This window comes from Theropithecus gelada, chromosome X (assembly GCF_003255815.1).
Source record: "Theropithecus gelada isolate Dixy chromosome X, Tgel_1.0, whole genome shotgun sequence".
Lineage (NCBI taxonomy): Eukaryota > Metazoa > Chordata > Mammalia > Primates > Cercopithecidae > Theropithecus > Theropithecus gelada.
In genome coordinates, this window is record NC_037689.1 from 151,133,150 (window position 1) to 151,186,136 (window position 52,987).

The window sequence follows — 52,987 nt, forward strand, 5'->3', positions numbered from 1 at the left end:
CATTTGCTAGAGCTGCTGTCACAAAATCCTGCACATGGTGTGTGTGAAAATTGCACACATTTATTCTCTCCCAGCTCTGCAGGCCAGAAGTTCAAGATCAGGGTTTGGGCAGGGCTGTGGTCCCTCCGAAGGCTGGAGGGAAAGGTCCGTCCCAGGCCTCTCTCGTGGCTTCTGTCAGGTTGTGGCTGATCTTCGGTGTTCTCTGGCTTGTGGATCTCTGCCTCCACAGCAAGTTCTATACTAAACTATACTAAGGCTCTACTAGAAAACGTTAGCCTTGTCTCTATTGGACCCTTTGAGATATATATACACACACACACACACACACACACACACGCACACACATACACACATATATAGCTCAACCTTGGTTGCGTCCTGGCCAGTCGGCCTACGTGGCTGAGAGGCATTCTGCTGTCCCTGTTCCTGTGAAAGTATATATGCACAGCTATGCGTGGACGCAGTGTGGCTGCTCCGGCTCTGGACAGGGCCAGCTTCGTCACTGCCTCCAGCCCCATCTCATCCAGGGCATCTACAGCCCTGGGAGCAGCCAGGCTCTCAGCGCACATCTCTGGGCCTGCCCAGGAGGATTCGGGCAGTTGCCGGAGCACCTGGTCCCTCACAGAGGCGCACTCTGCCCAAATCCCTCCTCCCAGATGACGAGCACTCACACAAGACTTCAGTTTCATCAGTAACGAAGGCCTGCAGCTGACTGGTCACAGAATTCGAGGCAGAGGTGTCCCAGGGACCACCATTGTGATGACATGGCAGCTGGCCCTCCTCCTGCCCCTGCCCCCACTTATTCCTCTAGCGCATGCCTAGCCAGTGCCTGGGGGGTAGCCAGCCCGCCTCAGGCCAGGCCAGCTGAGGGAGACTGGGAGGCCTGTGGCCAGCCTGGCCCTGGCAGCCACACTCTTTGCTCTCTGAGATGGCGCACAGCCACCTGGAGCATCATGAAGCCATGAAGGGTGCCCGGGTGCCAGAAGAAGGGAGCAGGGCTAGGCCGGGACTGGGCTGGGAAGGCCGGAGGGGCCTCCGACAGAGGTCAGGGTGCATTTAGAGAAGGGGAATGGCAGAAACAAGGCACAGACAGCAGAAACAGGGACTCAGCGGGCTCCCTGGAGCGGAAATGGGGACAGGTGGGCAGGTGAGGGGCAGCGGGAGAAAAGGCTCAGTGCCCTCAAGTTTTGGGGCACACCAGTGCACAGGAGAAAGGGATTCCACAGCAGGCCCATGAGCCTCACCCAGGAATTCCCAGTCTTTCCAAGATGGGACAAGGCTACAGAAAGAACGGGGGCCACATGGTACACACCAAGATGAGGGTATGGGGAGCACCTGTGCAGGGAGGGGACTGTGGGGTGTGCCTCGAGTGCCACCTATGGGCATAGGCCTCTCTGGGCCCCAGTAACCTAGCCAGGCAGAGAACCACCCCAGTTCGCCATGCTCCACTCAGAACTCGGTGCCCAGTGCAGTGGCTTGCACCTGCAATCCCAGCACTTTGGGAGGCCCAGGCAGGAGGATCGCTTGAGCCCAGGAGTTCCAGACCAGCCTGGACAACATAGGAAGACCCTGTCTCTATGGAAAAAAAAAAAAATTTGATTAGCTAGTGAGTGGTACGTACCTGTTATCCCAACTACTTGGAGGGCTGAGGTGGGAGGATCGCTTGAGCCCAGTGGGTTGAGGCTGCAGTGAACTGTGATTGATCCATTGCCTTCCAGCCTGGGTGACAGAGTGAGACCCTGTCTCAAAAATAAATAAATAAATAAATAAATAATAACCCACCAGAAATCTGTGCCCAGGCCCAATGCCAGGCACACTGGTGCACAGAGGCATCTGCAGCGCCCATGCCCTCACCAGCCAGCTGATGCCACAGGGGAGGGAAGCAGGGCACCTGAGGGGCATGCCCAGCACTGTAGGGCCAACGGGAAGGAGGGGAGGACCCTGCACGCAGGGAACATGGTGCCAGGACACCAAGCCAAGAAGCGACCTGCTGAGGGGGGTAAGGACCATGCCCACTGCAGGCCAAGGGGTGCCTGGAGGGAGTGGGGCATCTTGCAAAGGCGGGAGGGCCCCTCTCAGGCCAGGACATGACACTAATGTGGGGTTCCGCATCTCCCTCTCAGCGCACCCCACAGCCCATCAGAGGCCATGCCCAGCTGCTCCTCCAGGCCCCAAGCCTCTCTCATCGTCATCTGTCATCGGTGGCATCCGCCTCCTCCCCGGATTCTGTGCTCATGGACAGATGCCCACTCTCTCCACCGAGAAAGCATTGGGAGAGCATGGCCGGGCTGGGGACAAGACCTGGAGGGGTTGATTTCTGCTTTGCGTGCTCACCCCCTCCCCTACTCCTTTGGGGGGCACCCCAACCCTGCCCATCTCCATCACAGGCACCCCCTCCCATGACTGTGCTATAGCCCGGCTTCCTCCTTCAGTGCAGGGTTGAGGGAGCGCAGGGAGCCAGGCAGTGGCCAGGAGCCCTGACCTACTCCCCACCCACTGCCCCATCCTACCTACAGACACAGCCACACAGGGCCACCAGAGCAGGGATCTCAGGCTCTTTAATTCTTTCCTTCCTGGTGTCTACACACATTGCTACAGCCCCATCCCAGAGCCAGGGCGGGGATAAAGCCCTGGAGACAGATGCCGCTCCTCCAAATGTCCTGTCTGCTCCGCAGCCAAGGACAGCAGTGGTCCGGGGCAAGTGGGACATAGGCATTCTGTGTTGGGTGGTCCTAGCAAAGGAAAGAAAGGACTTTCACGCCAGCACCAGCGTCAGGGGGAGGCTGGAAAGATGAGTGCCCTGCCAGGCAGATGTGGGGGCAGCAGTACAGCAGGAGGGTGCAGGCACACAGGCACAGATGTGGGCAAATGCACTTTGCACATGTGATGGACATGAAGTGGGGGAACAGAGAGAGGACTGCAGTAGGCTAAACAGTGGCCCCCCAAAATATCTGTCCACCTGGAGCCTCAGCATGTGACCTTCTTTAGAATAAGGCAAGGGAACACGCGACATCCTGCTTCATTCTGGCAACTGCAAGGCACGAGTTGGGGCTGGAATGTGGGCCTGGAGGAAGTGGGGGAGAGGACGCTGGGGAAGGGAGCAGGAGCCAGATGGCTCAGGGCCGTGGAGCTGGACTTTGTCCTTGAGGCCACAAGGGGCCACTGAAGGGGGCTGAGAGGAGGAGTGGCCAGGCATCTGGGCAAGGACACTTCCTCTGGCCTTGATGTGGAGGATGGGTGTGAGGCTGGGGCCGTCATCCAGGCGAGAAGGGAAAGGGCCTGGGTCAGGAGAAAATCTGGCAATGTGAGGGGTGATTATGGAGAGAGAGGAATCAAGGGCACCCCTGACTTTGGGGTGTGGAGGGAAGAACTTTGGGACATCCAGGTGGCAATGGAGCTACAGTCATGGAACCCAAGAGACACTGATGTCACAGTTGTCCCCCAGAAGAGGGACATGAGAAAGAGACTTGGGACAAGTGACCAGAGTCGGGGGAAGAAAACCAGGAGGGGGTGGGTATGAGGAGGGAGGCCTTAGGAGGGGACCCAAGCAAGCAGGGGCAGGTGGAGAAAGAGCCTTAAAGGCCTTGGAGTTTGACAGGAGGCAGATGAGTCCCGTCTGGAAGCCACCACTTCTCAAGGAAGGCAATGCCAGCTGGCCTGGGCTCTGGGGAGACGGGTGGAAGAACGCACAGCACCCACCAGCTGCAGCTCAGGAGAAACCAGACCAAAGGGGGCTCTCAACTTGGAAGCCACGGGGTAGCATGGAACGATTTTGAGATACTCAGGCCTTTTAGGGAGGTCAGAATGGGCAGGCTCAAGGCTGGTGGCCAGGGGATGAGGGCCAGAGGATGGAGGACACGGGGATAGGAGGAGCCCTGGGGGATGGGTGGACTTGGCTAAGGAGAAGACGTTCTGGGCACTACAGACCCCCTTTTCCTGAAGACAACCTCTGGACTCCTCTCCCTTGCGGCCTACAGAGCCTGCCCAGGCAGAGCCGATGTGGCTGTCACTGAGAGAAGAGCCCTGGGCTTGAGTCTGGGACATGTGAGTTTGAGGAGCCTGGAGGTCACCCAAGGGAACCCACCTGGGGGCAGCTGGGCCCAGGAGCCTGGGGCAGAGACCTGGTGTCACAGGCCAGTGTATGAGCACTGGAGTGACGTCAGCCAGGCAGTGGGCTAGGAGGTCCCAACACTCATCCCTCCCTCAAAACAACAATCAATAAATGACACGCCCAGAGAAACAGGACAGCAGTGTGCTGAGGATCACCAGCTCCTGCTCCTACAGGTCTTCGGGCAACATGAGAAGTGTCAAGCGACAGGTAGCACTGACCCAAATTATGAGGACACAAAAGACCCTTCAGAGGCCAAGCAAGGGCCTTCACTGTGGCTCCGTTGGGGCCCTTGAGGTCCTGGCTGGGCTGGGCCGAGAAGAGGGAAGTGAGCGTGCATCAGAGACGCCGCCGGCCAGGAGATCCAGCCCAAGAGCTCCCGGGCAGACCTCCCTGCCTTGCCTGTGCTGAGCTCCAAGGAAACATCCAGCATCCACTGTAGGGCAATTCTGACCACAGCCAGCCAGGGAGCAGGGCCGGGAGCAGGCCCATCCTCAGATGCCAAGCAGCCAGCCTCAGCGCCAGCCATCTGTGACACCTCCCTCTGGCTGGGCTCACCACTGCAGCGGGTAGCGCAAGAAAGGCAGAAGCCCTGCAGCTTCTGCTTGGATCCTCTAGAGACGGGATGCTCACCCCTCCAGGAAGCCAGTCTCAAGCTGACTGCCCTGCCAACCAGGAAGTCTTCCTAGGCTCATGGTCCTAGGGATCCCATCCTCAGCCTCCCCTGCTTTCCCCTTTAGGGCTGAGAAGAACAGGCAGCCATGGTCCTCATGGTTCTGGCCAGCTCTCCAACCATGTGTCCTGAGAGCTGAGCCTTACAGGCTGACAGACTGGACCCTGGGTCACCCTCATGGTCCTAGCCCATGTCAGCCACAGCCGTTCTCCCTGGGGTTCAAGAGGCAGTGAAAAAGGAGTCTCAGGCCCTGTTCCAGGTGGTGACAGCAGTGGCCAGGACTGATGACTAACTCCCAGAGCCCCCTGTGTGCACCCTCCTTTGCTCTGTGTAACATTGACATGGCAGTGGGGATGCAGTGTGCAGTGGTGGAAGGGAGATGGCTGTGGAGATGGTTACCCTGTCGTTGCAAGCAGGGCAGTAAGAAGCCCTGGAAGGGGCTCAGTGACCTGCCACAGCCTCCCACTGGGAAGGCCAGGCTGTGTGCCTGATCCCACACAAGGAGCCTTGGCTGTCCCCTTCCCACCCATGGCATCTCTCAGGCAGAGGCCCACTGGCCCTCTCCACATGGATGCGGTTGATCCCTGGGACGTGGCTGCCACCTTCCTCACCTTCCCCCTCCTCTCCACCTTCTCTCTGCCCAGGAGCTGGTCCCGAGGTGTGAGAAGGTCACGTGGCACCGCATCTGCACTGATCTCCTCTCCGGGGCTCTCGGGCCCCAAATCAGCCACTGATGTGGGAAGCAGGTATTGAGGGGTAATCGCTGCTCTCTAAATTGAGATGGGAGAACTCCCCAGAGAGCTGGCAGAAATATCCTGAGCCTTCCTGTGGCGAGGCCCTCAGGCAGGAGAACGAGGAGGGGGCAGCGAGAACCCGAGGAGAGGGGGCGGCAGGGCTAAGAGATGGTGACAGAGGAGAAGGCCCGCACTTGGGCTGGAGTGCACATGCTCTGGACCACAGCCTTGAACTCCACTGTGGCGGGGGCGGCCCACATTCAAGGGCAGGCCGGGTCCTCTCTGCAATTCGGGTGGCACCCGTGGCTCTCCAGCGCCCTTCTGCAACCAGGAGGGAGTTGCCTCCTTCCTTGCTCTGGCCGGGGGGGTGGCTTGCCAGGTGACTGAGGCCTGGGGTAGCACATCCCCTCCTGCCTGTCCCCCAGCCTATGAGAAAGAGCCACTCAAGGGCAGAGGCAGTTCCCTGCAGAGGGGTGCTCTGGCCATGGGGCCCTGGTTGCTAGTCTATGGACCTGAGTGCATCGCCCGGTCACCGTCCCCCCATTCCATACTTCGGCGTCCTCATCTAGAAGCACACAAGAAGTGCAGCAAACAGCATGGCTTGTCCTCACGGTCACGGCCCCAGTGGTGGGAGGGAGGAGACCCTCATCTGTCCCTGGAGCTGCTGTTACCATTACCCAAGGGGCCTGCACACAACGTGGAAGCTTCAGGACAGCAGCGCTTCCAAGGGTAGCCCACCCGGAGACCCTGTCCTGGAGGCTACAAGGCTCCATCAGCTGGGACTCCTTGTTTGGAAGGTGACTTGTGGCACCCACAGCTGTGATTCTGGCTCCAGCTGTGCCCCTGATCACTGCAGGGCCTTGGGCAAGTGGCAGTGGTGGGCAGGAGAGGTGCTGGGTGCTCCCAGACGCCAGAGCAGCAAGGGGCTCAGCAGCCTGAGGGTTCGGAAGGGTCTGGGTGCAGGAAGCCAACAGGGCCCACCAGGCTGGGCCTTTCAGTGCTGGGAGGAGATGGGGAGTGGTGGAGGGAGGCAGCCAGACAAGCCAACAGGTGCTGTGACAGAGCGCACAGGGGCAGAGGCTCCCTAGGAGCGAGATGAGAAAAACCCACAGCCTCCAGGAGCCCCTCTCCACTCCTGCAGACATCTGAGCCAGGGCAAGCGCTCGCCACAAGCCCCTGCCTGGGCCTGGCCATGGCTGCCTGTCTCATGTCTTATCTTGTTACCTGTGATGAGACACCCTGACTGAAGAATCATGTTCCTGGCAGGGGAGCGAGGTGGGGGATGCTGAAATGTGGCCAGAAAGGCAGGTGGGCCTTCCTCCTGAGCCAGGCAGGGCAAAGCGGGGGAGGGGGGATCTGCAGTAGGGGAGCTAGGTAGACTGGGCGCACCCTTGGCACCCCCAATCTCCCCAGACGCATCATTTCACCCTTGGTGGTTCCCCTCTCTCCTGGTTCCCTTAGCCCTGGATGTCCCTGGGCCACGCGGGAAAGTCACCTGCTGCCCTCTCTCCAGCTCTCCCCCTGCACGGGGTCTGGACAGAGGCTCCTTGTCTCCCCTCACTTCCCTTCCCCTGTCCAGCCCAGGGGTATGGGTAGCTGGTTCTCCTGCTAAAAGGATTATATCATCTGTAATGTATATCCAGACACACGTGCACTGCTGCTTGGGAGGACTAGACAAGGAGAGGGAGCCTATGCAGCTGGCCAGAGGGGGAATGTATTGAGCTTGAACCTGAGCCCTCCCTGAATGGGGGTGTTAATGGCTCACCAGGTCCCGGCCCCCAGAAATCAATCGTTGCACAGGCTGACGCTCTACGTTCTGCCCCCCTCCCTTCCCTCCCACCTACCTCCTGTCCCTCCCTGATACTCACACCCCTGGGCACTCACCTGCCCGATTGACCTGCCTTTGACCTCGTCTGCAAGTGAGATTTCAGAGCCATTTTGTTTCAAATGTCTGGGCATGGCTTCTTTGGGAGCTACTTCGGACAGGTAGGGTGCTTCTGAAGACATGGTAACTGGTAGCGGGATACATCTAGAAGATGCTGGCTGAAGCGCTTCAGATCTGGGAGGGGTGCAGAGGGAGGAGTCGGAGGGTTGGTGCGGGGCGGGGGGATTGCCATGTGAGCAGATGGCTTCAGCTGCAGAAGCCATCTCTGTGGGACCCAATGGTTACCCAGAAATGAAGTCTTGGATGTGTGTGCACCCTGGCTCCGGGGCCTGCAGATGTGATCCGGGTTCCATGCAGGGACACAGGCAGGGAGGACCCAGCATTCAGAGGCAGCAGCAGCAGGCGCTGAGGTACGCTGAGACAAGCCAACAGCAAGGCAGCCTGGGGACCCTGGGCAGGGCCCTGCGGAGGGCGCTAAGCTTATGGCAGGAACATGCCTGCCCCTGTGCCAGGTGTGAGGCTTTGACGGCCATCACCTTTCCCACGGTCTCTTCCAAAACCTCATTTGCCTGGAGAGTGGCCCGGAATCGGGCCCTGAACAAACTGCCCCTTAACAGATACGGATGCCTTCAGCCAAAGCCCTCCATGTCAGAGGGTGTCAGTCGGACCGGTCGCCGGAGGCACTGCCAGGCTAAAGACCTCTCTACCCCAAGCAAAGCACAGCTCCCTGGCCCCTCCACCTTGCCCGGGGCTGGCGGTTCCTGTGGCTGCTTTCAAGATCTCTGGGGAGCACCTTTGGGATTTGGGAGGGTGTGGGGTCTGACAGGAAACAAGATGGCCACTTCCCAGTGGCCATCCCCAAGGAAGGGACAGGAAGGACGGCAGTGGCCTTGGGGTTCCGGGTGGAATGGAGGGTGAGGGCTGGGGCGGCCCCATCACCTCACCCTGAGACTCCTGTCAGCAGCAGATGGACCCAGCTGCTTCGGAGTCAGAGGCCCAGCTGTGCCCTCGGTTCTGCGAAGCAAACTTGCACTCACTGAAGTCCCCCTCGGGAGCTTTCTGCATTTTCTTCCCCAGCCCTGGGGACGAGGAGGGAACCACTATTTCCTGAGACCGAGCAGGCCTGTGCCTTGAGAGCTCCCTGGGCATCTCCGGGCAGGCCTGGCCTTTGCATGCTCCTCTTCCGGCAATGGTTGGGTCTCGTTGCCTGGAGAGCAGAGACACCAGGAAGGCTAGAGTGGGAGCTGTGCAGGGGCGAGGGTGGCATTCTTTAATCCAAATGTTTCTTCCCCAGCCTCTCAGCCCTGAGTCACTAAAGCACGGGATGGTGGCGGAGGTGGGGATGTTAACCAACCTTGCTAGAAACTCCTCTGAGTCAGCTCACCCACCAAGACTTTGCTGGTGGTCAGCTGGGAACCCAGGCCATGGGCAAAGCTGTCATCCATCCTCCCCAAACAGGAGGCGCCCTCGGTGGAGGGGGAGTGTGAAAGCCAGCCCCCTGTTTTTAGAGCACAGCTTCTACGGTATATTGATTTATTAGGAAAGGTTCCGTAACTTCAGCACATCTAGCAGTACGGGAACCAGTGGCAGCTGCATGTGCTTGCCTGTGTGGCGTGGCTAGGGTAGGTGCAAGCTCAAGTCCAAGGCTGTACGGGAGAGCCCCAGTGCAGTCCCACGAGGCCCAGCGTTCAGAGCAGGGAGAGGATTGCAGGGCCAGAGGCCTCCTCCCAGGAGGGACTGTGCTGCTGCCAAGGCTGAAAAGGTGCAGAGGAGCAGTCGGGCCCAGAGCAGGGTGGGCAGGCCTGGCTGGCCACAGCAGGACCCTCCCAGCTCCGGTGCCATGGCTTGAAACTGCAGCACAGCTAGGAGGGCCCTTGAAGATCATATGGTCCCACCTCTCTCCCCAAACCTACAGACCAGGAAATGGAGACCCAGATGGGACAAGGACCTGGGCTCCAGAGGCAAAGCGCTGCCCTCGTCTCTTCCAGGGGTAATGACTCAGGGGAATTCAGCGCTGCCGCAGACACAGCCAAGCGGCCAGCGGAGCTGCTGGCATCCCAGCCCTGCCTGGCCGCACCTTATCCTGCGCTCCCTGGGCGGAGAAGACGGCCCTTGATGCTCACAGCCTCCTGCCGAGTCTCAGAGTCTCAGGCAATCCCCCACTGAAGGCACGAGGCCAGGCTGGCCTGGAAGCCCCAGGAAGGCCAGGTGCACATCCCCGCGGGCTGCCCTTTGCCTCCCCTCCCCACGCAACCTTCTGCACTCACACTTGCTCAGGCTCTAGGCTTCTGAACTCAGCCAGACCAAGCCACATCCTACTCTGCCACTACACTATTGTGCCACCACCAGGGAGCCACGGCCTCAGTTTCCCTGGCTGTAGCATGGGGACAAACTCCTCAGACTTCCAGAACTGCTGTAAGGATAAAATGAGGTCCTCGATGGCAATGCGTGTGACCTTTGGTACAGAGGAGAAAGCTAACGGGACCTAGTGACAACAGCCTCTCCCTACTCGCTCCCAGCCCCTCCCCCACCCAAACGTCCTGGCTCCACCTCTTCCAGGCACTGAGGCTCAAATGCTATTACTATTAGCCAGAATCTGACACATGCGAATGAGAGGAGACACTGCAGGGGGACCTGGGGTGGGGGGTGGAATTGGCAGCGCTGTCAGCCGGATTTTATACCCTCTCCACTGTGGGAGCAGGAGGTGGCTCTGGGGGACCAAGCTGTGCCCAGTCCTCAATGGGCCCCTTCGCTGGGGTGCCAGTGCAGATTCTGCGCTGTAACTGTCCCCCTAGCCCAGGCCCAGCTTAGTTCAGGGCCCCCAACCCCACTCCCGCGCCCCAAGCTCGAGAGCCCCCACTCAGTAGCGCCACTGGGGACCGGGGAGCGCAGGGCGCGTCGGACAGGACTGGCCTAGAGGGCAGAGGCTTGCAGGTGGGAGGAAGGCGGGCGGGGGCGTGGGAGGTGGAGGGAGACGCCGGGCAGGCTGCGGCCCCTCCCCGCTCCCTCCCTGCGCGCCGCCAGCTACAGTGCCCCTCCTGGGCAGGGGGCGGAGAAGACGGCTACGGGAGGGGAGGAGGCGGCGGCAGAGGCGGAGGAGGCAGCGGCGGCGGAGGCGGGATTTGGAGTTTCCCTCCGCAGCGGCGGCGGCTGCCCCTCCGCTCCAGGCGAGGCCGCCACCCGGGGTTCCGGTGGCGTTAGGCGGCAGCAGTGGCGCTTCCCGCCGCCCGAGCTTCGGAAACTTCCCGGCCGCGACGCAGGGAACCGGCGCGGAGAACCGAGCAGAGCGGAGGTGAGTGGAGCACGCGGCGCCCAGGGGACCCCCACCCCACCCCCACCCCACCCGGCCTGACTGCCCCCGCCCCGACGTGCGCTCCTCCATCCTGCAGCCCCAAAGTCCTGACAACGCACACCCCACGAAGCCGGCGCACGCGCCCCCACGAGACCCATTCGGTGCTGCCGCCGCACACCCCCGCACCCCGCCCGTGCACCTCCCGTGTCCCCTGTCACTTACACCGGCTGCACACTCGCTCGCGTACAAACCTCGCACCACAGACCCGGGTTCCTGTAGTGCACACACTAGCAGCCCCTGCCCCACCATTCACCACTGTCCCTAACTCATGCCAACCCACCGAGACCCTGCCACGCCCCAGTACACACCCAGGCGCACACGCACGCTTCCAACACATCTCTGCGATACCTGCACTAACACAGCTCCCCCTACCATGCCCCCACCACCTCGAACTCCCCATCTGCCCATTACAGACACCCCACCCACGTTCCTAGCCCACAGACACTGCAGTCCACCCACCCCGGAGCAAAGTCCCATCAGAAACCCACATCCCAGCGGCTGACACTCCCCACGTCCCAAGCACACACCTCCAGCATCTCCAAGGCGCACTCTCATCCACCCCAGCAAGCGCGCACACCTGCTGGATTCACGCTCTCCAGCACCCTGCCCCGCCCCCATCACAAATAGCCTTCGACACCCCCCAGCACATCTCTGAGTCCCCCCCTTCCCCCCCCCCCCCAACACCTGGCATGCGGGCTCTAGAGGCTGCAGCATTTGGTGGCATCCCTGCCAGGCACCTCTGGCTCTCCTTCGGCAGCGGCTCAGCAGCCTTGGGCCCCCCAGGTGCCTCCCTAAACAGACCTTGAGACTCCCCAGCGACTGGTTTGGCCTCTTCCCTAAGAGATAAAGAAGGCACTTTGGGGTCCAAGGTAGGGTACTTAGATGTGGAAGCAAGGGGCCCCGGGGAGGGGCGGGGAGGAGGCGGAGAGAGCCCGGCGCTGAAATGGAGGCGGCCCAGGTGGGACCAAAAGGACGCCAGCTGCCCGGCAAGCACGTAGTAGGTGGGTTCCATGGGGGCTGGCGTCCGCGCGCGCTGTCTGGGTGCCTGCCTGCGAGTGTGTTACGGGGAGGGCTGTGTGTGCACGTGTGCTTGTGCGTGTCGGGGTGGGGGAGGAGTGTGTGATCGGCAGAAGGAAAAGCAGGAGCAGCTCCCTCAGGCAACAATTGGTTTCATTCATTCATGCCTTCTTTGTTAACGAGCATTTCTTCCGCGAGCGCCGGGCGCGTGCCAGGCCCTGCACTGGGGGCTGGGGCCAGCTTGGGGCCGGGCACACACCCGTTCCTGCCTTGGAGGAACTCCCAGTCCCGCGAGGAGACCGACCAGGAAAAGCAGAAAGCCATCCCCAGCAGAAAGTGGATTTGATGGAAAAGACACTGGATTTGGCAGGCACGCTGTCGCTGGGACTTGTGCTCTTGGCCATGTGACCCGGCCGCGACAGCCGAAATCCTGTCACTCGGCCCGGCGGGAACGATGCATTTCGTGGGGGAAGGCGGCGCGGCGCCGCTCTCGGGAGGCTCCCGGGACCAGAGGGCGCACGCGGCGCGCGCGAGGCCTGCAGGCGGCGGCGTCCCCTCGGCCTCCAGGGGGCGCTGGCCCGGCCCGGCGGAGGCCCAGGGCGCCCGGCGGGGGCGGGGGCGGCAGGCGCAGCGCCCACCCTGCGGCGAGCAGCGAGCGCGCGGCCTGGCTCCGCCCGCCGGAGGGGGCCAGGCGAGGCCCGGGCGCGCGGCGCGGCCTCCCCCAGCACAGCGCACCCGCGAGCGGCTGTGGGCGGGTCGGAGCCCAGAGCCGGCGCTGCAGGGGGCCTGAGTCGGGGCGGCCCGCCTAGGGTCGCCGGTGAGAGGGGCGTTAGGGGGTTGGCTGCGCTCAGCCCTGCAGTGCGGAGGTGGCAACAGGTTCCCATTTGTCCTGTTGCTGGCGCTGCGGGCGCTGTGGGCCCCAAGCACTGAGCTCTGACTTTGGAAATTGAGCCCCTCGTGGCCTCCTCCCAAATGCTTTCTCCCGGTGGGAGGGCTTGCCAGCAGGACTCCGCAGTTGGGTGCAGGGGAGTCCCTCGCCAGGCGTCAGGAGACGTGGACCCTTGGATCCTAGGCTTCCCCTTCCTTCACCATTGCGGAGGTTGCCTGTCCCCGTCCTCATCCCAGCCCAGCTCTCACCTCCAGGGATCCCTCTCCAGAGAGCGCGTCTGAGCACCTCAGGAGCTCCTTCTCCAGCCAAACTGAGCCCCCACGGCAGGGCGGGTGGGGGAAGTGGCTGTCCAGCTCCCTGCTGGTCATAGCCCTGTGCCACCCCCACTATCCACAACCAGACTGGCACATGGCAGAACCTCCGTGGTGCCTTCAACCCCTGCCCACTCTTAGCTCCCACCCACAGCTGCAGTGGGCCTGGAGGCAGCCCCCAGGCTGGGTGCCGGTGTCCACCTCCGCCACTGTGGAGCTAGGCTGTGAGACAGGAGAAGGTAGAAGACAGAAGACAAAGTCCCTGCCCCAGGAACACACTGAGAAAGGGGGAAAGTGACCACACTAGGGAGCACAGAGGAGGGAGACTACTGGCTCTGAGTTGGGAAGGCTGCCTGGAGGAGAGGGCCTGAAGAATGAGCAGAATCTCAGAATCTGGGCAGGGGGCATAGGAGGGAGGCCTGGGCTGGGGCCCATGCCCACTGGGCAAGAGAAGGAAGGACACAGTCCAGTTGCCCAAGGTCCTTAGATGCAGGAATTAGGACTCATGTTAGAGACAGGGACATGGGGGTGTGGCCAGACAGCAGCCCAGTGCCAGGGTCCTGGGAGTCCCCAGTTAGCAGCCCACTGCCCGAAAGGGAGGAAGAGGGGCAAACTGGAAGCCCCTTAGAGGTGACCCACCTAGCTTTCCATCAGCTGCCCTCTTACCTAACCATGACTTCAGACATTTTCTCCTCTAACTCCATGGCTCCTGAGAGGAGTCTTTGGACTCAGAGTTTGCTTTGCATTTTCATTTTCCACTCGTTAGAAGAATGTTTTGTGGTGCCCATCTTTGTGTGCATAACTTTGCTTTCTTTTACTTTAGTTCCTTAGATTCCCAAAAGTGGTCAGAGGGTTGGGATTCTTTCCTAGCTCTTGATATTGCCAGATTAATTTCCAAAAGGGCCGTACCAATATATAACCCTGCAACAGTTGAACAGCACGCTGATTTCACAGCAATCTTGCCAGCACTGCGTGTTCTCAAAAATGAGAACATTTCTAACGCGGTAGGTGGGAAGTGTTACCTCCTTGGTCATTGTTACTTGTTTATTGGAGTTGCTTTCCTTCTACGCCTGAAGTTGAACCTTCCCCCAAATATTTGTTAGGCCACCACATTCCCTCCTTCCTGCAGTATGCAGTGTTTTCAGGTTCTTTGCCCATTTATCTACAGGGGTCTTAACCTTTTGGTTGGGTATGAGCTTTATCTTATCTATTGTACATTTTCCTTCAACACTGTTATTTGCTTTTGTTGGGCTTTAAGCAGAGAAGGGACTTTTAGCCAGATCAGCATTGTGGACACCTCCCCCTGACCCTGGTCTCCTGCCTCAGTGCTCACCACACCTGAGACCTTGTCCAGTGCTCTTGCTGCCTGTGGATCTGTCCCTCCTGTTGTGCCCATAGAGGAAAGGATGGAGGCCGCCAGCCTTGGTTGAGTGGATGGCATTCTGACATTGGGCAGGGCTGGGCAGGGCAGGGTGGAGGGCAGGTCGTTGCAGGCCCAGAGGCAGGGAGACTGTTGTGCAAGACATGACAGTGACCTGGCCTAAAGCTGATGAATTTGAGCCCTTGGCTAGGGCAGGGGACAGGAGAGAGAGGCGTGGATGTGAGAGATATTTAGGTAGAAACTACTTCTCTCCACTTTGATCAGCCGAAGCGGGGTTAAGGGAAGGAGGCAGAGTGGGGAGACAGGGATCAGTAATGTGATAAGACCAGAATGCCCCAGTTTAGGGCTGGGAACTCAGGGCTTCTGGATGCTTTTGGCCTGTCCTGTGCGAGTGAAGCAGGCTGGGGTTGGGAGGTATTCAGGAGCTGCCCCTGCCTGCCTTGCCCTGCAGCAGAGCTCTGAGACAAAGCTGCACTAGTTTCTGGTCCTGCTTCCTCCTCCCCTCCGTGATTTCGGTGGCATCCCATGTTTGCCCAAGGTGGTAGCTATGAGCCCATTACAGAGATGCGGCCACTGAGATCCAGGAAGGGGAGAAGATGGTCCAGTATCACCTAGTGAGTTGGGTTGGAGGCAGCTTCCGCGGCAGAGGGGCTGGGCTCTGGTCCCCACCCCTCCCCCTGCCTCCCGAGGCCAGGCTGGCGCCGGCCAGGGGAGCCGCAGCTGGTCCCCTGCTGGGCCCCTGACCTGCCCTTGGCCTCTGCCCCGACCCCGTCCCGCCTCGGTGGAAGCCCCAGCTCAGCCGACTCGCAGGTCCCACCCGACTGCTTCGGCTAGCACCCGTTGGCTCACCGGCCCCCCGGGCCCGCCCCCGGAGCCCCGCCCCGGCCCGCCCCTCGGAGTTGTAACTCCACGTCCGAAGGCAGTTTCCAAGGTGGAAGCTGGGTCCGGCTGCCAGGAAGCGGCCAGTGCGCGGGCTGCGCGGGGCTCGGCTTCCACGTGCAAGCCTGTACCGCCGCCCCGCCTTCTCCTGGCGGTCAGGCCTGGGGACTCCCTGCCCCGGGACGGCGCCCCGCGTTCCGCAGTGGCAGTGACCGTGGCCAGAACGTCCACGCGCGGTCGTCCACCTCCGGATTTCGCTCCAGGTCTCTCTCCTTTTGTTCTCTCCTAGGGGTGGGGGAGATGGGGGACCGGGGGCCAGGTCACCTCTGAGAGGACTCGCTGAGGCCCAGAACCTCGGCGCCTCCTCTGTTCTCCTGGCCCACCTGGCCGTGGGGGAGATCTAGGCCTCGAACTGGCACCCCTCACACGCACACCCCCAACCAGAGTCGGAAGCTCGAACTTGGGGAGCATTCGCGAGAAGGCCGAGAGAGGAGCAGAAAGGCGGTATGGAGGGAGGCAGCTGCGGCCTCAGGGATGAGCCTCGAAGGGGCAGTTAGTCGTTCAGCCCTCTTCTCGAGGACCCTTCCCCGGGCCAAGCTGCTGCCTGGGGGTTTTCTTGGGGCGCCTTGTTGGGAGTCCTCACGGTGGGGGACCCTGGGCTCCCGCCTTCAGGACGCAGGGCGAGCTTCAAGTCTGAGCCCCCTCGGCCCTCCGGGAGCTCACACTGCGCCTTCTCTCTCTCCGCAGCGCCCGTGGCCCGGCGTGTAGGGAGCCGATCGCCCATGGAGGGTCTGGGTCGCTCGTGCCTGTGGCTGCGCCGGGAGCTGTCGCCCCCGCGACCGCGGCTCCTGCTCCTGGACTGCCGTAGCCGCGAGCTGTACGAGTCGGCGCGCATCGGTGGGGCGCTGAGCGTGGCACTGCCGGCGCTGCTGCTGCGCCGCCTGCGAAGGGGCAGCCTGTCGGTGCGCGCGCTCCTGCCCGGGCCGCCGCTGCAGCCGCCCCCACCTGCCCCGGTGCTCCTGTACGACCAGGGTGGGGGCCGGCGCCGGCGCGGGGAGGCAGAGGCCGAGGCCGAGGAGTGGGAGGCCGAGTCGGTGCTGGGCACCCTGCTGCAGAAGCTGCGAGAGGAAGGCTACCTGGCCTACTACCTTCAGGGTAGGTGCCGCAGGGCCCTCCTTCCAGGGCGTTTGGGATTCATTTGACCTTAGGCCAGCCCCACTTCTTTTTTTCCAAAGCGAGTTGAGGCCCCCCCTCCTCTGATGACCTGCCAGGCTGCTTTGAGATGAGGGAAGCCTGAGTGTGACCGTGGGCAAGTTCTTTACCCTCGGCAGCCCAGTCTCTGAGCCTGGAAAATGGGGAGAATTGGCCTGACCTGAGCTAGTTCTCAGGATGCTCAAGAGCGAAGTAGAAAGTGTGGGCTCCCCAGGGTCTCGGCAAGGGTATCGCCACCTTTCCCACCTGCTCAGCAAATGAGCAAGGGAGGCAGGGGTCAGACAGCATTGGTGCAATCACGGCTCACTGAAGCCTCCTGGGCTCAAGCGATCCTCCCACCTTAGCCTCCTGAAGAGCATATAAAGTGTCAGGTTTCCAGCCCGGGGAAATAGTATCTGTAAATAGAGATGCTGGCTTCTTGAGACTTTAGAACCATTCTGGTGGAATGTCACATTCTCCCCCAAGTTCCCCACATCTTGGGGTCCCACTTCATCCCTGAGGGTCAGGATATGCCCAGGCAGAGAACTTCCTTTTCTTTAACTGATGGCCACAGTCCTCCCTAAGGCTGGCAGTATATCTCAGCTCTGTTGAGCCCTCACACCTGCCTCAGCTTGACCCTAGGGGTGTAAGATCCTCTCCGGTGGTTCAGCGTGAGCCCAGCTTCTTGCAGCCCCAGCAGCTGCAGTGGGCACTTGCTGTCCAGTGCAGTGGCCGAGAGTGCTGAGTGAGGGTGGCTAGGGCTCCACGTGGCACCAGGACACACCAAGCTGCTGGGTTTTGTGTTCCTTTTAGGAACATTTGCAAACCCTCCAAGTTGTCTAGGGTCAGCTCCCCAGCCCCAGACAGAGGTACTTGGCTGCCCAGGAGGCCAGGTCAGCAGGCCCCATGCCCTCTCCCCCACAGGTGGCTTCAGCAGATTCCAGGCCGAGTGCCCTCACCTGTGTGAGACCAGCCTTAGTGGCCGTGCCGGCTCCAGCATGGCCCCGGTGCCCAGTCCGGTGCCTGTAGTGGGGTTGGGCAGTCTGTGCCTGGGCTCCGACTGCTCTGATGCGGAATCCGAGGCTGACCGCGACTCCATGAGCTGTGGCCTGGATTCGGAGGGTGCCACACCCCCGCCAGTGGGGCTGCGGGCATCCTTCCCTGTCCAGATCCTGCCCAACCTCTATCTGGGCAGTGCCCGGGATTCCGCCAACTTGGAGAGCCTGGCCAAACTGGGCATCCGCTACATCCTCAATGTCACCCCCAACCTCCCAAACTTCTTCGAGAAGAATGGCGACTTTCACTACAAGCAGATCCCCATCTCCGACCACTGGAGCCAGAACCTGTCGCAGTTCTTCCCGGAGGCTATTGAGTTCATCGGTGAGTCCGCCCCACCCGCCCTCCCCAAGACCTGCTCTGGCCTCCCCCTTGTGAGCACTCCTCCCAAGCCCAGCTGCCATTCCCAGAGCCAAAAGCCAGGGTGGCACTTCTAGGGGACAGGCAGAGCTAGGGCGGCCCCCAGAGGCCACCAGCGAAAACTCCAGGCCATGGCCATCTGGCTCAGGGGGCAGGGCGGGGTCTTCAAGGACCCTTCGGAAGGCCTCGGCCTCACACACGCTTGCCCTCGGGGTCTCCCGGGCCCTGTCCTGCCCCATCTAGATGAGGCCTTGTCCCAGAACTGCGGGGTGCTCGTCCACTGCCTGGCGGGGGTCAGCCGTTCTGTCACCGTCACTGTGGCCTACCTCATGCAGAAGCTCCACCTCTCTCTCAACGATGCCTATGACCTGGTCAAGAGAAAGAAGTCTAACATCTCCCCCAACTTCAACTTCATGGGGCAGTTGCTGGACTTTGAGCGCAGCCTGCGGCTGGAGGAGCGCCGCTCACAGGAGCAGGGCAGTGGGGGGCAGGCATCCATGGCCTCTGACCCGCCCTCCTTCTTCACCACCCCCACCAGTGATGGCGCCTTCGAGCTGGCCCCCACCTAGGGCCCAGTGGCCGGTGGGCCGGCCCCTGCCCCACCCCCACCCACGGGTGTCCCTGCCCACTCGTGCGGCAAGGGAGGGGAGGGCGGGAGGGCTCGGCCTGAGCAGGGTGCTGGGGGGAGAGCGCAATACCTCACGCGGGCTGGCGTCCTAATCAATGTGCCTACGGCAGGGCTGCTCTGAGCCTGCCTCTTCTGCGACTGTTACTTTTTGCTTTGCGGGATGGGGGTGGGGGTTCCCTCTCCAGGTGGTTGTCCAGGCCCCGGCCCCGGCCCTGGGTGCTCGGCCAGCTCGGCTGGGCCCTGCACCTCCCTGCGCTTCCTCCTTCAGGAAGGGTGTGTGCCACCTTGTTGCCACAGGGACTGGCTCCCAGTCCCTCCCCTGTCCCCAAATGGTTGCTTGGGGGAGAGGAGTTTGCCATCACTGGTGTTGTCACCTCCCTGTTTCTCCACCAAGGGCTTGGGCCTCTCGGGGCTGGGGCCTCCCAGGGAATGGGGACCCAGAGGTGCAGTGGCTGCCTACATCCATGGCCTAGGAGCGACTGGGCAGGTTCCCGGCCACACATCTGGTGGGCTTTTTTTTTCCCCTCTTCCCCCAGATGTCTTGACGGGATCACTGGGGCTCTTTGTGAGTGAGGGTGGTCAAACTGCTGCGGGAGGAGATGGGGTCTCAGAGCGAGAGCTGGGGAGGGGGAGGGGAAGAAGAAGGCCTCACTTTTGCTGCTGCGGGGCCCACACGGCCGCTGCTACTTTGGGGGCTGGGGAAGGGGCCAAGCTGCAGACACACACAGTCATTCATTTCTGTCCACACCCCTGTGGGTGGCGGGTGTGCATGTGTGTGCGCGCGTGTCGGCACTCACACACACATGCTAGCCCACTGATTCACCCAGCCCAGGGCTGGCAGTCTTGGCGGCACGGGGCCATCTCACCCTGGAGCCTGGAGAGGAGCTATGCTTATTTGTTTTTGTAATCCATATCACAATTGCTTTCTTTAATTATTCCTTCTGAATAAACAGTTTATTTAAGATACTGAGTAGAGAGGCAAGCTACCTCCTGAGCACCTTGGAGGGTTTGGGGGAAGATGGGGAAGGAGGCCCTCTTGGTCTCTCTGGACTGCCCATGGTGGAAAGGGGGGTGTGTCGGGCTGGCCAGGGACTCAAGCACCACCCCACTCCCCGCCCCATGTTATCATTTCCCATATTGTGCTTACACTGCCCGCTGGCCCAAGCTCTGAGTTGCACATTCATTCACCTCCATTTGAACCCCTAGTCTGTGCCACACACTGTCGGGGAACTGGGTTGCAGCAGTGAGCTCTGCCTGCTCAGAGCAGACTTTCTAGTGGGGGAAGAAATGATAAATGCAACAGTCACAGCACTGCAGTTATGCCATAGATGTCCACTGCCATGGACAGAGCAGAAAAGCAAGGACCCAGCACTCACAAGTGATCCCTGAGACACCGGCCAAGTCAGCCCGGAGCCCTGCCTGGAACCTGAGGGCTGCCACGGCTGGGTGGCATCCTGAGAGTGACAGGGAGGGGTGTGGGCAGACTGGCACATGTGAGTGTTGTGGTTCTCTGGCTGTGGAATTTGGGCTGCAAAGCCCAGGCTGGGGACTAGAAGAACCCCATGGAGAACATGGAGACCAACAGGCCGCCTAAAGGGACAGAGGTGAACTGCACCTCTCCTCATCTTGGGACACTGCCAATGCCTTCTCCACACCGTAGCTTCCGGGGTCTATAAAGCTGTGACTCTCCACCATGGAGATGTAGCAGAGGGAAAGGGCAGCTGGAGGGTGGCGGGGAGCAAGCGCAGCCCGAGAAAGCTGCGGAGACTTTGGGAGCAATGTGGCCCAGAACCCACAAGATGTTGGGGGCAATCTAAAGGCATTTGTGTGAATGGCTGAGCTAGTAGGAAAGGAAGAGCAAGGTGATGAGGTGAGAAATGATGCGAATCCTCTGGGCCAGTGGAGTAAACCACCCTGGGACTAGCCCAGGAGCCAGGACCCTCCATGGGAACGCAACCCCACCAACACCTTGATTTCAGTCCACTGAAATCTATTTTGGATGGCTGATCTTCTGAAATGGAAGATATGAAATCTGTGTTACTGTAAGCCACCAACTCTGTGGTAATTTATTACAGCAGCCACAGAAAACTACTAGAACAGGTGACCTAGGAAGATACATCCCAAAGAAAGAAGAGGGTGTGTGCTGATCTTGACCTTGGATCTGGGGGGAAGTGGAATAAAAGGAAAATGTTCCCCCTCCCCTGAGAGCTTATAGCCACAAGCTGAACTGTTCTTTTAGAGTGGTCTCAGCATAGAGTAGTGGACACTCCAGAATCTCTCTCGGAGGCACTTAGAAACAGTGATTCAGCCAGGCACCGTGGCTCACACCCATAATCCCAGTACTTTGGGAGGCCAAAGCAGAAGGATCGCCTGAGGTCGGGAGTTCAATACCAGCCCGGCCAACATGGGGAAACCCTGTCTCTACTGAAAATACAAAAAAAAAAAACTGAGCTGGGCATGGTGGCACGTGCCTGTCCAAGCTACTTGGGAAGTTGAGGCACGAGAATCACTTGAACCCGGGAGGCGGAGGTTACAGTGAGCTGGGACTGCACCACTGCACTCCAGCCTGGGTAACAGAGTGAGAGAATGATGAGAGAGTGAGAGTGAGGCCCTGTCTCAAAACAAAGAAACAAAACAAAACAAAAACAGTGATCTGGCTGCTGGAGAAGGCTCCTGGATTTGTCTCGAAGCTGTATTTGACTATCTTACATACAGTTTTACTTAGACTGTGACAGCCCAATAAAAAATAGCAGTTTAAAACGTTAATAAAATACATTTTTAAAGTTTTTTATTTTAGAAACAAGGTCTCAATATAGAACTTAAATAGGCCAGGTGCAATGCCTCAGCCTCCCAAAGTGCTGAGATTACAGGCATGAGCCACCACACCTGGCCTATTTAAGTTTTAAATGAAATGGTTCAGAAGTCACATTGCTCCAGAGTGACCAGCAGAAGCAAGCACAAATCCTCTGTGGAGGGAGGGATGTCCTTTAAACACAGGCCTCAAAGTACTCCTATAGAAAATTCCAAAATATGTAATTTTTTTAAATCCTAAAATGTACAAGGAAACAAGCCACCATGAGTTATAGAAACATTTAACATGTGAATTCAAGTATCAGTCCTGCAAAGATAGCAGCTTTTGAAATCATATGACAAAGCCTATAAGTATAATTAATATGCTTAAAGAAATAAAAGGAAGTATTGAAACTGTAACAAAAAAGCAAGAGAATATAAAATGACTAGATACACTTGAAAGAAAACCAAAAAGAGCTCCTAGAAATGAAAAATATGACAATCGAAATTGGACATTTAAAGTTTAAACAGCATATTAAACATAGCTGAAGAAAGAAATAGTGAACTGGAAGATGGATTTAAGGAAATTACCCAGAATGCAGCACAGAGAGACAATAAGATAGACAGGTCACACATATATTTAGTTGGATTTCTAGAAGACAAAAAGGAGAATAGGGAATATAAAATATTTTAATAAACAATGCCTGATAATTTTCCAAAACTGATGAAAGATACTGTGGAAGAGACTACTAAGTGTCCCCCAGTATCCATTCTCTGCTTCTCCTTTTTAGAAGTAAAATGTCCAAAGGTTAATAGTGTATATGGCTTCACAGCTAGAAACTTTATTTCCCATCCTCCCTTGCAGCTAATTGTGGCCATGTTTTTGCATATTGTCTCCTATTTCCATTACAGCCCTTAGCATTTTAATCATAGTTATTTTAAACTTCTGGTCTGATCGTTCCAACACCCCTGTCATAGCTGAGCCTGCTTCTGGTACTGGCTCTATCTTTTTGAACTGTGTTTTTTGGCCTTTAGCATGCTTTGTCTTTTTCTTTTTTTTTTTTTTTTGGTCAAAACCTGGACATGTACTGGGTAAAAGGACCTGCTACGAATAGGCCGTATCGATATAGCAGAATATGGAGGGAGGAAAAGCGTTCAGTCCTGTGATTAGGTTTCTGTCTTTGGGCGTGCCTGTGCCTCTGGACTGTGAATTTCACCAGTGCTTCTCAGATTGTGCCCTGCTTAGATGGGCCAGAATGGCTACAAAAGACTGAGTTGGGTATTTTGCTTCCCTCAGTTCAGTTAGGCTCAGGCAAAACCCTAATAGGTTGGGCCTGGTAAGGGTTACTCTTGAGGGCAGGCCTAGTTAAGAACAGAATGCCCTGGGCCTCTTTCAAAATGACCACTTTCCCCTCCCCTTGCCAGAAGTATGATGAGATTTTTCTCCTGAACCAGGAGGTCGAGGCTGCAGTGAGCCATGATTGTGCCAGCAGTATGATCGGTGGAAATGACTTCTTGGAGGCAGGCTGGCAGGGAAGATTTTTTCCATTTAAAAATATATATTCTACTTAAAAATGTTAAGTCTGGTTTCCTAGGGGCTACCCTGTATCTGCCTAGCTTGGTGGTCAGCCAATGATTGGACAGAAGCTGTGCTCAAACATCTCAAGCCAGTAAGGCTTGTGTCCTCTGTAGATGGGTCTGGGTGTGGGTAAGGGAGCTTATTCAATGTTCAGGCTACTTTCAGGTCTTCTGGGCTTTCCTTTCCACCGGGCCCTCTCACATCTTTTATATACACGTGCATAGTCCCAGGGCAGTCCAGGAGAACGTGAGTAGTGTGGGACCCCTCCAGTCTCTGGTCGGCTAGAAATATACTGCCACAAGCACATCCATAGCCTCAGTTGAGTAGAGTTGATCTGTTTGCCCTTCCCAGCCCGCCCACCTCCAAGAAGTCACTTCCACCGATGACACCACTGGGCACAGGTGTTGCCCACCAATCCAAATGAGCAAGCGCCCTTCAAGCCTACGGGGAGAAGCTGCTGGGCTTCATGGCCTTCCCTGCCTTGGCGCAGCCTCCATGCCCAGCAAGCCAGGAGGGATGGGAGCAGCCCTGGGCCAGAATGCCATAGACTCCCGCTGTTCTTACTCAAAATCCAGCCGCTTGGATTATGAGACATCTTCGTTGGCTTCCAGATCAAAAAGCTTGTTTTTGTCAATTTGGTCCAGCTTTATGGTTACTTTCTTGGGGAGGTTGTTTGCTGATATCCACATTTGGCCACAGCTGGAGGTCCTGCCCTTTCTTTTTCTTTTCTTCTCTCTCTATTTTTTTTTTTTTTTTTTTTCAGACAAGGTCTCACTCAGTCAACCCAGGCTGGAGTACAGTGGCAAAATCACAGCTCACAACAGCCTCAACCTCCCGGTTCAAGTGATCCTCCTGCCTCAGTCTCCCAAGTAGTTGGGACCACAGGTTCGCACCACCACGCCCAAATAATTTTTTTTATTTTTTTGTGGAGATGGGGGTCTCACTATGTTGCCTAAACTGGTCTCAAACTCCTGGGCTCAAGTGATCTTCCCCCCTTGGCCTCCCCAAGTGCTGGGATTTCAGGCATGAGCCACCACTGTGCCCAGCCAGTCCTGCCCTTTCAGCCTTTTTCAGCCCTATTCTTTTAGATGTATCTCTTACAAACAGCTTATAGCTGGATTTTTTTTTTTAATCCTAACTGGATAATTTAATCTATTTATTTTGCTTAATGCTTTTTGGATCTATTTTTAACATATTATGTTATACTTTCTACTTATTCCAATGTTTCCGTTTCTTTTTTTTTTCTTTTGAGACGGAGTCTCGCTCTGTCGCCCAGGCTGGAGTGGAGTGGCCGGATCTCAGCTCACTGCAAGCTCTGCCTCCCGGGTTCACGCCATTCTCCTGCCTCAGCCTCCCGAGTAGCTGGGACTACAGGCGCCCGCCACCACGCCCGGCTAATTTTTTTGCATTTTTAGTAGAGACAGGGTTTCACCATATTAGTCAGGATAGTCTCAATCTCCTGACTTCATGATCAGCCCGCCTCGGCCTCCCAAAGTGCTGGGATTACAGGCATGAGCCACCAGGCCCGGCCTATTTCCATTTCTTTATTTCCCTTACTTGACCTTTATTTGATTAACTGATATTTTCCTTCATTATCTGCTATTTTCTTCTACTAGTTTGGAAGTAGTACATCCTATTTATATTCTAGTTACTCTAAAAAAGTTAACATGCATATTTGTCTTAACAAAACGTAAAGTCACTCAATATCAATACGGCCATGAGGAAATAAGAGGGTCCAGAATTGCTGTCTCACCATAAACAGCTAGAAACTGGGCAAAATATATGAAAATCCACTGTTTTCAGATGGGGGACAGCAATCAGTGAAGGACTGTGGTCCCTGAGAGAAAGGAGACAGACTAAGAGAGCTCTACGTCCTGGCTTTCTGACTCAGGTAGAAGAGACATAAAAATGTGGCCTATATGGATTGCTTTAGCCCAGGAGTTCAAGACCACTCTGGAAAGTATGGCAAAACCCCATCTCTACAAAAAACACAAAAAATTAGCCAGGTGTGGTGGTGCACACCTATAGTCCCAGCTACTCGGGAGGCTGCATCAGGAGGATTGCTTATTGCTTGAGCTCAGGAGGTGGAGGTTGTAGTGAGCCGTAATCACACTAGTGCACTCCAGCCTGGGTGACAGAGACTCCATCTCAAAAAAAAAAAAAAAGGATCCCATAATGAGAAGAAAAATCCGCCAATGAAAACAGACCCAGAGGAGTTTCAGTTTCTGGTCCAACATGTAAGGAGCCCAGAAGTCATCAGTGTCTCCTAACAACAAGTACAAGCGGAACAGACTTAAAACTGAACACATATTTTGATATATGTAATTGGAGGCTCTGAGGAAGAGGAGAAAGAGAAAGGGGCAGAATAAATATTTGAATAAATAATGGCTAAACACCAACGTTTGGTGAAAAGCATTAATCGGATACAAGAAGTTAGATTAACCCCAAGTAAGATAAACACAAAGAGAGCCACTCATAGACATTTCATGGTTGAATTATTGAAAGCCAAAGACAGACAATTTTGAAAGTATTATAGCAGAAGAAATAAATGACCCACATAAAAGGGAACCGCAATAAAATTAACATCTGACTTATCATCAGGAACAATGGAGGCCAGAAGGGAGTGGAATGACAAACTGAAAGCATCGAAAAAAAAAATACTATCAACCAAAAAAAAAAAAATTTGTTTTGAGACAGTCTCAGTCTGTCACCCAGGCTGGAGTGCAGTGGTGTGATCTCAGCTCATCGCAGCCTCAACCTCCTGGGCTCAAATGATCTGCCTGCCTCAGCCTCCCAAAGTGCTGAGATTACAGGTGTGAACTACTGCACACAGCCCCCAAATTTTATATCTAGCAAAACTATACTTTAAAAATTGAAGGTTTAGCTGGGTGTGTTGGCTCACGCCTGTAATCTCGACACTTTAGGAGGCCAAGGCAGGCGGATCACCTGAGGTCAACAGTTTGAGACCAACCTGACCAACATGGTGAAACCCCATCTCTACTAAAAATACAATAATTAGCCAGACGTGGTGGCATGCACCTGTAATCCCAGCTACTCGGGACACTGAGGCACAAGAATCGCTTGAACCTGGGAGGCAGAGGTTGCAGTGAGCTGAGATCACGCCACTGCACTCCAGCCTGGGCAACAGAGAGAGACTCCATCTCAAAAAAAAAAAAAAAAAAAAAAAAAAAATTGAAGGTTTAAAAAAAGACATTCCCAGATAAACAAAGGCTGACGTAGTTCATTGCTAGCATGCCTCATTACAAGAAATACTCAAGGAAGTCCTTCAGGCTGAAAGGAAATGACACCAGTTAATAACTGGAATTCAAAGTAAGAAATGGAAAGCAGAAAAAATGGTTAAAAAGTGAGCTAATATAAAAGCCACTCAACATATTTTTATTCATTTACTTTCTTTTAAAAACGTAAGATTGCATTTAAAAAAGGTATTACACTGTATTTCAGGGTTTATAACCGATATAGATGTAATATACATGGCATTACTAGCTCAAAAGAAGTGGGAAAGAATGTAGCCATACTGGGGCAAAGTCTCCATATTTCACCAAAATTAAGTGAGTATTCACCTGAGGTGGATTGTGATTAGTTAAGACTCATAATGTAATCGCTAGAGAAAACCCTAAGAAAATAACTCACACTTGGAGTGAATGAATGCCTGTTTATGTCTAAAATTTCTGCTTCAATGTAATTAAAAATCAACAGAGGAAAATTGGCCAGCGCAGTGGCTCACGCCTATAATCCCAGCACTTTGTGAGGCCGAGGTGGGTGGATCACTTGAGGTCAGGAGTTCGAGACCAGCCTGGCCAACATGGGGAAATCCCGTCTCTACTAAAAATACAAAAGAAAATTCAAATATAACATATGGACATTTCAATGCTCTATTTTCAATAGTTGATAGGACTAGACAGAACATCAGCAAGGATATATAAAATCTGAACAATACTATCAACAAATTTGACCTAACTGATACCTATAGAACACACCATTCAACAATTGCCAAGTACACATTTTTTTCAAGTGCACATGAAACATTCTCCAGGATAGACCATAACCTAGGTCATAAAACAAGTCTCAATATATTTAAAGGAATTTAAATAATATAAAATATGTTCTCTGACCGCAAGAGAATTAAATTATAAATCCAAAAAGATAGAAACCTAGGAAGTCCAAAATGCTTGGAAATTATGCAACACTCTTCTAAATAACTGGCAAGTCAAAGAAAAAACAAAGGAAATTAGAAAAGCCTGAAGAGAATGAAAATGAAAACACAACATATCAAAATCTATGGACTGCAGCTAAAGCAGTACTCAGAGGGAAACTTACAGCTTTAAAGGCCTACACCAGCAAAAAAAGAAAGATCTCAAATTAATAACCTTGCATCTACCTTGACAAACTAGAAAAAGAAGAGCATACTAAATCCAAAGCAAGCAGAAGGAAGGAAATAAAGATTAGCACAGACACTAATGGAATTGAAAACAGGAAAACAATAGAGAAAAATCAATGAAAACAAAAGTCAGCTCTTTGAAAAATCAGCAAAATTGATCTTGGCTAGAGTGACCAAAAAGAAAAGAGAATCAAATTACCAAGATCAAGAAGAGAAAAGGGGGGCATTACTACTGACCTATAGAAATTTAAAGGATTATAAGAGAATGCTTTGATGACTTCATGCCAAAAAAATTGGACAACTCAGATGAAATGCAGAAATTCCTAGAAAGACACATGACCAAAACTGACTTTAAAATAAATTAAAAATCTGAATAGACTTATACCAAACAAATAAATTGAATTAGTAATTGAAAATATTCCCACAAAGAAAATCCAAGCCCAGATGGCTTCACTGGTGAATTCTATCAAATAACTGAAGAATGATGAACGCCAATCCTTCACAGAGTCTTTCAGAAAATAGAGGAGTAGGAACACTTCCTATCTCATTCTATCAGCCCAGTATTACCCTCATACCAAGGATATCACAAGGAAACAACTACATCTCAATATGCTTCATGAACTCCTGGATGCAAAAATCTTTAACACAATATTTAAAAACTAAATCTAGCAGCACATAAGGATTAGGCACCATCATCAAGTGGGATTTATACTAAGAATACAAGTTTGATTTAACATCTGAAACTCAGTGTAACACACCACATTAACAGAAAAAGGACAAAAACCACATGATCCTCTCAATAGGTGCATAAAAAGATTCGACAGAATCTAACATCCATTCATGACTTGAAACAGTCCTTTTGCGGGTGGCGGCGAGCGCAGAGGACGCCATGAAGGTCCCGAGCGCACTACAAGAGTACAAGGTGGTGGGTCGCTGCCTGCCCACCCCCAAATGCCACACACCGCCTCTCTACCGCATGCGAATCTTTGCGCCTAATCATGTCGTTGCCGAGTCCCCCTTCCGGCACTTCGTATCTCAGTTAAAGAAGATTAAGAAGTCTTCAGGGGAGATTGTCTACTGTGGGCAGGTGTTTGAGAAGCGCCCCCTGCGGGTGAAGAACTTCGGCATCTGGCTGCGCTATGACTCCCGGAGCGGCACCCACAACATGTACCGGGAATACCGGGACCTGACCACCGCGGGGCTGTCACCCAGTGCTACTGAGACATGGGCGCCCGGCATGGCGCCCGGGTCCACTCCGTCCAGATCATGAAGGTGAGGGAGATCGCAGCCAGCAAGTGCCGCTGGTCGGCCATCAAGCAGTTCCACGACTCCAAGATCAAGTTCCCGCTGCCCCACCGGGTCCTGCGCCGTCAGCACAAATCACGCTTCATCACCAAGAGGCCCAACACCTTCTTCTGGGCGCAGGGGCCTCGCCCGGGTGTGCCCCAAATAAACTCAGGAAAGCCCGGTGAAAAAAACAAAACAAAACAAAAAACAAAACAAAACAAAAAAAAACACCTTTCTACAAACTAGGAACAGGAAGAGAATGGAAGTTACTCATGACAAAGGGCATCTATGAAAAATCCACAGCTAACATGACACTTAATGATGAAAAACTAAACGTTTTCCCTCTAAGATTAGGAACAAGGAAAGGATTCTTTTACCACTTGTATTTAATGTAGTATTGGAGGTTCTTGGTAGTGCAATAAGCAGGAGAAACAAAAAGAAAAAAGAGAGAAAAGGAAGGGAATAAGGAAATAAGCATCCCAATTAGAAAGGAATAAGTAAAATTCTCTTTACTTGCAGATGACACGTGCTGTGTGTAGAAAATCACAAAGAATCCACACAAATAAAACCTATTAGAACTAATAAAAAGGGCCAGGCATGGTGGCTTATGCCTATAATCCCAGTGCTTTGGGAGGCTGAGGCAGGAGGATTACTTGAGCCCAGGAGTTCAACACCAGCATGTGCAGCATAGTGAGACTCCATCTCTAAAAATAAAATAAAATAAAGTAAATTAGAACCTAACATGGTGGCCTGCTCCTGTAGTCCCAGCTACTCTGGAGGCTGAGAAGGGAGGATTTGCTTGAGCCCAGGAGTTCAAGACCGCAGTGAGCTGTGATTGCACCACTGCACTCCGGCCTCTAGCCTGGGTGACAGAGCAAGACCCCAGTCCCCCGTCAAAAGAGAGAGACAGAGCGAGAACTAATAAAAAGTTTAGGAAGGCCACAGAATACAAGATCAATATATTTTTAAAAATCAATGGTTATTTCTATACACTTTTAATGAACAATTCAAAAATGAAATTATGAAAACAATTCTGTGTACAAGAGCATACAAAGAATAAAATTCACAAATAAATTTAACAACAAAAGAAGTGCGAAATGTATACACTGAAAACTGTAAAAGATCATTTAAAAAATTAAAGAACAAAATAAGTGGAATGATATTCTGTGTTCATGGATTGGAAAACAATATTGTTTTAACATAGCAACACTCTCTGGCTGGGCACGGTGGCTCACGCCTGTAACCCCAGCACTTTGGGAGGCTGAGACGGGCAAATCACCTGAGGTCAGAAGTTCGAGACCAGCCTGGCCAACATGGCGAAACCCTGTCTCTACTAAAAATACAAAAAAATTAGCCAGCCATGGTGGCAGGCATCTGCAATCCCAGCTACTTGGGAGACTGAGACAGGAGAATCATTTGAACCTGGGAGGCGAAGGTTGCAGTGAGCCAAGATCGTGCCATTGCACTCCAGCCTGGATGACAACAGTGAAACTCTGTCTCAAAAAAACAAAACAAAACAAAAAACAAACAAACAAAAAAACCCATGTGCATCAAAAGACACTATCAAAGAGTGAAAAGATAATCCACAGAATGGGAGAAAATATTTACAAATCATATATCTGATAAGGATCTAATATCCAGAATACATAAAGAACCCTTACAGCAACAATAAAAAGATAAATTATCCAATTAAAAAATGAACAGAAGTTTTGAATGAACATTTTTCCAAATAAGATATACAAATGACTAATAAGTACATGAAAAGATGCTCAATATCATTGGTCATTAGAGCAATACAAATCAAAACCACAATGAGATACCATTTCACACACACTAGGATGGCTATTTTAAAAATCACGCACAATAACAAGTGTTGACAAGGATGGAGAGAAATTTGAACCACATGCATTGCTGGTGGGAATGTAAAATGGTGCTGTTGCTTTGGAAAATGGCTTGGCATTTCCATATGATAACATGGAGTTATCATATGGCCCAACAATAGTACTCCTAGGTGTATACTCAAGACAATTGAAAATACACATCCACACAAAAACTTGCACACAATTGTTCATAGCAGTATTATTCACAATAGCTAAAAGTGGAAACAACCCAAATGTCCATCAATGATTAATAAAATGTGGTCTATCCATACAGTAAAATATTCTTCAGCTGTAAAAAAGAATGAAGTACTGATCCATGCTACAATATGGATGAACCCTGAAAACATCATAGTAAGGGTAAGCCAGACACAAAAGTCCACGTATGGTATGATTTCATTAATTTGAAATATTGAAACAAGCAAATCCACAGATAGAAAGTCAATTAGTGGTTGCCAAACACTGGGGGGGGGGGTTGTAAATGGGGAGCTACTGCAAATGCATACAAGGTTTCCTTTCGGGGTGATGAAAATGTTCTGGAATTAGATAGTGGTGATGGTGGCAAAACACTGTAAATACACTAAAAACTGCTGAATTGTACATTTTACAGGGTGAATTTTATGGTACGTGAATTGTACCTCAATAAAAAACAAATTTTTAATTTGAACGGAAAAGGATTGAAAAAAATATACCAGTCAAATGTTAACCAAAAAAAGTTATAGTTGCTATGTTAATATCAGACCAAGTAGACTAGAAGGGAAAATCATTGCTAGTATTAATGTATATCACTATATTTTGATCAAATATTCAACTTACCTAAAATACATACCAATTCTAAACTCATATATACTGAATAACATAACTTATAAATACATAAAGCAATAATTGAAAGAACTACAAGGAGAAACTGGCAAAAAGCAGTTGAGCCTCTACTCAGGGCATCATGTGAGGAAAGACTTGGCTCCCTGGGGTGAGGGAAACTATGGAAATCTCCATGGGGTGTGAGGGAGGAGCTCTGGAGAGATGGGCATGAGCTTTTGTTTTTTCAAAGACCAGCGTGATAGTAAGCCTGGGCTTTTTCTATTTCTCAAAAGGGGGCAGATAATAGGATTGAAAAATGCTGAAAAATTCTCTTAAAGCAAAAATCAGATCCTGTCACTTGTTCTGTTTAAAACGTCAGTGGCTCCCAGTGCCCTCTTGAGAAAGTTCACTTTCCAGGCTGATCTCTACCCACCTCCTCTCACAACCTCCCTCAACCAGACGGGATTCTTTGTTATTTCTGAAACATTCCATACTTCTTATCTTGCCCACCTCGTGTTGGGCTGGTGATAGGGATCCCTGAATGAAGCTGGGGTGGGGTGGAGAACATGGTCACCACATGCCCAGACAGTGCCTGGCAGGAAGAAACATGTGGCTTATAGTGCCAACTCGGCCACCACCTGGCCAGGGGGCCTGACTTGGTCACTTCATCTCTTCAACAGACCTGCTGCTCTCCTGGGTTCCCTGGCAGCATCCTCAACTCCCTCACAACTCCCCTCCTCCCACTCCCATTGACTCCATGACCAAGCTCCATCCTTCCCCACGTCTCTTGCCTTGTCCTATACATGGTTCAGGCTTGTCTCCCAGCCACCAGCCCTGCCCTGCCCCACTTCCAGGCCGTTGCTCACACCGAACTCCAAAGGGATCTTTGTAGGGCCCAGCTCCCATGCCCCATTTCCACCACTGTGAAAAGACCTCCCTGGTTCCCACTTAACAGGACATAAAATTGAGGCACAGAGGACCTTAAAGGCAACACAAGCCAGGTGGCATGGTGGCTCACAGCTGTAGTCCTAGTTACTCGGGAGGTTGAGAATCACTTGAACCCAGGAGTTCTGGGCTGTAGTGTGCTATGTCCATCAGGTGTCCATACTAAGTTCAGCATCAATATTCTGGGAGCAGAGGACCACTAGGTTGCCTATGGAGGGGTGAACCACCCCAGGTCGGAAACAGCGTAGGTCAAAACTCGTGTGCTGATCAGTAGTAGGATCACACTTGTGAAGTGAATAGCCACTGCACTCCATCCTGGGCAACATAGTGAGACTCCATCTCATAAAAAAAATTAAAAAATAAAAAAATTTTTTTAAAAAAGGCAACACAAACCATGTGCAAGACCCAAACTCAAATCCAGCGTGGGGTCCCCCAGCCCAGGGTTCTCTTTCCTTCAGACACACAGAGTTTGCATTCACAAAGAGAAGTGGGGAACAAATGCCGCCTTGTTTTCTTCAATTCCCCACACAATTATGTCCCAAGCAAGACCTCGCTTGCATGGATGCAAGCAAGAGGATGCAGTGGGAGAGCGTGGGTTCAAATCTTCACTCTGCCACAAGCTGTGTAACTTTGGCTCACTTAGCCTCTCTATGCCTCAGTTTCTCCATATGTGAAGTGGGGATGATGACCATGATAGCAGCTATCTCACAGGTGAGGTTCAAGTTAATACATAGGAAGCTTTTCAATAAAGAGTCGTTACTAGCTTTTTTTTTTTTCTTTTTTTTTTTTTTTTTTTTTGTAGAGACAGGTTCTCTCCATCTTACCCAGGCTAGTCTCAAACTCCTGGGCTCGAGGGATCAGTGTTCTTTTTATTACAAGGAATAAACCTTCCAGAACTACTAGATACAATGCTAGACACATATTTGCAAAGAGAAGGGTGAAAAGTAAGTCTACTTTCATACCCCTCAGGCAACTCGAACTCACCACATCCAGAATCAATCTCATCACTCCTCCCCCAAAGTGATGCCCATTGAACTCTTCTTGATGAATGTTCTGCTGCCAGAACCATGACCTATCTGGATCCTCTCGCTTCATTCCCTACCTGCAACCCATCACCAAGACCTGTCTACGTGACTCCCAAAGAGCTCCTAGGACCACCTCCGTGTCTCCCTGTCCCTAGGGTGGACCCACAGATTGAGCTTCCCTTGAAACTCTGCTACCTACAGGTTTGCTTCAAGATGGAGCACGTGACTCACCCCGTGTGACCCAGAACAGCAGAGACAGCTTCCTTTTGTGATGCCCACCAGGGTTCCCCCGACCCTCGATTCTGGTCTGGTTCCAGACACTCCAATTCCCAGCAGCCAGCCCCAGCTCAGCACCTAACCCACACTGGACAAGAATGCTCTCTGGCTAAAAAACCGTTCGATGGCTCCCCACTGCTCCTAGACTACAGCTCCAGCTCCTTCCCCTGCCAGGATTGGTCTGGCCCATTCCTCTTGCTGCCAGCCTCAGCAACGGCCCTGAGCCTGAGAAGCCCTCACAGGGTCCAGCGCAGCTCCCTTGCCATCACTTCACACACACACCACTTTTGCCTTTGGCTAAACCAGTCCTTTCTCTCTCCTTGGCTGCCATCCTACTGCCTAAGGGACCCAAATTGCCTTCCTCATATGGGGTCTTGGAGGGATGAAGGAGGGATGCCACCTCTGCTTGACCTGGGGGTTCCCCCTCTCACCCCTATCACAGATGGGCAGGACCTCTCCCCCAAGGTTGGACTTCCCCAGGGCAGGATTTGCAGGGTGTGGGGTGGGGGCAGTGGCAAAGAGGAACGGGTTTGAGAGGCTGCCCAGGTGCTGAAGGAACTAGGGGAGGCTAATGGACGTCTAAAGATGGGGCCGTGGCTCCCCCTGCTGACGGGAGGCCATATTGCACCCTGTGTCAAGGCAGCCCAGAGCTAGCTTGAGCTCCAAGCGGAGGCGATCTGGCCAAGTGCCTGGTCTGGAAGAGCTGGCTGTTCCTGAGCAAGTGCCGGTTTCTTCTGGAAGGTTGGCTCTGGCACTCCTGCTCACGGCTCCCAGACCCACAAAGATCATTTTTATCATCCCCGTAAAACCACCCCTAAAATAGAGGGCGTCCTCCTGGGGGGCAGGCACCTATTCAGCGCCCAGCACCTGACACAGAGTAGAGGCTCAGTCAACATCTGACCAAAACAAGAGCAAGTAGGTATCATGGGAGTCCAGTGTGAACAACGGAGAAGATGGGAAGGGGGACCCGCAGCAGGGGTGCCCGCAGGCAACAAGGCCCCGGGTAGGGGTGAGGGCAAGTGGGACAGATCTTGGAGGTGAGGAGGCCATGGTACTGGCCGACTGAGGTCCCCTGTGCGGCCCAGAGTCTGGAGCGAAGGATGGCCTGGAAGTGGCTGTGGGGATGGAGGAGGAGGCTGCCCACCCACCTCCAGCCTGTTCTCCCTGGTGGAAGCCAGGTCCCCTGGCTCCAACCCTGAACCCCACTCCAGCCTTCACCCACAAGGCCCAGGCCAGCCTTGGTTTGACCCTCACCGCCTCCCTTTGGGGCCCAAAGTTCAACAGGGAGGGTAATCTTCTCTACCATTCTCGCCAGTCAAGCCGTGGGTCATCAGGCTACACTCTGGGGGCTGGCAGGGAGCAAGGGTCTCAGAAGGTAGGGAGGGGTGGCCAGCTTGCCTGGAACTCTGGCTGGGGCCAAGGAGTGGCTCTAGAGGTCTTCCCCTGATGGGCCCAAGAGAAAGGGCTAGAGGGGCCAGCAGAGGTTTGGGACCCAGCAAGGCAGGGCTCTGGAGCCCTGGCCGCTCCAGAATGGAGGTTGGTGGGCCTGGGGCCACTCAGACCAGAGGACAGGCCACGGCTCTTCACTTCAGAAGCCACTGCCAAGCTGCCACTGCTCCCAGAGTCCCAGCTTCCAGCCCAGGTCTACCCCAGCCTGGAACCTGAGGGTTCCAAAGCCCCCCACACAGCAGAGGGGAAGAGGGCCCCGTGTGGCCTTCTCCTGGACAAGAAGCTCCTCTCACCCCCTGACCCTGGGGTTCCCTATTCTTCTGCTTGGCAAGATGGCCTCTGGCCATCAAGAAAGGGAAGGGAGGGAGGGATGGAAGGTGACAGTTCTGGGCTCTGGTCGCCCTCCATGCACCTGTGAGCCCTTCCCAGTCCCAGGCACCTGGCTGAGGCACTCCAGGCCCGGCCCTGCATGGCAGGGGCACTGCAGCCCATCCCTGGGGGTCTGGAGCCACACTCAGCCTCCTGCCAGCGCCCCCTGCTGGCAGCCCAGCAGGCGTGTGCTGCCTCCACTTTGTCCCAGGACCCCAAGGCTGGGCAGTTACACCTCTGGGGTGGCAGAGCTGCCTGGCCACGCTGTCACTTGTTGGTGCTTTGGGGAGAGGGGACAGGAAGTTTTTGGACAGTTGGAAACTTGTCTGCCACGATGAGAGGGAGCAGAGGTTCAGGTGGCAGTGGGTAAAGCCGTGTGGCAGGGTCTCATTGGTTTCCTTCCCACAAGTGACCAGGTCCCCTCCACACTCGCCGCACCCCCAGTTCACCACTGGCCCATTGCTGTATCTTTCTTTATTGGTTTGGGGAAAACTGGAGGGGGCTGGAAGGCCATGACCATGACACAAGCAGGACCACCCACACTCAGCGAAGCACAGAACAGCCGTGCAGGAAAGACAGCCCCTGAGGCCCGCCTGCCAGCACCGCCTCGGCTTTTGGTGGGGTGGGGGGCAGGGGCGGGAGAGGCAACAGGGGAGGGGATCCACTGCCCCCAGGCAGGGCAGAGCCTGGGGACAGACTTGGGGGTGCTCCATTCCAACCCCAGCACCATGCGCCACACCCTCGAATCTCAAACTCCAGCAGAGGCCAGCCCCAGGGGTGAAGGGTTGGGGGAGGGGACCAAAAGCATCCAAGGGAAGGAAATCTGGGGGTCAGTCCACTTGGCCTTGGCATCTGTCTGAGAGCGAGAAGCAGAGGGAAAGGGGGTAGTTAGGAGCCGACCTGCCAGCCCTGTGCCCCCACCCCCACCTCGGTCAAATCCTGGATTTCTTAGAGGCCCTCTCCCCCTCCACTCCCTTGCCCAATCTCGGGCACCCACAGGCCCTCCCTGTCCTTCCACCTCTCCTGGGGCCCTGGCTCCTCCCTCTGCCCTCTGCCCTCAGCCCTCTGGCCTGTGGGGGCCACCCCACTTAGCTCTTGGCCACATGGAGTGCCACCACCCTCTAAGCTCTTCAAACACACCTGGGGATCACCACTTGGGGGGCTGGCCAGTATGGAGGCCTGAGTGGCTGTGGCGGGCCAGGCCCTGCTCAGAGGCCCCCTCGGCCTCTGGGCTCTGCCCCAGCTTCCGGATGTGGCGCAGGAATGAGGTGGCATTGAAGGCTCGCTGCCAGAAGAGAGGGAGATCAGGCCAGGCCTGGGCCAGGCCCCAGCCCCAAGACTGTGAGGACCACAGTGGCCACTGGGCAGTCACAGTGATCAGGCTACAGCTGGGATGCAGCGGGTGACCACACTGGGTCTGTCTCCACACTGACCTTCCAGTGCATCCGAGCAAAGTTCTTCTGGATCTGCTCACTGACAGAGCCTAAGATGTCCCTGTCGAAGGCTGTGTCCCCAGAGATCCTGGGGAAAGGCTGAAGGTCGGGGGGGGGCCTCTCTGCAGGTACAGTCCCCCTGGCCCTGGGGCAGCTCGGCAGGGCTCCCACTCACCAAAGATGCTGCAAGGCCTGTTGGCAGGTGAACCTCTTCTGGGGGTCTCGCTCCAGAAGGTGCCGGATGAAGTCTTTGGCTGGAGCAGGGAGGCTGGGTCAGCCCATCGGGTCCCCACTCCCTTGCATCACCCCCAAGCACGGGCCAGCCTGAAGCTCACCTGATTCTGAGATGTCATCCCAGAAAGGAGAGTCAAACTCATAGCTGGCCCTCAGGATCTGGTTGAAGAGTTCAGGGTCGCTCTCGTCGTAGAAGGGGGGATACCCACACAGCCTGGCACCCACAGATGAATCACCCAGCTGTCCCACCCTCCCCAACCCAGCAGGGGCAGGCAGGCAGCAGACAAGCCTTCCCAGCAGTAACTCACAGGATGTAGGAGATGACGCCCAGTGCCCACACATCTACGGCCTTCCCGTAGGGTTTCTGCTCCAAGAGCTCTGGGGCTGGGGGCCAGAGACAGACAGACGCACGCACAGGCACACACGCAGCCATGCCGCTCAGTGTCGCTGGCTCAGCCTACTCAAGCCCAGGAATGGCCCACACAAAGGCAACGGGCACAACAGCCTTCCCGGCTATCTAGGGTCCCCCAGGCCACCCCACTCCCAGCAAGCTTCAGGGTGCTGTCCCTCACCCACATATCCGGGGGTCCCACAGGCGGTGCCTAGCATGTTGCCAGCCTGGATTTTGGAGAGTCCAAAGTCAGAGACCATGATCTTTGAGTCCTCAAAGGGCGTGGCATACAGGAGGTTTTCGGGCTGTGACACACGGACACCGGGAAAAGGGCCAGGTCAGTCCTGATGCGGTGCCGGTGCTGGGACAGGATGAGGACTACACACTCTCAGGTTCCCCAGAGCCTTGGTGGAGTGGGAGATCAAGAAAGGCCCCAGCCGTGCTCCCGGGAAAACAAAGGCAGGGCCAGGTGGGCAAGTGGGAGGGTGGGGCGCAGAGGCCCCAGCCAGGCACCTTGAGGTCCCGGTGCACGATCCCCAGGCTGTGCAGGTAGGAGACGGCGCCGAGGACCTGACCCACCAGATGGCTGGCATCCTTCTCTGTGTAGGAGCCGCGCTCCATGATGCGATCAAACAGCTCGCCACCCGTCACCCTGGGGGTGCCAGGGGTTTGGCTGACCCAGGCACTCAGCCTGGCCTTCAGCCCCACTCACTGCTCAGCCCCTCCCCGGCTCCCACAGCCTGCCCAGGCCCTCCTCACAGTTCCATGGCCAGGTAGAGGTGGGAAGGGCTCTCGTGGACATCCTCCAGAGCAACAATGTTGGGGTGGCTGATCCTGCAACGGCAAGGAAGCACCTGTGGGCCAACAGAGTCAAGGGGTGCTCTGTCCTGAGGCCCCGGGAAAAGCCTCCTCCCTCTTCTCCTCCTCCCACCTCTGTTCCCCATTCCCTACCACATGCCACCCCTGCCCGGTCCAGGAAGGCGGAGCTCCAGCCTGAGCCCTGGCCTTCCTTCTAAAGCCCATTTGAAAAGCACAGATCAATATCCACTAGCTCCCTGTGGCTGCCACAGGGACGTGCAGGCCCAGAGAGAGCACTGCCCCAGGCTTCCCAAAAGTTGGTGGCCAGGCCTAGACTAGAACCAGGGACTCCTTGCACCCCTCATCGACCTATGCCACATCCCAGGGCCCCGTGAGGTGCGCACCTACGGAGCACTGCGATCTCGTTCTCCACCAGGGCCTCCTTGCCCCGGAGGGCCTTCTTGGGGATGCACTTGAGGGCCACGAGGTGTGCGGAGCCCCGCTCCTGGGCCAGCACCACCTCGGAGAAGGCACCCCTGCCGCAGACACGAGCGGTGGGAGGTGGGAAGGAAGTGGGAAGAGAAAAGAGGCAGGAGGGAGAGAGAGGGCAGCGGGGAGGGCCCCCTGTGAAGAAGATGGGGAGGCCCTACCTGGCCCTGTGCCACCCCCCACGAAACTCAACACATGCCATCTCACAGACTCACTCACATTCACACACCCTTATATATTCACACACACATCATCTCACACCCACTCGCGTAGTCACACACACATGCCATCTCACACAGGTACACACACACGATCACACGCGCGCACACTCACGAGCCGAGCCTCTCGCGGATCTCATAGACGCTGCTGATGTCCTCCGTGTGTTTCTTCAGCAGCAGCATGTCTGCAGGGGCAGGGGAGAGGTGATGGGGGTCCCTCCTCCCTCCCCCGCACCGGAGGCGAGGGCAGCTTCCTCCTCCACCCCTGTCAGGCAGGCCTCAGCCGTTGCCGCTGCGCTCGACCCTCCCCTCCCCCGTCCAGGTCCACACCCCCAGACGGACGCCTTGCAGCGAGGCCACCGCAAACGCGCCTCCACATCCCAGGCCTACAGCTGCCATCCCACGCCCCCACACCCTGCACCCCGACAGCGACCAGCGCCTGGATGCTGCCTCTCTGCCTCCACACATCCGGCCGCTTTCCAGAAGGCTCCATGCTCACCCACGCCGGTCCCTCCCCCATCCACACATCCACAGAGCCCACGCCCCAACCCCCGCGTAGACCCGCCACCCATGGCACAGCGCCCACAGGCACCCGCTGCCCAAGCCACCAAGCCGCCCGGGATGCACCTGCGACCCCCGCGCGCAGCCACCTGCCAAGACCGCGGCCACCCACGCGGCCGCAGACGCAGCCCGGCCTTCGGCGCCGCGGAGCAGGGGGACCTGGCAGCCTGGGCCGCACGCGTCCTGAGCTGCGTGGACCGAGCGCGAGCGGGCAGGGGGCGCGCCAGGCGTGACAGGTGTGCTGCGGGCGCGCAGGGCTGTGGCGGCTGTGGGCCAGACCTGGTGCGCCCCCGCCTCGCGCGTCCCCGCGCCCCAAAGCAGGTGCGGACCTGGAGCGGGTGCCGCAGCGTCGTTTAGTGCAGTGGCCGCCTCACCAAGCCCCCCGCCCGCTTCCCGCCGGCCCCGCCCCCTCCGCGCACGCCCCCGCCGGCCGCCCAAGCACGCAGTGGCCAAGCGCGGCCGCGGCGCCGCAGGGCACCTTGTAAGGCAATCGCCGGGCTCCGACTCGGGCGCCGGCCGCCACCGCCCGGCCCACTGCTCTCTCGCGCCGCCTCCCGGAGCTGCGGCCCAGCTGGGCCGACCTCAGGACCTTTGCACCACCGGTGGCTGGCTCCCAGAGAGCTCTCTTCGGCCACAGGTCGGCAAGGCTCTCTGCCTTCCAGTCTCTGCTTTCACCGCCTCTCCGAGGACAGGCCGACCAGGCCACTTGCCCGAAAACAGCCTCCATCCCTAGCCCCAGGACCCTGCAACCCTGCACCACAGCTCTGCCACCCTGGGCTCCCGGCACTCACTGGGCTCCCTCTAGCTCCACCATTAATCCCTCACCCTCACTCTCTTCTCTACCCAGCAGCCAGAGCATTCCTTTTATTGAGATCATGTCACCCTCCCGCAGCTCTCTATGTCAATCCAAGTCAAAGCCTGAGTCCTTAGGGGGTGGCCTAATGACTGCTCTGGCCCCTCCCCACCTTTCCCGGCCACTGGCCTCCTGACTGGCCCTAACCCGGACCACATTTGCAGCTGCGTCCCAGCCTTTGCTCCCCTGCCTGGAATGTTCTTCGCTCAGATATCTGCCTGGCTTGGCTCCTCACTCCATCAGATCTCGGCTCAAATGTCCCCTCCTCAAACCGGCCTCCCCGGCTCTGCCTCTCCCAATTCTCCCCGCATACCCCTGCCCTGTCTTTAGAACGTCCAACAGCAAAAATCACCTTCTTCGCCTGGTCTTCCTCACCAAAGCGTCTGCTCCTAGAGAGTGTATCTCCGCGAACCCAGCCAAGACGAGCACAGGAAATAAGTGCGGGTGACTGAATTCAATTCTGCATCCAACAGTTACTGGACGCCCCTCGCTGCCGGCCATCCAGTCCCATGAGGTTCTGGTACCCTCCCTAGGGTCTGTGCTCCACATCCCCGCAGGTCAGCATCACAGGGGTTCCATCAAGTGGCAGGGTCCAATCTTCACAGTGACCCATGGGCCCTGGCATGACACAGAGTCTTCAAGAGAGTCTGCGGGGCAGGAAGAGTTTTTTAAAAATCATTTTCCCAGACCTCAACTCCCATATATACTCTGTAAAAACTGGGAAATCTGAGGAGGCCCCTGGCAGCTCTTGCCCCCTGGCCTTTCCCAGTCACCCTCCCAGGGCACTGCAGAAGGCTCCAGGGACCCCGGCACTCAGAAGCTCCAGTCCTACCTGCTCATCTATGTGAACAGGGTTTCCTGGGACCGACATCTAAAACAGAAAAAAAACAGGAATGGAACTGATGCTGAGCCCCTTCTCATGACAGCAGGAAGTGCAATTTGTTCACAGATACCTACAGATAATTCCCCAGAATGTCTAATATGCCAATGGTGCTTTGCTCAAGCCAGAAGAAGCATTAGCAGAGTTCTACAACATGGTCCCGGGTTATAAAAATAAATAGAAATACACATATTTCTGTGTCCCAGAGAAATATGGTGGCGTGAGTAATAAAAAACTGCCCACGTGGACAGAGATGGCACAAAGAGACCTCTCTGAGGGGCAGCAGATGGAAACTGGAGGCCAGAAGGAAAGCACCCGCCTCCAAAGTGGGCCTGGGAAAGAAGAGCCAACGGGCAGGTATTGGTCCACGAGGTGACTCAGATGCCCCTGGCCTCATGTAAAAACTGATGGCACAATTTTTGTTTTAAATCATTGTATCATGGGGTTTTTTAGTTTGTTATTGTTGTTGTTGTTCTTGTCGTTGTTTGAGACAGAGTCTTACTCTGTCACCCAGCCTGGAGTGCAGTGGTGCAATCTCAGCTCACTACAACCTCTGCCTCCTGGGTTCAAGCAATTCCCCTGTCTCAGCCTCCTGAGTAGGCTGGGACTACACGTGCACGCCACCACGCCCAGCTAATTTTTGTATTTTTAGTAGAGGCAGGGTTTCACCATGCCAGGCTGATCAGGCTGGTCTCGAACTCCTGACCTCAGGTGATCTGCCCGCCTCAGCCTCCCAAAGTGCTGGGACTACAGGTGTGAGCCACCGCACCAGGCCTGTATCATGTGTTTACAAGAGGAATTACACCTTCCGGCCTGGCAAGGTGGCTCATGCTTGTAATCCCAGCACTTTGGGAGGCTGAGGCTGGAGGATCACTTGAGCCCAGGAGTTCCAGCCTAGCCTAGGCAACATAGCAAGACCCCACTTTCTTTTTTTCTTTTTTTGAGATGGAGTGTAGAAAGTAAAAAGTTCCTCTTCAAAGTTTCCCTTCTTATTAAAAAATAAATCATAAGTGTTAGAAATAATAGTTTCTTTTAAAGACTAACTTCCTTCAAGCCTCCTTGCTTTGTGCTAGTAACTCTTTGTTAAGCCCTATCCTATGTAGCTGTTAAACATGCTTACAGGCACGTAGTACATTCTGTGTCCTTGTACTTTAACCAAGATATCTGTGCTGGACGTGCTCACAGGCATGTCCCAGCTCGCAGCCTATGTCCCTTTCCTGTTTGGGAATATTATTACTTTTCTAAGTCATTTCGTAAGCAACTTCCTCTTTTCCTTTATCCTTCCATTGCTTTTACCTATTTTTAAAAGTTTTAAACTATTAGCCAATCAGGTTTTAGTTTAGATTGTGAGGTCTGGCTCCAGCCAATGGAAACAGGACACAGTAGCAAGGACAAACTGCGTAGGGGATAAAAATGCTTCCCTCCTTTGTTTGGTGTACTTGCATGGCAAAACTGCTGGCGAGTGTAACCTTTCCGCAGAAAGTTAAAAAATGGCCTTGCTAAGAGAATTAAACTTATGCCAGGTGTGGTGGCTCACGCCTGTAATCCCAGCAGTTTGGGAGGCCGAGGCGGGCAGATCACCTGAGGTCAGGAATTCAAGACCAGCTGGGCCAACATGGTGAAACCCTGTCTCTACTAAAAGTACAAAAATTAGCTGGGCATGGTGATGGGTGCCTGTAATCCCAGCTACTCGGGAGGCTGACGCAGGAGAATCGCTTGAACCCAGGAGGCAGAGGTTGCAGTGAGCCGAGATTGTACCACTGCACTCCAGCCTGGGCAACAGAATAAGACTGTCTCAAAAAAAAGAAAAGAAAAGACCCAACTCAATAAGAAAACAACCCAATTTAAAAATGAGCAAAAGATCTAAACAGATGGCCGGGTGCGGTGGCTCACGCCTGTAATCCCAGCACTTTGGGAGGCCGAGGCAGGTGGATCACGAGGTCAGGAGATTGAGACCATCCTGGTTAACATGGTGAAACCCCATCTCTACTACAAATACAAAAAATTAGCCGGGCGAGGTGGCGGGTGCCTGTAGTCCCAGCTACTTGGGAGGCTGAGGCAGGAGAATGGCGTGAACCCGGGAGGTGGAGCTTGCAGTGAGCCGAGATCGTGCCACTGCACTCCAGTCTGGGCAACAGAGCGAAACTCCGTCTAAAAAAAAAAAAAAGATCTGAACAGATGCCTCTGCAAAGAAGAAATGCAAATGGAAAATAAGCATATCAGAAGATGTTTAACATTATACATCATTAGGGAATTGCAAATTAAAACCACAAGGAGATACCGCTGCATACCTACTAGATAGCCAAAACCCCAAACACTGACAACCCTAATGCTGGCAAGGACCTGGAGCAGCAGCAAGAACTCCCATTCATTGCTGGTGAGAATGCGACAAGGTACAGCCACCCTGAAAAATGGTTGGCAGTTCCTTCCGAAGTTAAGTATACTCTTACCATACAATTCAGCAATCATACTCCTTGGTATTTACCCAAATGATTTGAAAACTTATGTCCACACAAAAACCACCACACACATATTTATAGCAGCCTTTTTTTTCCTAAAAGACCAATGTGATAGCATTAGCAACTTTATTCGTAATTGGCAAAAACTGGAAGCATTTAAGATGTTCCTCAGTAGGTGAACAAATAAAATGTGGTATATCTGGACAATGGAATACTAGTCAGTGATAAAGAGGGAAAAGCTGTGAACCCATGCAAAGAAATAAGTGAATCTTAAATACATATTGCAGAGTAAAAAGCCTGACAAAGCTGCCTACTCTATGAGTCCATTTACCTGACATGACATTCCCAAAAAAGCAAAATAGACGAAAAAAAGACAGAAAACAGATCCACGGTTGCCAGGGATCTGAGAGAGGGGATCGTGCTTGACTAGGGGCAGCACAGGGATTCTGTAGGGCAGGGAAACTTCTGTATGATGCTGTAATGGTGGACACGTGACACTCTGAATATGTCAAAACCCACAGAACTTTACAGCAGACAGAGGGAACTAAAATAGGCACCTTTTAAAATAATCTTTTAGAAGGTTGGGAGATCACAAGACGGAATGCAGACTGCGACAAAAGGCAATTAGAAATGTACAAAACAAACAAACAAAAAAGGAACAGAAATGTACAAAACAGCCTTACTGAAGGGGGTCAGGGAGAAAGGGGCTGATCTCAGTCACTCTGGAAATGAGTGGCATCTGTCAGACTAAAAGCAAAAGGAAGCACACATAAGCGCTGTACTCTGATTGATAAGATCACTCCCCACCAGGGTAGGGGTGAATGATTCTGAAACCTCTCCACCTTTATACCAGAATTCAAGAACTATGGCAATGGATGGAAGACGGTGGGAGCCAGGTTTCTCACTTTAATTTGAATTTTTTATTTTATTTTTAGAGACAGGATCTTGCTGTGTAGCCCAGGCTAGAGTGCAGTGGCACAATCATGGCTCGCTGCAGCCTTGACCTCCTAGGCTCAAGAGATCCTCCCAACTCAGCCTCCCGAGTAGCTGGGACCACAGGCATGCACCACCATGCCTGGCTAATTTTTCATATTTTTGGTAGATTTGGGGTTTCACCATGTTGGCCAGGCTGGTCTTGAACTCCTGACCTCAGATAATTCACCCACCTCGACCTCCCAAAGTGCTGGGATTACAGGCATGAGCCACCACGCCTGGCCTGGGTTTCTCACTTTTAGAGTGGGAGGTTATAGACAAGCAAGGACAGACAGCTAGAATGACCCAGGTGGTGATGGATTAGAGTTGGAGACATCAGTGTGCACTCGTGTTGAGTTTAATATAGATACTGATGCGCATATGTATCTGTTTATAGATGTTATGTTAGTAACATAACATGAGTTAGTATATATATAAAATGGGTTAGTATATATATGGGCTTATATATATCTCTCTATCTATATGTATATGGGTTAGCATGCATACATATATATATATATATGTTCTTGCTGTCAGCAGAGAGGGCCTAGAAGCAGCAATACTCCAGGAACAATGGGCACACCTAGAGCCCAGATCTTTGTCTCCAACACCATTCTCTCAAAAATGGCTCCTTAAAGAAAATGGCTGGTTCTAGGACTGGTTCAGGAAATTTAAGGGATGAGCACAGAGCCAGAAAGTAAGGAAGTGCTCACACAGACAGCCACACCCACACCCACACAGGCATGCAGACACACAAGCAGTGATGAAGGGACATCAAAAGGACATAGGTGGCCGGGTGCGGTAGCTCACTCCTGTAATCTCAGCACTTTGGGAGGCCGAGGAGGGTGGATCATCTGAGGTCAGGAATTCGAGATCAGCCTGGCCAACGTGGTGAAACTGTCTCTACCAAAAAATACAAAAATGAGCTGGGCGTGGTGGCGGGCGCCTATAGTCCCAGCTACTTGGGAGGCTGAACTGGGAGAACCGCCTGAGCCCAGGAGGCGGAGGTTGCAGTGAGCAGAGATCACACAACTGCCCACCAGCCTGGATGACAGAGTGAGAACCTGTCTCAAAAAAAAAAAAAAAGGACACAGGAGCCAACTGAAAGAGACCCCAATGGTCCAAGATGGAAATTTTGAGCAAGAAAATAAAGAGTTGTGTTAGATTAAAACCAAATATAAGGTACACATGTACGAGTCCATACGGTTATAAATAAATGATTACATAAATAAATGTGGGAGAACAGACGAAATTCCTGTGCAGAACTCCACATCACTTGTGTAGATATTCCCCCTCCAGGAGGTGGCCCCGCTCCCTAACTGGGCCACACGGAGTAGCTTCCTTCCCAAGAGCAAGGTATGGAAAGGGGGAACAATCACTTCCCAGTGGAGAAACCCGACAAACAGGACCCCAGCCGGTTGTTCCAGGTCCACATGGGCCCCGATGAGGCGCCTCATCCCCGTGGTCTTCCTCCTGATCACCCCTGAGGCCCACCTGATCATGGGAAACAGCAAAAGGTTCTCAAGAGAGGTTGTTTTACAACATACTGCCCAGTCCTCCTCGAAGCTGTCAGGGCTACCAAGAACAAGGAGTCTGAGAAACTGTCATAGCCAAGAGGAGCCTCAGGAGACAGGATGACTAAATGCAACATGTGATCCTGACAGAAAAAGGACATTAGGGAAAAGCCAAGAAAACCTGAATAAACTATGGGCTTTAGTTACTAACAATGTTGATTCATTGTTTGCAATAACTGATGTTGATTCATTAATTGCAATAAATGAGCTGTCCTAAGGTAAGAGGCTAATCAGGCGGGAGATGGGGGTGGGCTGTATGGGAATTCTTGATACCTCTTCACAGTTTGTCTATACATCTAAAACTAGTCTAGAAGGCGAGGGTTGAAAAATTACCTATTGGGTACAACGTTCACTATTCAGGTTGTAACCACCTAATGGGTTCATTTTGCCCGCTGCCCAAATAGATAGAGCCGATTTATCAAGACAGGGTAATTACAAAAAGGAAAGTTTTGTTTTTTTGAGACAGTCTCGCTGCTCTGTCACCCAGGCTGGAGTACAGTGGCGCGAGCTCAGCTCACTGCAACCTCCGCCTCCCAGGTTCAAATGATTCTCCAGCCCCAGCCTCCTGAGTAGCTGGGACTACAGGCGTGCACCACCGTGTCCGGCTAATTTTTGTATTTTTAGTAGGGACAGGGTTTCACCATGTTGGCAAGGCTGATCTCGAACTCCTGACCTCAGGTGATCTGCCTGCCTCGGCCTCACAAAGTGCTGGGATTACAGGTGTGAGCCACCGCACCTGGCCTGTTTTGTTTTGTTTTGAGGCAGGGTGTCGCTCTCTAAGGCTGGAGTGCAGTGGTACAATCACGGCTCACTGCACCCTTGACCTCTTGAGCTCCTCTTGCCTCAGCCTCCCCAGTAGCTGGGACCACAGGTGCATGTCACCACCCCAGCTAATTTTTAAATTTTTTGTAGAGACAAGGTCTCGCTATGTTGCCCAGGCTGGTCTCGAACCCCTGGGATCAAGTTATCTGTGTCAGGCCTCTGAGCCCAAGCTAAGCCACCATATCCCCTGTGACCTGCACGTATACATCCAGATGGCCTGAAGCAACTGAAGATCCATAAAATAAGTGAAAATAGCCTTAACTGATGACATTCCAGCATTGTAATTTGTTTCTGCCCTACCCTAACTGATCAATGTACTTTGTAATCTCCCCTACTCTTGAGAAGGTTCTTTGGAATTCTCCCCACCCTTGAGAATGTACTTTGTGAGATCTGCTAAACATTGCTCCTAACTCCACCGCCTATCCCAAAACCTATAAGCACTAATGATAATCCCATCACCCTTTGCTGACTCTTTTCGGACTCAGCCCACCTGCTCCCAGGTGAAATAAACAGCCTTGTTGCTCACACAGAGCCTGTTTGGTGGTCTCTTCACATGGACGCGTGAGACAACTGCCCACCTGGTCCTCCCAAAATGCTGGGATTATAGGTGTGAGTCACCAGGTCCAGCCCAGAAAGAGTTTAATACACGTAGAGGAGACTGGAGTTTTATTATTACTCAAATCAGCTGCCCTGAAATTTTGAAGGCTATGATTTTTTTTTTTTTTGAGACGGAGTCTCGCTCTGTCACCCAGGCTGGAGTGCAGTGGCATGATCTGGGCTCACTGCAACCTCCGCCTCCCCCAGGTTCAAGCGATTCTCCTGCCTCAGCCTCCTGAGTAGCTAGAATTACAGGCTCGTGCCACCACACCTGGTTAATTTTTTTTTGTTTTTTTTTTTGTTTGTTTTTTTGTTTTTTTTTTAGTAGAGACAGGGCTTCACTATGTTAGCCAGGATGGTCTTGATCTCCTGACCTCATGATCCACCCATGTCAGCCTCCCAAAGTGTTGGGATTACAGGCATGAGCCACCGTGCCCAGCCCTGAAGGCTAGGATTTTTTTTTTTTTTTTTGAGACGGAGTGTCACTCTGTTGCCCAGGCTGGAGTGCAGTGGCACAATCTTGGCTCACTGCAATCTCCGCCTCCCGGGTTCAAGCGATTTCTGGCTAACTTTTGTATTTTTAGTAGAGACAGGGGTTTCACCATGTTGGCTAGGCTGCTCTTGAACTCCTGACCTCAAGTGACCTGCCCGCCTCGGCCTCCCAAAGTGTGAGGATTACAGGTGTGAGCCACCGTGCCCAGCCCGAAAGCCAGGATTTTTTTAAAGATAGTTTGGCGGGGCCGGGCGCGGTGGCTCAAGCCTGTAATCCCAGCACTTTGGGAGGCCGAGACGGGTGGATCACGAGGTCAGGAGATCGAGACCATCCTGGCTAACAGGTGAAACCCCGTCTCTACTAAGAAATACAAAAAACTAGCCGGGCGAGGTGGCGGGCGCCTGTAGTCCCAGCTACTCGGGAGGCTGAGGCCGGAGTGGACAGGGGACTAGGGAATGGGTGCCACTGACTGGTTGGGTGGGGGATGATTCTTGTGTGCTGAACTGAGTATGCTTTTAGATGGGGCCACAGGACTTTGAGTCATAGGTCTCTGTGGTCCGGGTGGAGCCATCTGGTAGTGAGAAATGCAAAAATCTGCAAAGACCTCTCAAAAAGCCTTAGGTTCTACAATAGTGATATTATCTACAGGAGTAATCGGAGAAGTTACAAATCTCTTGACCTCTGAACAATGGCTGGTCATCATTAATGCTTACATGTTAGCAGAATTCAGGCCCCTCTCATCCTCCTAACCTCCTGGTCTTTAATTAGTTTTTCGTCTTGGGAAGGTCTATTATCATTTAAACTATAAACTAAATTTCTCCCAAAGTTAGCTTGGCCCATGCCCAGGAAAGACCAAGAGCAGTTTGGAGGGTAAATGCAGATAGGGTTGGTTAGATCAGATTTCTCACTGGCGTAATTTTGTTACTGTTATAGTTTTTGCAAGGCGGCTTTAGGGTGACGGGTCTGCTGAAAGCTTAGACTTCACCACCACGAAATACATGCATATAACAAAACCACACTTGTACCCCCTCAATCTATAAAACGAATAAAACCAGTCTAATAAAAGTTTATATAAAATGTAAAAAAACCAAAGCCTCCTTTCTGTGGGTCTGTGTAAAGGAGCACAGCTGGTGGGAAGGGCAGGGATGGGGGTTCTGCTGCCCCCCATCCCCTCCCTGCTGCAGGCCCTCTCCCCCAGCCCCATTCTTTCTGTTCTCCGCTTGGCTGCAGCCGCACATCGACCCCCTCCCCAGGAGCTGGAAGCACAAAGCCCTTCCAGGTGGACTCTGGCTCCCTCTTTGTTCCCAGCTTATTCTAATTCCGAAGCTCATTGTGCCCGGCTCGTCTCCAGAAGGGGAGGCGCCCCCACCCTGTCTCCAGCTGCCCGTCCTCCCAGGATAACCAGTCACCCCAGGACCGGATGGCCCCCCCACCCAGCCCCTCCCTCGTCCGCAGCTGCCCTAGACTTGAGTGGGCGCTGGCTCCGATTCCCAGGCCTCCCCCAACAAACGGGAGCATTCCGGCTAGCCCCCCTCCCCTGCCCTCCCTCCAGCTCCCCCTCTCCTCCCCTCTCCCTCCTCCTCAGCTCCTACTCCAACCTCCAGCCCCAGCTGGGGCCTGAAAGGCCGCCTGCTCCCTGGGACACCGTAGGGGGAGGGCGCAGCTCTCCTTGGTCGCCTCTGCCCCCAGAGAACAGTTTGCTTCTCACCCAGGAGCCACCATAAGAGCTCTGGGCTGGGCACAGGTCGCAGGGCACCCCCACCCCCTCCTGCACATGCTTGGAACCCCCTTTCGGTGAGTAGAACACAAGGGCTTGGCAAGACAGGCAGAGGCTTGGACAGGGCTGGCGCGGGAGAGCCACCTGGCCCTCAGCTGGGGGCCCGGAGAGCCCACCCTGCCCCTCCCCAGCAGCTGCTGCCCCCAGGCTGAGCCTGACATGCCTTGACAAAGCCCGAGAACGCTTTGAAGCCTTCGGACGTGGGAGAGGACCCAGCCAGGGCTGGAAATCACTTTGGCTTCGTTCCCCCAACTGCTCAGCAGCTCATGGGAGCAGCCTCAGAAGACCCTGTCACTGGCCGCCCAGGTCAGAGCCTGTGACAGAGACCAGAGCTCTGTCCTGGGTTCCCCGGGAACTCCAGCCTCACCAGCCTGAACTTCATGCACTGCTCAAAGAGGCCCAGCTCGCCCTGGCTGGGCGGGGGCGGCTCCCAGGGTAGCTGACATGGGGAGGATTCCTGAACCTCCCTCAGGAGCCTCCTGGGACAGAGTCCTGGAGGTCAGCAGAGAAAGGGAAGCCCAGGCTGTGGGTCCCGCGTGGAGGGAAAACTCAGGGGGAATGCCCTGAGGCTGGGAGGCCACAGCCCCGTCACACTCCATCTTGTAGTCTTGGAGAAAAATTTAGTTCTACCTCCAGGGCACAGAAAAGCCCAGAGAAGGGATGAGACAAAGGAGGGGCTGCTTAGATTTGTGTTTCAGGAGGGTTCCTCTGGCTGCTCAGAGAATGCGGTTTGGGGTCTGGCCCAGGCCATGAAGAGTTCAGTCACTACCAGGTCCAGACCAGCTGGAGGCAGGGAGGCGGGGGGCCTGGCCCAGGGACTGGTAGTGGGTGCACCCCAGGCTGGGCTGGCAGGGGGTGGGGAAGAAGGTGGGTGTGGGAAGGGGTGGCTGCCCGGAGAAGAGCCCAGTTCCAGGAGGTCGAGGGAGTCAGGTATGGGGGCCCACTGAACCTCCCCTCAGATGTGTGGGCCCCCACTCCGAGGGTCCGTGAAGCAGTGGCAGCCATTCTGGGCAGCCCCTCACCCTTCACTTCTGTCTCCAGTACCCTCCAGCCTGGCCACCTCACCCTCTGCCTCGGGCACCTCTGATCTCACAGAGGCAGCAGCAGTCGGGGGTGGCAACTTCTCATGATCCTGCCCCTGGCCTCGGAACCCACCAGAGGAGGAACTGCAGCAGTGGTCACTTCCCCAAAGTGCCATCGGCTCTCCTACATCCTTCTCGAGCCTCCACTCTCTCTCCCTTCCACACCCACCCCTTGGACAAGCAAAATCTGAAAGTCTCCCCTGCCCGCGGCTCCCAGAGCTGTCTGGCGGTGGCCTGCGCTCTCCCTCAAAGCGGCCCTCCACCAGGTCACTATCCTCCCTTTGCTGACATCAAGCGCCCACCCCGCACTCCTGCTGGGCTGAGGCCCTCAGAGCCTACTTCACCGGGTCCTCTTCTCAGTTCTCTCAAAGGCCATGGGGTTTGCCTGCAGTCCAGCTGGGTCAGCCCTCTTCCCTCTGTCCTGGGTCCTTGAGTGGCCCCGCTTCTTTAGGCCATCTATGAGTCACTTCTCTAACGCCCCTGTCTCCAGACCAGCTTCAGTCAAAAGCTGGGCCAGAGAAGACCCTAGTGAGAAACTTCAGATGAGCAGTGTGACCCTGCCACCTCAAAGGTACCCACCCACCACCCCTAGTCTAAGCATAGGTGACACCGCCTGTCTCCCCCAATCACACACACCCCTTGAGGCTCCTCCTCCAAGCCTGGGTGGGGACACTGCCCCTCCCTCACCCAGCAAGCTCAATCTGGCTTGGGCCGGAACTGCTTTTCTTCCTAAAGCTGGCCGGATGGCCTCGGGCTTAGCTTAACGGGATGAGCCATCTGGGGACTGCAGTGTCCACTATCAGATCAGGGAGCTTGAGGTTGAGGGGGGCACACCTTACCTCCCAGGCCAGGACAATGACCCCTTCCTTCCCCACCCCACCCCCAGGCTACTCTTAGCCCTAGAAAATTCTAAACAAGCTGCTCAGCTGGCGGCGGAGAGGCAGCCCAACAAGCTGACTCTTGCTGGGGAGGCCTTGAGGGTCCTGGGAAGAGGAACACAGGGGGGGGGGGGGGGGGGGGCATCCAGGACCGCAGGGCTGAGGCCTTTGGGGAAGGGTCTGTGCACCCGCCAGGCACCAGGGGGCAGCCTTGCCTCATTCCCGCTCCGGTCCCCTCAAGTCCGAAGCCCCTACCCACTCTCACGCCTGGTAAGGAGTGGGGGCCGCCGGGGTCATTTACCCAAGCCCCTTCTCTGCCTTGGTGACAAAGTCGAGCCTTGCTCATCAGCCAGGCAGGCTCGCCTCTGCCCACTGTGGAGACACAGAGGCCTGTCACCTGGAGAGCTGGTCCCGGCCTCCAGATCCAGGGTAGCCGGGAAGCTTTAGCCCCCATTGGGGGAGCCTTGGACAGAGCTCGAGGAAGGAGGGGATACCAGGAGGAGACGGCTGCAGCCTGCCAGGAGCGGGGAGAAAGGGAGAAAAGGGGAGGCGGAGGGCTGAGGGGGCCCGGGGGACGTCTTCCTAGGGCTGGGAGGGGCCGGCCGGCCGGGAAGCCTGGGCCGCACTAGGGACCGGCGACCCTGGGGCGAGGGACGGCCCGGGGCCCTGCGGGAGGCGCTGCCGGCCGCCCTAGGTAGCAACCATCCGGCCTCCCGCTGGAGCGGCGTCTCCTCCCCGGGAGGAGGGCAGGGAGGAGGTGGGCGGAGTGTGACGAGGAGGGCGGGAGGGAGGGATGCGGGAGGGGGAGGGGGAGGGAGGCCGGCCGGCCGTGGGGGTGGGGCGATAGTGACATCACCCCGGAGTCGGTTTTTAAGCGGCGGCCGGCCGGGGACGGGGAAGAGAGGGACAGTCGGAGCGCGGTGGCGAGTTGCTGAGCCCGCCGCGGCCCCGAGAGCGGCTGCAGCCGCCGCCGCCGGGAAGGAGGGGGCGAGGCGCGCCCGAGCCGCCGTCGCTGTCGCTGTCGCCGCCGCCGCCGCCGCCACCGGAGTCGCGGGCAAGCCGGGCAGCTGCTGTGGGCCCCGGCCGGGGCGGGGGGCGCGGGCCGCAGGCCCCTGCTCCGGCCGCCGCTTGCAGACCGCCGGCGCCGATGTCGCCCGCGCCCCGCTAGGGTGAGCCTCTGGTGGGGCGAGGAGCCGCCGCAGCCGCCGCCGCCCG

At 54.8% G+C, this 52,987-nt stretch overlaps 2 protein-coding genes and 1 pseudogene across 4 annotated transcripts; 2 read left to right on the forward strand and 1 right to left on the reverse strand.

The window, feature by feature from the left end:
- Nucleotides 1-10,517: 10,517 nt before the first annotated feature.
- Nucleotides 10,518-19,434, forward strand: DUSP9 (dual specificity phosphatase 9). Of its 2 annotated transcripts, none has more exons than XM_025371771.1 (4): nt 10,518-10,692; nt 15,977-16,384; nt 17,345-17,800; nt 18,080-19,434. In XM_025371771.1, exons 2-4 carry the CDS (start codon nt 16,012-16,014, stop codon nt 18,403-18,405), a joined length of 1,155 nt encoding a protein of 384 aa, XP_025227556.1. In that variant the 5' UTR covers nt 10,518-10,692; nt 15,977-16,011; the 3' UTR covers nt 18,406-19,434. The 2 variants fall into 2 exon arrangements, with proteins under 2 accessions (XP_025227556.1, XP_025227555.1); XM_025371770.1 differs by lacking the exon at nt 10,518-10,692 and adding an exon at nt 15,278-15,492.
- An 8,659-nt stretch (nt 19,435-28,093) lies between these two features.
- LOC112615106 lies at nt 28,094-28,737 on the forward strand (annotated as a pseudogene). The gene has a single exon (XR_003117278.1). The product of XR_003117278.1 is annotated as a 60S ribosomal protein L18a pseudogene (transcript).
- Nucleotides 28,738-35,720: 6,983 nt separating this feature from the next.
- Nucleotides 35,721-40,112, reverse strand: PNCK (pregnancy up-regulated nonubiquitous CaM kinase). The gene is given in 13 exon segments (XM_025371769.1): nt 35,721-36,117; nt 36,402-36,546; nt 36,695-36,782; nt 36,870-36,948; nt 37,030-37,142; nt 37,237-37,312; nt 37,501-37,624; nt 37,833-37,971; nt 38,079-38,153; nt 38,522-38,653; nt 38,940-39,009; nt 39,864-40,008; nt 40,011-40,112. Coding segments are annotated over 12 exon segments (1,281 nt in total). The 3' UTR covers nt 35,721-36,117; nt 36,402-36,408.
- Nucleotides 40,113-52,987: the final 12,875 nt, after the last annotated feature.

Excerpts from the sequence above, each read along its gene's own strand:
- DUSP9 (XM_025371771.1), top strand. The coding sequence starts at position 16,012 with ATGGAGGGTCTGGGTCGCTCGTGCCTGTGGCTGCGCCGGGAGCTGTCG. Across the intron at positions 16,385-17,344 it reads CCTGGCCTACTACCTTCAGG|GTGGCTTCAGCAGATTCCAG; the intron begins GTAGGTGCCGCA and ends TCTCCCCCACAG. Across the intron at positions 17,801-18,079 it reads GGAGGCTATTGAGTTCATCG|ATGAGGCCTTGTCCCAGAAC; the intron begins GTGAGTCCGCCC and ends TGCCCCATCTAG.